The 67,330-nt window shown below is 33.9% G+C and overlaps 6 protein-coding genes across 6 annotated transcripts; 5 read left to right on the top strand and 1 right to left on the bottom strand.

Annotated features, from left to right (window-relative positions):
* Positions 1-11,473: 11,473 nt before the first annotated feature.
* On the bottom strand, positions 11,474-13,803 carry LOC135152403 (uncharacterized). Its single transcript, XM_064092626.1, has 2 exons — positions 13,650-13,803; positions 11,474-12,666 (listed from the first exon to the last, which is right to left on the bottom strand). Exon 2 carries the CDS (start codon positions 12,189-12,191, stop codon positions 11,541-11,543), a length of 651 nt encoding a protein of 216 aa, XP_063948696.1. The 5' UTR covers positions 12,192-12,666; positions 13,650-13,803; the 3' UTR covers positions 11,474-11,540.
* Positions 13,804-22,461: 8,658 nt separating this feature from the next.
* LOC108216212 (protein REVEILLE 1) lies at positions 22,462-25,685 on the top strand. The gene is made up of 6 exons (XM_017388907.2): positions 22,462-22,792; positions 23,633-23,767; positions 23,867-23,978; positions 24,061-24,122; positions 24,287-24,706; positions 24,819-25,685. The coding sequence occupies exons 1-6, from the start codon at positions 22,766-22,768 to the stop codon at positions 25,311-25,313; spliced, it is 1,251 nt and encodes a 416-aa protein (XP_017244396.1). The 5' UTR covers positions 22,462-22,765; the 3' UTR covers positions 25,314-25,685.
* A 2,038-nt stretch (positions 25,686-27,723) lies between these two features.
* On the top strand, positions 27,724-34,810 carry LOC108219069 (UTP--glucose-1-phosphate uridylyltransferase). Its single transcript, XM_017392324.2, has 21 exons — positions 27,724-27,923; positions 28,027-28,074; positions 28,729-28,820; positions 28,968-29,058; positions 29,849-29,909; positions 29,998-30,075; positions 30,161-30,211; positions 30,298-30,371; positions 30,698-30,770; positions 30,897-30,954; positions 31,037-31,083; positions 31,169-31,234; positions 31,563-31,595; positions 32,658-32,710; positions 32,802-32,877; positions 32,962-33,018; positions 33,848-33,931; positions 34,022-34,120; positions 34,221-34,325; positions 34,456-34,527; positions 34,621-34,810. Exons 1-21 carry the CDS (start codon positions 27,847-27,849, stop codon positions 34,645-34,647), a joined length of 1,422 nt encoding a protein of 473 aa, XP_017247813.1. The 5' UTR covers positions 27,724-27,846; the 3' UTR covers positions 34,648-34,810.
* Positions 34,811-37,111: 2,301 nt separating this feature from the next.
* Positions 37,112-43,216, top strand: LOC108219100 (isocitrate dehydrogenase [NADP], chloroplastic). The gene is made up of 16 exons (XM_017392380.2): positions 37,112-37,297; positions 38,855-38,898; positions 39,003-39,112; positions 39,341-39,378; positions 39,506-39,583; positions 39,670-39,723; positions 39,804-39,905; positions 40,144-40,235; positions 40,332-40,435; positions 40,634-40,702; positions 40,785-40,900; positions 41,134-41,168; positions 41,396-41,538; positions 41,792-41,914; positions 42,002-42,091; positions 42,947-43,216. Exons 1-15 carry the CDS (start codon positions 37,249-37,251, stop codon positions 42,081-42,083), a joined length of 1,239 nt encoding a protein of 412 aa, XP_017247869.1. The 5' UTR covers positions 37,112-37,248; the 3' UTR covers positions 42,084-42,091; positions 42,947-43,216.
* A 1,969-nt stretch (positions 43,217-45,185) lies between these two features.
* Positions 45,186-52,936, top strand: LOC108218958 (transmembrane 9 superfamily member 3). Its single transcript, XM_017392149.2, has 7 exons — positions 45,186-45,535; positions 48,832-48,872; positions 48,974-49,565; positions 49,824-49,961; positions 50,050-50,206; positions 51,375-51,859; positions 52,366-52,936. The coding sequence occupies exons 1-7, from the start codon at positions 45,372-45,374 to the stop codon at positions 52,583-52,585; spliced, it is 1,797 nt and encodes a 598-aa protein (XP_017247638.1). The 5' UTR covers positions 45,186-45,371; the 3' UTR covers positions 52,586-52,936.
* An 835-nt stretch (positions 52,937-53,771) lies between these two features.
* LOC135152418 (protein GAMETE EXPRESSED 1-like) lies at positions 53,772-56,230 on the top strand. Its single transcript, XM_064092685.1, has 6 exons — positions 53,772-54,300; positions 54,463-55,050; positions 55,124-55,250; positions 55,321-55,507; positions 55,620-55,767; positions 55,871-56,230. The coding sequence occupies exons 1-6, from the start codon at positions 53,855-53,857 to the stop codon at positions 56,064-56,066; spliced, it is 1,692 nt and encodes a 563-aa protein (XP_063948755.1). The 5' UTR covers positions 53,772-53,854; the 3' UTR covers positions 56,067-56,230.
* Positions 56,231-67,330: the final 11,100 nt, after the last annotated feature.

The raw sequence follows: 67,330 nt of genomic DNA, 5'->3' as shown, positions 1-67,330 counted from the left end.
ATTTGTGATGAAAGTTCGCTAAATTAAAAGGATATGAGATATATAAGTATTTTTTTTTCCTGTGGCCGAATAAATTGTAATATATTTATGTAGCTCTAAGTTTTTATGGCCGAGATCATATTTCAAAAATATATTATTCTGCTTTCAAAAAAAAATATTTTTCTAATTCAAAGGCGAAACTCACAAAACAAACATTTCTTGATATAATAATTTAAAAGGTAAAGATTTAAATTATATTCATTTTAATAATTTTGTATTATGTATAACTTATAAGCCATCAAAATTTCAAAATAAAACAGAAATGAATTTAGTACAAAACAATTTGTTAAACTTCTACAGTAGTTATTTTAGAAACATAAGTGCATGAATTGCACAAACTAAATTTAGTCGTACACAAACAAACAGGGTCCAAGTTGTTACGACATAACGTATTACTGTACTGTATACTGCACTAGATAAAATACAAGAAATTTGCAGGTAGGCCCAGCTTTTGCCACGTGAAGTAAGAAAACATCCAACGTGGCAAATCGGGATCACTTGATGCACTCAGTCTTTCATGCCTTTTCTTTTCATCTTTCATTCCTTTTGTGCTTTCCTCCTTTGTAGGTTTACGTTTCTCTTCCACCCTAAACACCGTTTCTTTCTTCTTTTCTTCAAAACACAGCAGCATTCTTTGGTGCTCCTTCCGTTATGTCCATTTTTAAAATAAATTTTATTTTTATTTATATATTTATTTACATTTTTAACATAAACTAAATATAATTATTATATCGATTTTTCTATGATGTGTTTATCGTCATGCTAATCACCAAATTTCATATATTTAACTCATTTTGATTAATTAGTTACTACATATTTAATTAATAATGATGAACTCCCAACATATACAAAAACTCCATCAATCAAAATAATTTAAATACATCAAATTTAGCGCTTAACATGTGTCCATGGGCACACACACTAATCAATCTTCTTTTATATTTAGTTGAATTCACCATTTTCAAGACATTAATGAAGAATATTCAAAAAATATATATACGACTAGCTATACCTTAATGTGATTTTATTAAAATGAACATGCAAAAAAGAGAATGAGTCTAATAACATACTCCCTTTTATCATCATATATTTCTTTGTATGTTCTCTCGTACAGTTATCTTCACTTTTTAGTTAAAATTGGGACATAATAAACTTCTTTAAAATCAAAATACACGGTTACCAAGTTTAAGAAATACAAGCATTTAAATAGAAGGGTTATAAAATATAAATAAAATACAAAAAATCGCTAGTTTTTTTTTTTTTTTTGACTAAAATGCGGAGTTCTCATTAATCAACTGAATCAAGCAAGATACAATCATTCACCATGACCGGAATAGAACTTCGGTCAAAAATACGATCAGGATACATATGTGACATACGAGCAAGCTCATGTGCCGACCTATTCGCAGACCGTTTAATGAAATACAACTTCGTGTTGTTTGAGTCTTCAACCATCTTCCTGCACTCCTCGATGACACGTCCAAATCTTGAGCGCATTTTAACTGAACTACGAATGCTCTGGATTGCAACAAGGCAATCAGATTCAATTATAACACTCTCCCAACCCAGATTCTTCAGCCAACTCAAAGCTTCCTTAATAGCAACTGCTTCCGCCATACTAGGATGCATGAGTTCCTGCACCAGCTTCGTTTTCGCCCAAAGGAGCCCACCTGTATGATCTCTGGCTATTAATCCCATCCCTGTGGCTGGTATCTCTTCAAAAGTGGCTGCATCTACTGTGATCTTCACTGTATGCTGTTGAGGCTTCACCCATTTCTCTGCTCCATCTCCATGAACTGACGGCTGAAGAGGAACCGTGTAGAATCTATTCTGGGCCATCTTCCATTGTGAAAGATAATCTGTAGTAGCTGCAACTATTCTTTCCGGCGAAGAAATTCTTTTGTTCCAAACCACATCATTTCTGAATCGCCATATTGACCAACAAAGTGTAGCCATCCTTGCCCTGTTGTCCATTGTCTCCTTCAAAAAACAGCGCTCAAACCAGCTTGCAAACTCCCAAATCTGTCCGCGTATAGCAGAAGGTTGTAAAATTTCCCAACATTGAACTGCAAACGGACATCGAAGGAAGATATGTGATGTATCTTCAACCCCAGCTCGACAGACTTCACATATAGTATCAATGTTGACCCGTTTCTGGTGTAACTGAGCTTTTGTAGGTAAACACAGCGACAAAGCTCTCCATAATACATCTAAAGCTTTCCGAGGAGCCTTTACTTGCCAGAGGCCTTTCCAGATAAAATTACTACTCCCCTGTCCATGCACTTCTTTCTTCACCTGTAGTAATTTGTAGGCACTCTTAACAGTGTATTGCCCCGTAATGTCTTCTTCCCACTGCAAAACATCAGTATTCAGCTCGGCTTCAATGCTGGTTGCCTGAATTCTCTCTTGGTCTGTTACATTAAAAATATCTGAAATTACTTCCCAGTCCCATGCGCGAGAATCTGTACACATCAGAGAGCTAACCTTTTGATTAGTAATTGAAGGAGAAACAGTCGTAATGAAGGCATTATTTTTACTTCCCAACCAGGGCTGACCAGTAATAGAAATATTAGCTCCTGTCCCAACTCTCCATCTCGAACCAGACAACACTACATCTTTTGCTTCAAGCAGGCTCCGCCAAATAAAACTCGGACTACTTCCCAACTTAGCTTCAAGAAAGGACGTATCTTTAAAATATCTGGCTTTATATATACGAGCAGATATGTGACGCCCTCCAAACCCGGGTCAGAAGTTTGGGGTCCACACCTTAACATAAACCTGTAATTAATGATATAATATATACAGTGACCCTTAACTGTCCATGGATCGCAACAGGTTAAAGTATAAAACAAGCCACAACACAACTTTAATTATTACAAACCCAAATCCCAAATTATAAATTCAATTCTTACAAGCTTACACAATATTCGTATCTGGAACTCAAACTAATACATATATAAACACCAAGTGCTGCCGATAGCTCTATCCATCTCTCAGCCTGGAATCCTGGCCTTACCACTAGCCTGAGGGTCATCGCTACCAACCTTCTCTGCTTTCACTGGAAAGAACATAGAGTTTCGCAAGAGTGAGCTAACAAGCTCAGCAAGTATAACCATATCCATTTAAACATTTATCAAAAGATGATGGAAATCAGTATTTAAGAGAATCAATCTCAATATCAAAGTTTCTTTTTAGAGTTTCAATTAGAATTGGATATTAAATTTTATTTTTAAAAACCAAAGGTTAGGCTGCTGATCAGTCAGACACTAACCCCGAGCAGGCCCCGCCATGCTCGTTTACTGGATCCAAGGCACACATTGGCCTAAAGTGACCACTCATCTGGTCTGACCATTCATTTGGTCCATTTAAGAAAAACTATCCAATTCTATTATAAATCAGGATGAATAACAATATAATGCAATAAACAGAATCATTAAGAACATAATTAAATTCTTGGAGCAGAAACAGAATTCATTTCAGAAGTATCTTAAAGATATTCCAAAATAAGAATCAGGAATATTTTCACGAGTCAATGAATCAGATATAGCATATCTGGATTTCAAGTGAACAATAATCATGGTTTGTAGGAAAGAAGGTCTCTGGTTTTATTAAAGGATCCACATGTCAAAGGGTGTTTTCAAATCCAAAGAAGTTAGGTTATTGAAAAGGAATAAACAATTATGGGGTGTATGGTGTTTCAAATATGATTGACTTCCAGTCAATTGGTTTGGATATCAAAGGTGTGTCAAAACATTGAAAGGAGGTTTATATGGTAATTATCCAAATAGCTCAAGGGTTGAAGGTTTACAATTGAATAAGGTTCCCAAAATAGGTATCATAGAATCAAATTATTGGCTCAAGAATCAATGAAGGAATAGTCCAAGGGATAGTTAAAGAATCTGATTGATGGTTCAAGAATCAATGAATTAAACAATTCATAATATGGCTCAATAAGTGTCATGAGTGAATTAAAAAGCTCGCACAGCAATCACATCAAGGATCATACATATATAATTGAAGGAAAGTATCAAGGAAACTTGCCTTATACTGACGATTTCAAATTTCAATCGCTCCTGCTCGATATACTATTCTATATCCACTTGCTTTCCCTTTTATTACGCCTCGCTTCTCTGCTAATCATCACAACTAATTATCAATAGGTGATCTCATACTATTCTCATCATCTTACATTCGAAACGAGCTTCTATCTACCCTTCGTTTCACCCAAATCCGATTTACGGATCAAAAGATATGTCAAAAACAATTTTATATCAATCACGTAGACACATAACATGTCAATTAGATAGCACATAGCACATATCGCATAAAATATTTCATAAAATATATTTTTCCAAAAGAAGTTTGAAGGCACACGGATTTTTCTGGTATTTATTATGAATTTTTAAACATTTTTCGGAATTAAAACGGGTCAAAGAATCATTTTATAAATAAATAATCAATTTTTGGATACTCGAAATCAAGTCCGAAATCCTTTGAAATCAATTAACGAGCTTCAATCATATTTTAAAATAATATTTTAAAGCTCGAAACTATTTTTCGGAATTTTAAAATCATTTAAAAATATTTAAAATAATTAAATCTAATTAATAAATCAATTAAAATCAATTAATAATTAATTAAAACAATTAATCAATTAATAATTAAATTAATTGACTAATTATAATAATTAATTACTAATTAAAATTAATTAATAAATTAAATCAGAATTATTTTTGAATTAATAAATAATTAAAAACAATTTTTGAAATTAAAATAAATGATTTTCGAAATTAAATTTAAATAAATAAAACTTTTTAAAGGTTTTAAAAGTTCAGGGTTTGATTTGCAAACTTTGAAAACCTCAGGGTTTAAAAGTTACCATCTCCAAAAGTCAGGGGGCCAGGTGGTAATTTACCACCGGCGACGCCCCCGACCGCCGGAGACGGTGACAACAGCCCAGATCTGCACCAAAAGGTGCAGATCGACTCCTCTCTTCGTCAGGAGTCCTGTCGTAGCATCCAATCAACCAACGTACTCCCCAATCGGCTGTAACAGCCGTTCAAAGTTTCCGCCGCCGGCGAGTTCATAAAACTCCGGCGAACTCGATTCCGACCTCCTCCAACTACAATACTAGCATGAAACGATTGCTTGCAACAAGATAAACATGCTCGTGGCTTCAATTTATACCCAGAATCAGTGAATCAAAAGTTCCTAATTCCAATTAAAAACATTCATCGCGATTTAGAACCCTAGTTCTTCAATTCGATAATTAATCCTCAAATTAACCATGTTATTGAACTCCAAATCATGCATATGATATACCAAAATGATCAGGATAACATCATCTACAACATACAATCATCAAATCACACAAACAACTTCAAAATCAAAAAGCCCTAATTTAAGCCTATTTAGTTCGAATTTAAATCTCAAAATCCACACCCACCTGATGTTGCTGCACTGATTTTGATGCTAGATTATGATTCTACTTGTTAAAACCTTCAATTTGAGCCCTTGAACACCAAAATCCGAGTCCGATAACGCGTCCAAATCCTCGTTTGAATCTCAAGAACACGAAGAACTCTCTCGGGAATTTCTCGGTTTTAACTGGTTTTATGATTTTCGTAATAAAATAAAGTACAGTTAAGTATATTTATACTTATGAATAATTAGTACCCCTTTGAATCATATATGGCATGAAAATACAATGTTTAATAGCTTTATACTAATAAAACGGGTCCAATCGGTACCGGTTTTCGAGATAATCATCAAACGGGGCTTTTTAATCCGTCATTATTATGCGGGTCCCACCGTCATTATGACAAGATAAGGATGAGAATAAAATATTGTATTTCACGTTTATCGAGACAACTAGATAATTATCTAATACCGAAAAACTCCGCCGGACCGGCTCCGGAACAAACCGTACTCCGGATCGAAAAAGTCAAAACATGAAAAATGTCCGGAATGTTCAAATTAAACTAAAGGTGAATTTTATTGAAATTTTCGGGAAGTAAAATCTCGGTACCATTGTAGGTTGACGATTTTCGAAAAATCAGAATAATTAATTAAAATATACATAATTAAATCCGTAAATCCAATATAAAATCATCTGACAATACATAAATCGATATGAAAATATCTAAATAAACTATATTTTGTACTGAACATATAAAAATTGATATTCCTCAAATTTAATCAGAAATACCTAACTAAAATTAATATGACAGGAACCAATTAATTCACAAAAATTCACATAAATTCATATAATATTCATTAATCATTCAAATAATTACACGAATAATCCCAGATGTTACATCCTTCCCCCCTTAAAAGGATTCTGTCCTCAGAATCAATTAGGCGAACAAATGAGGGTACTTTTCACGCATATCACTTTCTAATTCCCAGGTTGACTCTTCAACCTTCGGGTTTCTCCACAGTACCCTTACTAAGTTAACTACCTTGTTTCTTAACACCTTCTCTCTCCTATCCAAGATTTCCACTGGCCTTTCTACATATGATAAATCTGCCTCAAGTTCTATCGGCTCATACTCTATCACATGTTTCGAATCTGGATTATACTTCTTAAGCATCGATACATGAAAGACGTTATGAATGTGCTCCATTTGCGGGGGTAACGCCAATTCGTACGCTACTTTGCCTACACGTCTCAAGATTTCAAATGGCCCCACGTATCGGGGACTCAGCTTGCCTTTCTTTCCAAATCTAGATAGTCCTTTCCATGGTGACACCTTCAGCAATACTGCTTCTCCGTCTTTAAATTCTACGTCCTTCCGGAATTGATCTGCATAATTTCGTTGACGACTCTGTGCTGCAATTAGTCGTTTCTGAATGATTTCAACGACTTCCTTTGTTTGCTGTACTAATTCCGGTCCCAATACCTTGCGTTCTCCAACTTCATCCCAATATACTAGTGATCGACATTTACGTCCGTAAAGAGCTTCATAAGGAGGCATCCCAATACTTGCGTGATAACTATTATTGTATGCAAATTCCACTAAAGGTAGATGCTCATCCCAATTGCCTTTGAAATCGATTGCGCAAACACGTAGCATGTCCTCGATCGTCTGAATCGTTCTCTCATTTTGGCCGTCTGTTTGTGGATGATATGCCGTACTCATATTCAATTTAGTGCCCAAACATTCCTGAAAACTTTTCCAAAATCTCGAATTAAATCGTGGATCTCTATCTGATACAATGGATACGGGGACTCCATGACGAACTACAATCTCTTTCAAATACATATGAACTAGTTTATCCAAAGAGAATCTCTCATTGATCGGAAGAAAATGCGCTGACTTGGTTAGTCTATCCACTATAACCCAAATGGCATCATGGTTTGTTTTAGTCCTTGGTAATCCTACAATAAAATCCATAGCAATATGTTCCCACTTCCATTCTGGAATCTCTAAAGGTTGCAATAATCCACTTGGTCTTTGGTGTTCTGCTTTCACTCTTTGACACGTATAACATTTACTTACCCATTCTGCAATTTCTCTTTTCATGTCTGACCACCAATAGTGCTCCTTTAAATCTCTATACATCTTAGTGCTGCCTGGATGAATTGAATACTTAGAATTGTGTGCTTCTTGCAAGATATCATTCTTTAATTCTGTTACCGGTGGAATCCATATTCTGGAAGAAAACCTAAGAATTCCTTGATCATCTTTCTGCGTACATAACTCTTCTCCCACTAACTTGTTTACATCCTGATCCATTACCTCTTCCTGACACTTCTTAATCTTTTCTAATAGCTCTGGTTGGAAGGTCATGGTATACATTGCTATCTTTGATGGTTCATGAATTCTTACCTCAATTTCCAACTTTTGAAACTCTTTATATAATTCCTCTGACACAGTCAATATGTTTAACCTCTCCTTTCTACTTAAAGCATCCGCTACAACATTGGCTTTTCCTGGATGATACTTAATCATACAATCATAATCCTTAATCAACTCTAGCCATCTCCTTTGTCTCATGTTCAGCTCTTTCTGAGTAAAGATATATTTTAAACTTTTATGATCCGTATAAATCTCACATTTTTCTCCATACAGATAATGTCTCCATATTTTCAATGCAAATACAATAGCTGCTAACTCCAAGTCATGGGTGGGGTACTTCTGTTCATGAGGTTTAAGTTGTCTTGACGCATACGCAATAACTTTATCATGCTGCATCAATACACATCCTAATCCTTTATAAGAGGCATCACTATAAATCACAAAATTCCCTTGATCATCTGGAAGGGACAATACTGGTGCTGACACTAATCTCTTCTTCAACTCCTGAAAACTTTCCTCACACTTCTCATTCCATATGAACTTCTCATTCTTTCTAGTTAACTTGGTCAATGGGGTTGCAATTCTTGAGAAATCCTGTACAAACCTTCTATAATAACCTGCTAATCCCAAGAAACTTCTGATCTCTGTGGGGGTCTTTGGTCTTTCCCAATTCATTATAGCTTCAATCTTTGCTGGATCTACCTTGATTCCTTCACGACTCACTATGTGTCCTAGAAATTGAACTTCTTGTAACCAAAATTCACATTTAGAAAACTTTGCATACAACTTCTCCTTTCTTAATATCTCTAAGGCTGTTCTTAAATGTTCTGCATGCTCCTCAGCTGTCTTAGAATATATCAGAATATCATCTATAAAAACAATCACAAACTTGTCCAAATACTTCTTAAAGACTCTATTCATTAAATCCATAAAAGCTGCTGGTGCATTCGTTAATCCAAAAGCCATCACTAAAAATTCATAGTGACCATACCTTGTTCTAAAAGCTGTCTTAGGTATATCCTCAGATTTGATTTTGAGCTGATGGTATCCTGACCTAAGGTCAATCTTAGAAAAATACTCTGCTCCTTTCAATTGGTCAAACAAGTCATCAATACGAGGTAAAGGATATTTATTCTTGATGGTAAGCTTATTTAGCTCTCTGTAGTCTATGCATAACCTCATACTTCCATCCTTCTTCTTTACAAATAACACTGGTGCTCCCCATGGGGATACACTAGGTCTGATCACTCCTTTCTCCAATAACTCTTGTAATTGTTTTGCCAATTCTTTCATCTCTACTGGTGCCATCCTATACGGGGCTTTGGATATTGGCTCCGTTCCAGGTGCTAAGTCAATCGCAAACTCTATCTCTCTATCTGGAGGAAGTCCTGGTAACTCATCCGGAAACACGTCTGGAAATTCATTCACTACAGGAATATTTTCAAGTTTTAATGGTTCTTGACTTTTATCAATTACATAAGCAATATAGGCTTCGCATCCTTGTCGTAACATCCTCTTTGCTTGGATCATGGTTAAAAATTTCTTTACTTGCTTTTGTCCTCTAAACGTTATTACCTTGTTATCTGGTGATATTAATATTACCTTCTTATTTTTACAATCTATCTGCGCACTAGGTTTAGACAACCAATCCATCCCTAGGATTACATTAAACTCCCCCAACTTGAAAGGTATCAAGTCGGCACAAAACTTATTTCCTAAAATCTCAATTTCACAATCAGGGCAAACTCGATTAACAGAAATACGATCCTGATTCGCTAGTTCTACATTCATAACCTCATTCAACAATTCAACCGGACAATTCAACTTATCAACAAAAGCTTGAGAAATAAATGATCTAGTGGCTCCAGAATCAATTAACACCTTGGCATTTTATAGAATTTACATTAAGCGTACCTGTCACCACCTCGGCATCCTGAATAGCATCCTTTACTGACATATCAAAGACTCTTGGCCTAGGAGGTTCATTCACTTCTGGAACAGTTCCCATGATTCTAAGTGCATTGCTAGCAGGGGCTGGTGTTTTACAGTCCTTAGCCATGTGTCCTGGCTTTCCACATTTAAAACATGTATATCCTATGGCTGGAATCTTACTTGTTGAGCCTTTATTGGTCTGATCCTTTATGGCTGGCTGGTTCTGACATTCTCTAGAGTAGTGTCCTTTCTGGTTGCATTTAAAACATACCACATTCAGTTTGTTACATACTCCTCCATGTCTCTTGCCACACGTTTGACATTCTGGCATTGAAAACCTTTGTTGATTGGCCTGACTTCCCGTAAGAAAACGTCCTCCTTGTCCACCACTGCCTATTTTCTTAAAATTAGGATTTCCTCCTGCTTGAAACTTCCCTTTCTTCTGGAACTTCCCTTGATGGGTTGATCCTCCTCTATTGTCTGACTTTCTCTTCTTATCCTCTTTAGACTTCTGAAACAACTCATTCTCAGCCTCCGCAATCATTGCTTTCTCAACCACCGCCGCATACGTCTCTAACTGCAAAATAGCTAACTTGCTTCTAATCCAAGGTTTCAGACCTTGTTGGAACCTTTTTGCTTTCTGCCTATCTGTCTCTACATAAATTGGCACAAACCTAGCTAATTCCGCAAACTTATTCTCATATTCCACCACAGACATATTTCCTTGTTTCAACTCTAAAAAGTTCAACTCCATTTGGTCTTGAAGAAACCTAGGAAAATACTTTTCTAAAAACACTTCCTTAAACCTCTCCCAAGTAATCTCAACTGTACCTTCCATATTCTTCACAGATTCCCACCAATACGTTGCTTCATTCTTTAAGTAATGACTAGCAAACTTTGTTTTCTGATCCTCACTTGCTGGAACTAATTCAAAACACTTTTCCATTTCTTTTAGCCATGTTTGGGCTGCAACAGGATCTGCTGAACCCTTAAACTCTGGAGGATTAACTGCCTGAAAAGTTTTAAAAGTTACCCTAGGATTCTCTTGATGTTGCTGTCGTCGGGTAAGATGAGCAGTTTGTTGAGCCAAAATTTGAATGAGTTGGGCCACAGCAGGATCTACTGGGCCTATATTGACATTCTGATTATCATTGTTATCATTGATGCTGTTGGTGCCTTCAGGATCACTGTTGGCACGAGTATGTCTTGTTGGAGGCATTCTGTAAAGAAGAAACAATTTACTTAGTCGTTTTAAATCAAATTCTCTTTTTATAAACAGTTTTTAAGAAAACAGATTTATACATTTTTGAAAACATTTTTGAGATTGTTTAACTAAATAAATTGCATGCTTCTTTACAGAATGTAAAACATTGAAAGAAAGATTGTAATACTATCACAAGAGTTTATGATTGGTACTGAAAGTAAAGTAAAGTAAAGCAAGTGCGACAGAGTAAAGGACAAGACTGTAAAGTAAAAGATGCTGATATATATAAGTCAGTGCTGGAGATACAAGCGTCAAGCGCTTTATCAAAAGTAAAGTATAACAACAGCAACAGCAAGGCTATCCTCTAGTCCGCTCGGCTAGTCTATATATATATGTCAAAATCTGCCGACAACCACAGCAACATACATATCATCTAGTCAGCTCCGCTAGTCTATTTACATGACAAAATCTGCTGACCTGATACATACTACTCACTACATACTGCATCATACACACTACTCACTATATTACTAACCATCTCCAACACATGATATACTCCAAACCTAGGGAAAGTCTGGTCCTCCGATAACATCCAGCCGCTCCAAGACCCAACGAGCCCAATCTATAATATCTCCAGGGGTACCAAGTGGTGCGGTAATCCCACATAACCTCTCTACTGCCTCTATCCAAAAAGCACGTATCTCCTCTCTCAACTGTCGCTCTGCCCTATTAGGATCTAAATCCCTCATCGCCTGTGTCAGCTCCCCAATCTGGCCCAACAACTCATCTCTCTCCATCAAAAGTGCCTGATAGTAGTGATAGGGTACTGAAAGAGGGGAACACGGATAAGAGGGTCCGACACCTGAAAATCCCGAAGACTCATGCTCTGGTGGAGGTCCACGGATAGGAGGTCGTATAATGGGAGCAGGTGGGGGCATCTCAGGTGCAGACGGGGGTATAGCCCTAAGCGGTACAGCTGCAATAGGGGTCTGTCCACTACGAGGGTATCCAGGTGGACGTGAAGGTCCTGCTACAGGTGGGGGTGTAAGTGCCCTGGGTGGAGATATAGGTACAACTCCTGGACGAGGTGGAAGTCCCTCAACTGTCGACTCTGAATGGTCAGAATGAACCGGGGTACTGGGTCCTGACATGCCTGATAGTCTGAGAATCCACATGAACAAACACGTATGAGAATCTGTATCCACTACCAACATCAATCCTAAATCTATTACGAATAATTCTCACCCTCTCAACGTTCTATCTACCTATCACTCATTTCTAATCCTAAACTTCTACCCAACCTAACAATCTAGGCTTGTTTCATTGACTTAAACCTGTCGCTCTGATACCAACCTGTGACGCCCTCCAAACCCGGGTCAGAAGTTTGGGGTCCACACCTTAACATAAACCTGTAATTAATGATATAATATATACAGTGACCCTTAACTGTCCATGGATCGCAACAGGTTAAAGTATAAAACAAGCCACAACACAACTTTAATTATTACAAACCCAAATCCCAAATTATAAATTCAATTCTTACAAGCTTACACAATATTCGTATCTGGAACTCAAACTAATACATATATAAACACCAAGTGCTGCCGATAGCTCTATCCATCTCTCAGCCTGGAATCCTGGCCTTACCACTAGCCTGAGGGTCATCGCTACCAACCTTCTCTGCTTTCACTGGAAAGAACATAGAGTTTCGCAAGAGTGAGCTAACAAGCTCAGCAAGTATAACCATATCCATTTAAACATTTATCAAAAGATGATGGAAATCAGTATTTAAGAGAATCAATCTCAATATCAAAGTTTCTTTTTAGAGTTTCAATTAGAATTGGATATTAAATTTTATTTTTAAAAACCAAAGGTTAGGCTGCTGATCAGTCAGACACTAACCCCGAGCAGGCCCCGCCATGCTCGTTTACTGGATCCAAGGCACACATTGGCCTAAAGTGACCACTCATCTGGTCTGACCATTCATTTGGTCCATTTAAGAAAAACTATCCAATTCTATTATAAATCAGGATGAATAACAATATAATGCAATAAACAGAATCATTAAGAACATAATTAAATTCTTGGAGCAGAAACAGAATTCATTTCAGAAGTATCTTAAAGATATTCCAAAATAAGAATCAGGAATATTTTCACGAGTCAATGAATCAGATATAGCATATCTGGATTTCAAGTGAACAATAATCATGGTTTGTAGGAAAGAAGGTCTCTGGTTTTATTAAAGGATCCACATGTCAAAGGGTGTTTTCAAATCCAAAGAAGTTAGGTTATTGAAAAGGAATAAACAATTATGGGGTGTATGGTGTTTCAAATATGATTGACTTCCAGTCAATTGGTTTGGATATCAAAGGTGTGTCAAAACATTGAAAGGAGGTTTATATGGTAATTATCCAAATAGCTCAAGGGTTGAAGGTTTACAATTGAATAAGGTTCCCAAAATAGGTATCATAGAATCAAATTATTGGCTCAAGAATCAATGAAGGAATAGTCCAAGGGATAGTTAAAGAATCTGATTGATGGTTCAAGAATCAATGAATTAAACAATTCATAATATGGCTCAATAAGTGTCATGAGTGAATTAAAAAGCTCGCACAGCAATCACATCAAGGATCATACATATATAATTGAAGGAAAGTATCAAGGAAACTTGCCTTATACTGACGATTTCAAATTTCAATCGCTCCTGCTCGATATACTATTCTATATCCACTTGCTTTCCCTTTTATTACGCCTCGCTTCTCTGCTAATCATCACAACTAATTATCAATAGGTGATCTCATACTATTCTCATCATCTTACATTCGAAACGAGCTTCTATCTACCCTTCGTTTCACCCAAATCCGATTTACGGATCAAAAGATATGTCAAAAACAATTTTATATCAATCACGTAGACACATAACATGTCAATTAGATAGCACATAGCACATATCGCATAAAATATTTCATAAAATATATTTTTCCAAAAGAAGTTTGAAGGCACACGGATTTTTCTGGTATTTATTATGAATTTTTAAACATTTTTCGGAATTAAAACGGGTCAAAGAATCATTTTATAAATAAATAATCAATTTTTGGATACTCGAAATCAAGTCCGAAATCCTTTGAAATCAATTAACGAGCTTCAATCATATTTTAAAATAATATTTTAAAGCTCGAAACTATTTTTCGGAATTTTAAAATCATTTAAAAATATTTAAAATAATTAAATCTAATTAATAAATCAATTAAAATCAATTAATAATTAATTAAAACAATTAATCAATTAATAATTAAATTAATTGACTAATTATAATAATTAATTACTAATTAAAATTAATTAATAAATTAAATCAGAATTATTTTTGAATTAATAAATAATTAAAAACAATTTTTGAAATTAAAATAAATGATTTTCGAAATTAAATTTAAATAAATAAAACTTTTTAAAGGTTTTAAAAGTTCAGGGTTTGATTTGCAAACTTTGAAAACCTCAGGGTTTAAAAGTTACCATCTCCAAAAGTCAGGGGGCCAGGTGGTAATTTACCACCGGCGACGCCCCCGACCGCCGGAGACGGTGACAACAGCCCAGATCTGCACCAAAAGGTGCAGATCGACTCCTCTCTTCGTCAGGAGTCCTGTCGTAGCATCCAATCAACCAACGTACTCCCCAATCGGCTGTAACAGCCGTTCAAAGTTTCCGCCGCCGGCGAGTTCATAAAACTCCGGCGAACTCGATTCCGACCTCCTCCAACTACAATACTAGCATGAAACGATTGCTTGCAACAAGATAAACATGCTCGTGGCTTCAATTTATACCCAGAATCAGTGAATCAAAAGTTCCTAATTCCAATTAAAAACATTCATCGCGATTTAGAACCCTAGTTCTTCAATTCGATAATTAATCCTCAAATTAACCATGTTATTGAACTCCAAATCATGCATATGATATACCAAAATGATCAGGATAACATCATCTACAACATACAATCATCAAATCACACAAACAACTTCAAAATCAAAAAGCCCTAATTTAAGCCTATTTAGTTCGAATTTAAATCTCAAAATCCACACCCACCTGATGTTGCTGCACTGATTTTGATGCTAGATTATGATTCTACTTGTTAAAACCTTCAATTTGAGCCCTTGAACACCAAAATCCGAGTCCGATAACGCGTCCAAATCCTCGTTTGAATCTCAAGAACACGAAGAACTCTCTCGGGAATTTCTCGGTTTTAACTGGTTTTATGATTTTCGTAATAAAATAAAGTACAGTTAAGTATATTTATACTTATGAATAATTAGTACCCCTTTGAATCATATATGGCATGAAAATACAATGTTTAATAGCTTTATACTAATAAAACGGGTCCAATCGGTACCGGTTTTCGAGATAATCATCAAACGGGGCTTTTTAATCCGTCATTATTATGCGGGTCCCACCGTCATTATGACAAGATAAGGATGAGAATAAAATATTGTATTTCACGTTTATCGAGACAACTAGATAATTATCTAATACCGAAAAACTCCGCCGGACCGGCTCCGGAACAAACCGTACTCCGGATCGAAAAAGTCAAAACATGAAAAATGTCCGGAATGTTCAAATTAAACTAAAGGTGAATTTTATTGAAATTTTCGGGAAGTAAAATCTCGGTACCATTGTAGGTTGACGATTTTCGAAAAATCAGAATAATTAATTAAAATATACATAATTAAATCCGTAAATCCAATATAAAATCATCTGACAATACATAAATCGATATGAAAATATCTAAATAAACTATATTTTGTACTGAACATATAAAAATTGATATTCCTCAAATTTAATCAGAAATACCTAACTAAAATTAATATGACAGGAACCAATTAATTCACAAAAATTCACATAAATTCATATAATATTCATTAATCATTCAAATAATTACACGAATAATCCCAGATGTTACAAGATAAACTAGTTGGGTTTGTGATCAGTCTCCAACATTGTTTTCCTAGCATTGCCAGATTGAAGTCCCGAAAGTTTCTAAACCCTAGACCTCCTGAATGTTTATGCTTTGTCATACGCTCCCAAGCCATCCAATTGATCGTGTGACTATTCGATTGAGATGTATTCCACCAGAATTTTGCAAGTAGCTTCTCTATTTCTTTTGTGATCTCCATGGGTAGCAAGAACACATTCATCGCAAAAACTGGCAAAGATTGAGCTGCTGTTTTGATCAGAATCTCCTTAGCTGGTCTTGAGAATTTCTTTGGCTTCCAGCTCTCAATTCTTTTCTTAACACGGTCCTTCAAGTAACCCAGAACCACAGATTTACTACGTCCTATTATGTTAGGAAGCCCCAGATACGTGCTATTTTCATCTGCTTCCTTCATACCTAGCTTTTGACTCACCTCAACTCTATTGTGCTGGATCACATTTGCACTGTAAAAGATCGAGGACTTGTCTTTGTTTATTTTCTGCCCAGATGCAATTTCATACACTTTTAACAGCTCCATAACTTTGTCTGCTTCCTCCACATCTGCTTTACAGTATATATAACTATCATCTGCAAAAAGCATGTGAGATACCGCTGGAGCTTTGTTGCAGATTCTAATCCCATGAAGCCACTTCCTCTCCTCGTAGCTATTAATCATTGCAGACAACCCTTCTGCACAGATGATGAACAGATACGGAGACAACGGGTCTCCTTGTCTGAGGCCTCGACCAGGCAAAATTGGACCTATAACATGCTCCCCATGGACAATATTATAGGATACTGACATGACACATTGCATTATCAAATGCGTCCACCAATCATTGAACCCCATTCTGAGTAAGATGCCTTTCAGAAACTCCCATTCAACTCTGTCGTACGCTTTAGACATGTCAAGTTTTAGAGCCATATACCCCTCCTTGCCAAATCTCTTTCGTTTCAGATAATGCATCACTTCAAAGCTGACCATAATATTATCTGAAATTAGGCGACCAGGAAGAAAAGCACTCTGAGAGCTTGATATCACAGAATCCAGAACTGTTTTAAGCCGATTAGCGATCACTTTTGTTAATATCTTCATGACTACATTACACAAAGCAATCGGTCTTAATTCAGATAAGCTTGAAGGGTTTTTCTTCTTTGGAATCAAAACTATATTTGTCTCATTTAACTCCTTCATAATTTCTCCCGTCTGCATAAATTGCTTCACTAGCTTCACCACATCTGGACCCACCACCTTCCAATGCTTTTGAAAAAAAGCAGGGGTCATACCGTCCGGCCCCGGAGCTTTATCCGGATGCATGCTAAAAATGGCACCTCTAACCTCCTCCTCCGTCACTGGACTTAACAACTTCATGTTTTGCTCTTCAGAAATAGTCGTTGGGATGCAGTTTAGAACGGTGTCCGCCTGAGTATGTGTGGCTGTGAACAGCTGTTGATAAAAGTTTTTGATAAGGTCATGTAACCCATTCTCCCAATCAAACCACTGTCCTTCCTCATTCTTCAATCTCTGAATCCTGTTTGTTCGTCTTCGATTATTACAGGCTGCATGAAAAAATTTTGTGTTCTTCTCCCCTGCTTGGAGCCAGAGTTGTTTGGATCGTTGTCGCCAGAAAATTTCTTTTTGATCTAACACTAAAAACAACTGCTTCTTTGCATTCAAATAATCCATTTTAGACTTCTGGTCCCGACCGTTTCTTGTCAATTTCAAGAGCTGTTTGCATTCTTTTATACGTTTGTTGAAGCAGCCTGTGATGTCTTTCCCCCAACCCTGCAGATTTTTTGCACAATTTCTTATCTTACATACCACATCATCTTCAACCTCTTCCTCCCATGATTCTCGCACAATATGCCCACACATTGGTTCTACAAGCCAGGCATTTTCAAACTTAAAGGGAACCACTTTTCTGACTACTTTCTTGACCTCTGGGACAGTTAGTAATGGACTGTGATCGGAAGGAGACCCCTCCAGGTTGTAAACCTTAACCAGAGGAAATTGATTCAACCATTCAGTATTAGCCAACACCCTGTCTAACCGTATTTCAGTCCACTGGTCTGTATTCCGACCTCTTTCCCAGGTGAACTGATGTCCCATGATATCAAGATCTTAAAAATCGCTAGTTTTTAATACTACTTAGGTGTCATATTTAGTTCTAGAGATGGAATGGGATTAAAATCAAGCATAGGGCTGAATAAGAAATCGGGTTGGTGAGGTAAGAAGGAATATACTCCTTCCGTTTTAATTTACATGTCCACTTTTAAGAAATTTTTTTGTTTCAAATTACTTGTCCACTTCAACTCTCAATGCAAAATTATATTTCCAAAGTCAATTTTATTCCACATATCTCTTATTTATATTTCCTAGATCAATCTCACTCCACATATTTTGATCATTTAATGCAATCTATTTGTGCACATCGACTTTCCTTAAACTGTGTGATTTTTTTAAAGTAGACATCTAATTTGAAACGGATGGAGTATCATTTATGATATGATGTGTTTCATGAGTAGTAGTGGAATGAGTATTATTTAATTTAAAATATTTTCGAATAATTAATTTAAAATATTATTTTAATTAATATTTTCATATATCTTTTGAGTTGTGATTTAAATTTTTATAAGAACTATATATGTAGTTATATATGAAATAAAAATTTTAAAAATTTTTTTTTGCATTGAACCCACCTTCTCATTTCGATATATAAAAAAATAATCATACTTTAAGAAAAGAATTTTAAGATATTTTCTTTTCTTAACCAAACCCCCAAGCTAAACAGCACGATATGAAAGTAGTTTTCGCATAGCTTTAATATTGTCAAGTTTACAAAGGGTTGTGACATCCTCTCTCCATCCCAAATTAGATAATTCTTTTGAGAAATTATTTTACATGCATATTTGTCAAAAATCTTTCATTTCTACCCTTGCTTATTTATTATTTTCAATGTACCATTTAACTAATACCTCCGTCCCTTTTTATTTGTCACTTTGACTTTTTGCACGTAACCTAAGGTGATTAAAGAACATATTTGTACTTATTATTTTTAATATTTTCTTTTTCTGAATTAAAGTTTATAGTTTATATTTTTATTCACAAAAAGAAATTTTTAAAAATAATGAGCGGAATTATGGTTTTTACTCACTATAAATTACGTGCAAAAAATCAAAGTGACAAATAAAAGGGACGGAGGTATAGTTTATGGAAAGTCATAACAATAAATATGAGTATAGATGGGAAAAAAGTAATCATTTAATACTTCTTAATAAAAATATGTGTGAAATGAGAAAAAGGTTCATCTAAATTGAGATGAAGAGAGTATATTGGTTTTTCCTGGAATTGTAGCAGAAATGAAGAAAATCCACACGTATACTTATTCACCCCTTGGATCGATAACATGGCTTGTCAAATATATCAACTAATTTACTTAACAAAATAACAAGTACTCCCTCTGTCCCATTTAATTCTATACGTTTCTTTTCACCACTCGACACGCACTTCAATGCTTTTATAAAAAATAGTTGTATAATTTATTTTTAAATTTTTTTTTTCTGAATAAAAATATAACATTCAAATTTTTATAAAAAAAATTTAAAAAATAAATTATAAAACTATATTTTACGAGAGTCTGTACCGCGTCCCAATCCCCGGTGTATATAACTCAGGGGCGGAGGGAGTAACTCTTAGAATGTGATGGCAGAAGCCCATCGTAAACTGATTTGTTTTCTGTAATGTTTAGCAGGTCCACCTAACTGACAAGCCCAGCTCCTACCATAACTGATCCAACCTAACCAGGATCTAAATTTTGAGCTTTGAAGTTCTATCCACATGTATCCTTTAAAGAAAAAAATAAAGTCTTATTTATATTGACCAACTTTTCAAGCTTATCGAATCTAGGAGATGGAAATTTTGCATCATGCTAATAAACTAATATTACAGTTCAGTATCATGAATTCTTTTTTGCTTTTGATAACTATGAATTATGATCATGAATCCGATCAAGAGAAAGGTTCAGATGAGCTTCTTGAAGTTTAAGATGAAAAATAGTCGAACTTAATCGTCAGTCCATTTGATCTCGCCAAGCACTTGAGAAAAATAGCATTTTTCTTTATGATATATTGTTGCAGGATACTCATATTTTCCAGGAGGGGTACTAAAAAGATAGCATAGTTTTAATCGAAGCTGCCAATAATAACGTTGATTGTTTGTATTCATTTAAATTTTATCATTATAAAAAAATGGCCGGGCATATTCTGAAATTTCGAATTAGACTTGTACTGTATTTCGTAGTTTGACTCTATATCAAATTTATAAGATTCTAAAATAATATTTGTTAGTTTGATTTCATATAAAACTTATTACATCAAGATGAACATAAGAAGTGGAAATAGTTCCAAAGCATAAATACTTGATACTACAACCATCATGTCGTGTATTTCTTCTTAATTTTTTTAACTTATATTTAAATTTTTGTTCAGAATTTTAAAATAAATTATAACTACTTCACTTGTTGGTTTGTATCTTATTTGTCATACACTTAACTTTCTTATCACTGTCACTCGATTTATAATTATAATAATCCCGTAGCAGCTCGAAGAGCAACCGGTTTGGTTCTCCGAACATCGTAGAAACAGCACGTCAAAGTCTTCGACAGCTGTACCTCTGAGTTAGGAACCACTTTCCCTTGCGAACATCTCCCCCAACAAAATTTGTGGACAGAAATATTTGTCAAAGATAAAGGAAAAAGAGAAATTTGTGGACAGAAATATCTAGGTAGCCATTTTATAAATATTATTATATGTAGCTGTCTTATTTGTTGAAATTGAAAACCCCCCTCTCTCTCTGATATGCTTCCACCTATATCATATGCATCATCTGTACCGTCCACTTGTATTATGCTTTAGACTCCGCGACTCCGCACCACTCTCACTTTTTTGATTTCCTTTTTTTTTTCTTAGACTATGGGGCCGTTTGGCGGGGCTTAAAATAAGTGACTTATCGCTTAAAGTAAAGAAGTGGATTAGAAGTAAGAAGTTGATTTAGACTTATAAGCTACTATAAGTGTTTGGATACCGTGACTTATAAGTTTTTAAGTGTTTGGATAACTTAAATTATAAGTTGGTATATTTTCGTAGTTTTGTAATATAATTATTTGATATTTACGAAATAAATTGAAAAAAGTTGATGAAAATATTTGATTATAATGATATTTATTTATTTATTTGCTAAATTATTATAGTGATATTTATATTATATATGAAATGGTTTTTGGTTTGTTTTGACTCACATTTAAGTCATCTATAACTGTGTTTAAAAGTTTATATAAATATCAATACATAATATTAATATATTTGAGTATTTCATAAAATTGAAGACAAAAATTTAAATAAAAAATACTTATAAAAAATAAACGAAATCAGCAGGAGGTGTAGATAGGAAAGGACAGCTGAAATAAGTTTAAGCTGTGTCTCAAAAGAAGTTTCAGTTCCTAGCTTTTTTTATCTGACTTCTTTTGCTTTTTGAGGAGATTCATGTCACTTGCCAAACACATGAGAAAAGAGAGGAAGTGGACTTCTGGGCTTTTAAGCCCAGAAGTTCCCTCCCCAAAACACCCGCTATATTTCAGAATTTTAGTTGTATTATTACACTACTAATCACTTGGTTTACACATTAGTAACTTTACTATAAGATTCTCACAAGAGAAAATATGTATTATAAAAAAAACGATTATCTCTTATTATTGTTGAGTCCCGGTTCACTAATAAAATTTCAAAATAGATAAGCTCATTACTGAAAATATATCACAACTCGATTTAGCATAAAACTCATGAATTTTATGTGCACATCATTTTAAACTAAAAATTTGATTATATATTCGAAAAAACCTTTGAGCAAAATGTATAATATTGAGTTTAGAAAAGTCTGAGAGTAAATAAGATTAAAATTAGACAATTATGAATAATTTATTTTTACGATTAATATAAGATATGATCTGTAGGCTCTTTAACTTAGAAAAGGAAGGAATATGAGGCTAAATAAACTTTTTAAAAAATTGATTTCTTTAATCAAATCCTTCTTTAATATGCAGTAATAATATCAGATTTTTCGTATAATCGAAATAAACAAGATTCAAAACTCTAACTCATCACAGAACTTGTAACTTCGAACCATGGTATTTTTTTCTGAACTTTATATTTTTGTACCAAAATTTCTATAGTATTTCAATTGAAACATTTAGATAATTATCTAATCTCCTAGGGCTGCTAACCCAATAACATGATTAACTTGCTATCCTACCGCAGAAAACAGAGAAAATTTTCATCTCTACTAGACCACTGACACGTGTAGAAACTTGAATTTCCATTCGGACCACAAGATTCCACATATTTCTCGATCTGTCCTGGCCAACTTCCTCAAAATATAAGAAATGTCAAAAAGGAAAAGTGCATCTGACGTGGCAACCTCATACTGTACCCTTTTCCCTTTTTTATTGATATCATCCACAAAAGTGCTCATTTCTTTTTGTTAAACTCCCCCTTTCTTCTTCATCCTCTTGTTCTTCAGATATAAGCCTCTTAGCTTTCTTAAGCAAAGATCTATATCTTAAGATTTGTCCAGAGAATTAAAAATATCATCTTTTTATTCTTCTGGATAATACCCATATCTTTAATTTTTATTCTAACAAGTATTGAATATTTAGTATTCTGAAGTATTTACTGCAAAGAAGTTGAATCTTTTGGGTAAAAGAAAGTTCCGATCTATAGATATTTTGATTGAGTTTGTGGATGCAAGTTTGTTGAAATCGTATTGAAGAATCAATGGGGTCTGCAAGTGATTATATACAGGTTTGCAGAAAAATCTCTCAGTGTTTTATATAGTTTAATATGGTACTTAGATTGTATTATTATATATTTTATTGAATTTGGGTTCTTTGTAGGAATTCTTAATGATGAAATCTATTATATTTAGTTGCACTTATAGCTAACTAATTTAGCTTTATGTTTTTGGATGATGGTAATAAGTTTTCAAGGGCCAAGGTACTTTAACTTATGGTGACTTTGTAACTATTGTAACTATCCACTTCATAAATGAAATTGGAAAAGCTACATCTAATATGGGTAGGGAGACCAATCAGTTGTAGGCTTGTAGCTGCCTTGGGTTTTTGGATTGCATTGGTTAGTTGTGTACTTGTGTAGATACCAGGCCAGGAGTCCAGGACCACATGATTTTATTATTGTGCATCTCAGTTATAGTTTTGTTGTTGTTGTTGATAACTAGTGCTTGGTGAGTATTGTCCAAGTAAAACTTTACCTTAATAAATTGAACAAGATGGCAAAGAGCATAGTAGTCAGTAGTACAAGTTTGTATGCTTTTCGTGCTTGATAATGGAACAATGACCGAAGATACAAAGTCTTTCTTCAGTTCTTGATACGTGAGAATCAAAGAGATACTTGATTAATATCTGGAGCAGGGATTCACTGGGTCCTTTATTATTTCTTGCTACTTTTTGGTTCGAACTGAAAATTGTGTAATCATATTAAAACTGGATTGGCATAGCAAAATGAAAGTTTAGTTACTACGTTCGTCGATACATAGTAAGCTAGTAACTTGTGAGTCCATGTCATGTGCTAAGTATTTAGAATCTATCATCTCTCAATTCTTATCAAATTTTCTATTTAAAACAGAATCATACCAATGATGCAAGGACAAAATCAACATCGCTGTCAGGCAGTGATTTACCTGCGATTGCTGACCTACAATCTCCTGCTAAGATGCAGAACAAGGATCAAGCCATATCTCAAGATAACTGTGCTTTAAAGGTTTTTATCAATTGATGGCTGTTTGGCCCATTCCTAACTTGACAAAAGTTCTCTACTTCTTATTTGTTCTCTTATATCTGCTCTCCTTTGGGTCTGCAGGTCAGAAAGCAGTACACAATTACAAAGCAAAGGGAACGGTGGACAGATGAAGAGCACAATAAATTTCTTGAAGCAGTAAAGCTGTATGGGCGTGCTTGGAGACATATTGAAGGCATATTTAATTGTTGTTGGTTGATCGCTATGAGCTTATATCTTTTAGTTTTATATAATCTGAGATATTTTATATTATACAGAGCACGTTGGCACAAAAACTGCAGTTCAAATTCGAAGTCATGCTCAGAAGTTCTTTTCTAAGGTTGACTACTGATATTCCAAAATCCACTCTCTACCATTATATATCTATATACGATAGGCTAAAGTAAGTTGAATCTACATTCCCTAAGATATGTGGACTAAATAGGCCTCTGCTCGTATTGCCATCAATTTGTTCTGATGTCGAGGTATATATTATATTATTAGGTGTCTCGTGAATCAAGTATCAATGAGGAGAAGAGCGTGAAATCCATTGAGATTCCTCCTCCACGTCCAAAAAGAAAACCAATTCTTCCTTATCCACGTAAAAACATACGTCCATTTAAAACTAGAGCCTGTCTCTCAGATGAACCGGGGAGTTCTGCATCTCCAAGCCTGTTAGTTGTAGAACAAGAAACTCATTCACCAGTTTCTGTTTTGTCTGTAGTGACGCCAGAAGCCACAGGTGTAGCTAATTCAAATGTGCCAAATGTTGTACTTTTACCAGCTTCTTCTAATCCTGATGACCATCCGAGTGGCCTTATTAAAGGAGAAACTATAATATCAGAAGAAGAAAAAGGTTCTGAAAATGGATCAAATTCTCCTAAAGGAAATAATAGTTCGATCGAGGAAGAGCATGTTTCCACGGTATGAGATTTAACAACTCGAATCTATTTGATCTCTGTCTATTTGCATTAATATACCATTGATATATGTTATCTATCCAGTATATCATTGGGCATGGTCTTTTATTGCACAGGAACTAAGAGTATTTCCAGAAGGCAGAGCTTTTGCTAAAGAAGAATCCAACGAGGAGGTATCCACGCAGACTTTAAAGCTGTTCGGGCAGACTGTTACAGTAATAGTAGCAGAACCATCCCTTTCAAGCTCGAAAGATATCCCTCCTAGCTTGCCAGGAAAGAGTTTTCCTGCTAGTGATGCAGGTGTATCTTGGGGGGCACCTGCTGTATACTACATGCGATACCCGACTGATAAATCAAATAATGTAGATGATGATTCCTCTACTGTTCTATGCTCGGACTTTTACAGAGGTGTACCATATCCTTTTCTCCAGTTGCATACTTCAGTTCTGAGGCGAGAGTATAATTTTTTTGATGGAAATAATGTCGAAGATGAAGTGCTTCAGAAACATGGATCATCAACTGGCTCAAACTCTGGATCAATTAACGCTGAGATGGATGTTAAAACTGCCTCGAGTGTTATTTTTACCCAAGGGTTTGCTTTAAATTCCTGAGACAAAGTTCTCATTCCCTTGAAAATAGAAACATAAAGCAGTAGCTCAACATCATGTTAAAATCCAGTGCAGACTAAGCTTTTGCCTAAGGAAAAAACAGGGCCTTCAAGATGCTTCGCAGAGGCCTAGTAATTCGCCGTGACCTGAATGTTAACGGTAATTATTAGATATAAATATCTTAGAAGGATATTTTTGACAGGAATATTAACCGGGAATTGGAGCCTGGAGGGAGCCAAGCCCTGTCTTGTGAGGCCTTGGTCTAGTTCCTGTGTTTTGTCTTTCACGTCTATGTGGCTCAATGTGTAGAAAGTGTAATGCTTAATGCTAACAGAAGAAGCCTGTAAAACGGATCCATTTGCATTTCCTTGCTGAGTTATCAATTGTATCATGCTCACTTTTTAGTTTATGAAAGGGGAATGTTGGCATTAGGCTTTAGTTAGCATTCGGCCGTTAAGTACAATTCGGCAAGTACTGAAACGAAATATCAAAATAATTTTTGAGCAATACCGCGACCCAAAATTAGCTTTAGTTAGTGTTCGACCGTTCTAGCAAAATTCGATCGCAGAAAGTAAGTTGGATCAATTTTTTTTTTATTACGAGCAATACCACGTACCCAGACATTTCAGGTCTTTCGGTTGATTCCGTCTTTGCAACAAAAAGTTGGTTAGATGATGAAATTTTGAAACAAATAGTGTGATAATGGATTTCATTCGGATTGCATTGAGCGTATTGTAAGCTATTAATTTAAACGACATGACATACGAATAGTATAGCAAACAACATGCTAGAATATACAGGTATGCAAATATCTAATCGGGTTGCGACTTGTGAGTTTAAGTCGAAGTCTAAAGGGTCCCTTTAGGCTCCAGAAAGCAGTAAGCATGTTGTGAAATTACAGTTACCTACCTGTTAGCGTTTGAAAATAAAAGCATATTCTATGCTACTTGCTGCTGATTGATTGTGTGAATGAGAAAATTAGGTGTAAAGAAGAGCAGGAAGGGATGTGATTTGGCCACCCCAAACATCTTTATCAACTGGCAACACGACAAATTTTCATTCCCTTCCGAATATGCTTATTCTATTACAACTTAAACTTTACTGGAAAATTTCTTTGGGTAAAGTCCTCCCCGTAGTATACATTATATATTATAGTATATATCATATATTAGGTGATGGGAACACACAAGTATTTTATTGTTTATGTTAAATATAATTTTATATTTTTTTTGAGTTTTTTTTCAGAATAAAAATTTAATATTCAAATTTTTATTTGAAAAAAAGAAATTTTAAAAATAATATACGAAACTATACTTTACAAGAACATTAAAATTAAAATGCGTGTCAGCATAAAAAAATTCGTTTAGAATTGATTCATTGAATGACACAAATAGAGTAACATTTCTGATGGTCTTTAGCTGTAACATAAACACATTTTTATACAAATAAAAATGAAAATTATAATGAAATATTATCATATGATAAATACTTCATTAAAATCAATAAAATAAATGTTTGAAGGTTAAACTTTTATTTATTTTTCTAAATTTTTTTTATGAAACTATATTTTATATGAATCTCAAAATGCGTGCAAACAGTGGAAAGTAGTCATATATATTGTTTTTGTTGTATTATCAATATTTCTGATAACATTTATTTCATAAAAATAATTATTACCATAATTATACATTACAATATATTTTTGATATTCTTTTTTTTGCTAAATATATAGTTTTGATATTCACTATTTATATGAAATTATTTCTTTGCAATGGATTTTTTTCCTTTCCCGAAACGAAGTGCGCTGAGCTCCTGTAAATATTTCTAGTCAAAATCCATTCGCAGAAGTCCATCCATTCGCAGAAGTCCAAGGCGGTCTGGTCGTGCATTCGTGCTGCGTACAGATTTGTCTAGAATTCATATATTTTGCAACTTCAAATTTTGAATATTTTATGACTCGCCTGTAATAATAATATAATATATAGCATATAGAATTTCTTAAGCCTTTTAGCACACAATTTCTTCTTTCAAACACAATCTTCTCTTGGAAAATATACAGCAAGGATCAAAAATTAATCTGGTTATGTTCTTATGATGACTTCAGGGATTTCTAATGTTCTATCAGTGTTATTAGAATAATTTAAAATTGAAAATATTATCGAGACATATTTAAATAACAAATATGCATTATATTACACTTGTATAGTATCTTTATAAACATGATTTCTTTTCTACCAAGTTGAAATAAAGTTCTTCAAAATTTATCAATTATTATAATTCTTTCAAAAGAAAGTATCAATTAATAAGTAAATTAAATTCATTTAAATTTATATATTTAAACGGAAAATTTGACGGATAATAAAAAAACAATAACGTTGCGGGTATAAAGCTCCGCGTCCACGTATCTGAATTTAGTTCATCACCATTTCGTATCATATTCTCACACACCCCCAAAACTTATATTTATCACCTTCATCTACTTCACAGCCTTCCATTCTCAACATATATACACACAAATCCTCTGTATCTATCTCTAATGGCTACTCTGAGCGCTGCTGATTCTGAGAAGCTCAAAAATCTCCAATCTGCTGTCTCTTCACTCCCTCAGATCAGGCAACTTTTATATATTTATTCACACTTGTTCAATTTGATGTTTTGTTCGCTTGATTTATAGTGTTGCAGCATTTATTGATGGATCTGAGTTGTTGATTTTCAGTGATAATGAGAAATCTGGATTCATCAATCTCGTGGCGCGTTATCTGAGGTGCTATTATTTTACTCCACACCAGTGTTTAATTTATTGTTTAATCGTTTTTTTTGAAAATTAATATTTAGCTTGTTTAGTTGATTGCTCGCTTCTTAGTTCTTAATTGCACATCGGCTTTTGTATAGCGGTGATTTGTATAGCTAAAACTGGTGATTTTGAAGCAAATTACTAGTGATACGTGTGACTTTAAGCGGGGTAATTTGTATACAAATCCAAATCACTAGTTTGTTTTATAAATCAATCCTAGCTCGTGTGTGTGTTGTCTCTTCTTAGTAGTGTGGATTTTTAACCAATTTGTATCAGTTTTGCTGCCTAATCTCCTTCGATATTTGTAGTCGAAGAGGAATTGAAGAGTGAGGAGAAGTTGCATTTTGAACTAGATGCTATTAATCTTGTATCAAGTATTATACACACCCTAAAAAAATTTGTAGAATGATTTGAAAGGACTATTAGTAATTTACTAGCTATGGGTCTATGTTATAATGATTTGAAAGATTAATTAGTAATTTTAGAAATTCAACTAGCTATGCATTTATGTTAAAATAATATCAAATTATTATTAGTAATTTTCAAAAATTCAACTAGCTATGCATGCTTTTATTTAAGCTTAGTATTGACGACCTTTGTCTTCGTGAACATTTTTCGTTGAAGTGGTGAGGCAGAGCATGTGGAATGGAGCAAGATCCAGACTCCAACTGATGAAGTGGTGGTGCCTTATGATACCATGGCTCCTGTGCCTGAAGGTAGCTGTTGATCGTTATATTGGCTTTCCACTATTTTGAGCTTATACCAACTGTATCGTAAATTTGTAATCAACCATAGGTTGTTGAGGCAATAACTTTAATCATATTTTAGTACGTTGATGATATTATGTGAACTGCTTGGTGCAGATCTTGCGGAAACCAGAAAGCTTCTGGACAAACTTGTGGTCTTGAAGCTTAACGGAGGACTGGGTACAACCATGGGTTGTACAGGGCCAAAGTATGCATCTAAGATATTACTTAGTCATCTTCTAAGAGAAAGATATCTAAAAGACTTAGTAGCATGCTCGTGGTTTTACTGGAACTTAGCTACTTCATATGCATGTGAATCATTTTATGTGTTACTGTTCAATCTCTTCTATGTTTCTGCTTTCTTTTGGTTTTAATGTTTGTTGGGATAGTTATATTTATTGTCTGTCAAATTTGTTCTCTCACTTTGAGGGCTGCTATGCTGACAGTGAGCTAGGTTTACTGACAAAATATGATGACAAAAGTGTAAGCTAATCTAATTTTCTTGTTATAAACGCTCTCTTATCCAAACTTAAGTACGCGAGATAAAGGGTGTCTTCAGAGCTGATCATTGATATGTTACTCGCAGATGCTAGTATGCACTATATATAAAGCTTCACTGTTATGGGTATTGGTTAGTAGTTTTTTAAAATGAATCATTTTCTTTTCTAATGAAATGCAATGAACACTATATAAACTTTTAATTTCTGCACATTTTAGCAGTAATGGTATCCTCTTATATTGATTTTTGGCGATGGTAATTGCAAAAGTTTAATTATTCACAATATGCACTTATTGAGGCTTGTACCCTTGGCCTCTTTTTACCAGAGGAGAGGCGCATCTGCTAGGCATCTCTCTTGTTCATAGAACTTTATGTGTCAAGTCAACTTCTAGGCAGAACTTTTAGGTCCTCCTCTCTAACATTATCTAGTCATAGCCATTGATGGATATTAACATGCCGCTTCTCACTATGTTCTTATATTGATCATATGTATTTGCAGGTCTGTAATTGAAGTTCGTAACGGTTTAACATTTCTAGATTTGATTGTCATCCAAATTGAGGTTTGTGGAATAAGGACATCTAAAGTTATACCTTGTACTTGTTCTGTAATTAACTTTACTCGGTATTGACCTGTCTATTTGGATGTAGACACTTAACGCCAAGTACGGATGCAATGTTCCCCTGCTTCTGATGAACTCATTCAACACACATGAGGATACACAAAAGGTGTTTCTTATATCTGTCAATTCTTCTTCTCCTGTAATCTATTGATTTCAAGTGGATTGACTACTATCTGCCTCCTATAATGTAGATTGTCGAAAAATATGCCACTTCGAAGATTGACATTCACACATTCAACCAGGTTACTAAACTTCTCCAGGTTTTTTCTCTTATAGTGGGTAATTGTGAATCCAGTCTTAAAATTCTTTCTTTTGTCCACTTGCACAGAGCCAGTTTCCTCGTTTAGTTGTTGAAGATTTCATGCCACTTCCCTCGAAAGGAATTTCTGGCAAAGATGGATGGTAATGACATCATCATTAATCTTTTCTTTTACAAGCGTTAATGGATGAGATCTAATAATGTGTTAGAGTTGGTTTTCTTTGCATTTTTATCTCGAGTAAATATATGCAATTACTCAATCAAATCCTTGTCCATCCATATTTTGAAGATGTATGCCATGTCTGTCTTAATGAATAACCCTCTGATTTCTATAATAATATATTTAAATTGTGAATGTGATCCTATAATTTTTATATATATGAACTGCTTGTTTTACTTTTGCGAGCCTTTTAGGTTGACGATATCTGTTTTCCATTTCTTAATTCACTAATGCTGTTTTGGTGTTAAGGTATCCTCCGGGCCATGGTGATGTGTTCCCTGCTTTGTTAAATAGTGGCAAGTTGGATGCTTTGTTGGCTCAGGTTTAATTATATCCCAAGTTCTTTATTCAGTGTTAAAGCTTAATCAGCACAGATAGTACATACATATATGTAATAATGTGTTTAAGTGATGCTTAAATTGAACTATTTTCTATTTTCTGTTGACAGGGCAAGGAATATGTGTTTATTGCCAATTCAGACAACTTGGGAGCTATTGTAGATATAAGTATCCTTGCTGTGTTTCTGTTAAAAATTAGTTTATTTGTTTGCCTCGGTAACTATTGTGCTACTTAAATCAACCGTCGCAGAAATTTTGAACCACTTGATTCAGAACAAGAATGAGTACTGCATGGAGGTATCCTAAGGAGATCCTTATATGCTTTATATGTTTTCCTTTACTTCCAAAAATTGTTTAGATTTCATGCTCCATATTCTTGCAGGTCACACCCAAAACATTAGCTGATGTGAAAGGTGGAACTCTGATTTCATATGAAGGAAAAGTTCAGGTCAGTGATAATTGGTTGACTTGTTCATTTACACTTTCTGGTCAATTAGGGATGAGTGAGAGTGGGAATTACTTGTTTATTCTTGTATTACCTAGGTATAGCCCCATAATCCCATGACATAGCTTCATGGTGCTTGCTATATCTATATTTGTTTTCGCTTTCTTGTGCATTAAATACCTTTCATTGGTGAGAGCATTAATGATATTAATGGCGACGATTTAGCCATTAGCAAATTTTACAAGGAAAAGAACATAAATAAATATCATTTGTTTTAATCATCCATGTTGTACTGAGTTGCTGACTAATATTTCAAATTTGTCTGATGCAGCTACTTGAAATTGCCCAGGTTCCTGATGAATATGTAAGTTTGGTTCTTGCTTACAAGTTTACTTTATATATAAATTTCTATTGGTCACCTGTTATAAATTTGTAAAGTAGAATAGGTTTTATGCATCTTTTATCTATGTTATGAGAACTTAAACTTGAAGTAATCATTTTATTTAAATTTTAAATATGACGTAATCAAAAAATAACCATTGTACTCTTCATAATATAGTTGGAGTGATGAAGTTTGAGACTTTAAGTGTTTGTAAAGCTAAACATTAGCTATTTTTTACTTTAGATCTAAGGAATATAGTTGGAGTGATGAAGTTTGAGACTTTAAGTATTTGTAAAGCTAAACATTAACTATTTTTTACTTTAGATCTAAGAATGTAATTTATAAGATAAATACTAAATTGAGATCAGTTAATTGGATATATGATTCTGATATACGTTACACATACCAGATTTTGTAAAACACAGAAACATACAAATTAAATCGAGAAAACAGAGAAGTGAGAGAGCTGTTAATGACTTGCTAATTGTTTTTAAAAATATTAAGAAGTTCACTGTTGACTAGGAAATGGCTTGTTTGTTACAGTAGACCTCATTTTTAGTTTTGAACTCGAATTCCGGAAAACATCGAAATGTTATGGACTTGATGTAGATGTATGAATAAAGAACTGGGGTTAAATTGGGGGAGAATGCACTTGGACACTCTGTCAAAGTGTCATATGGATTCACATTGATGGTTTATGATATACATATAAATATTCTACTATAAAATGATACTCATATATAATAGATCTTTAGAGTTGTGAAGAAAGGTAAGACAGCATGATATTGATGACAGTACCATCTTTGACATTACCCCTTCACTCTATAAGATTTCGGACAGCGATGTAGTATCATAAACTGTTGTGTCTCAATAGATTTGAGCGTAAACACATGATGTAGGATAGTAGTGCTAGTAGGTCATAATGTTGCTTATATTTCAGTGTATTGGGATAAGATGTACTACCGAACTTTAACATCCACTTAGGAAGTGGATTTAACTGATACCTTTTTATTGGATGATAAATGAGTTCTTTCTTTTCTACAGGTCAATGAATTTAAGTCAATTGAGAAATTCAAGATTTTCAATACCAACAACCTGTACGTCTTATTTATTTATTTAATTGATTCACCTAAATAGAAACTTTTGTACATATGAGTTTACAATACTTGAACAACTGCATTATGCTAGGTGGGTAAACTTGAATGCAATCAAAAGACTTGTACAAGCAGATGCACTCAAGATGGAGATCATTCCGAACCCAAAGGTAACTTCCAGTTAGTTTAATATGCTTAAGTGATAGAAAATTGTTGGTGGATTTGTTGTGATAAAAAAGATTGTTTGGCAACAGGAAGTGGAAGGAATCAAGGTTCTTCAGCTAGAAACTGCTGCCGGTGCTGCTATTAAGGTTCCATTTTTCAAATCTTTTTGTATATGCCTCCTTGCTTTGTTACTAGAAAGCAGGGATACTTCATCTAGGTGAAGAACTGCGTAGGGGATACTTGGGGGTGCGGCGGGGTGCGGCAGGATACGCCACGTGGCGTATCGGTGGAGGCAGCGATGGGGATACGCGGGGGTGCGGCAGTGGCACAAATTGTAATTTACAACACCTTTTTTTTAAAGAGAAACTTAAAATTAGTTGGTAAAAAGAAAGAAAAGAGGGGTCAAAACCTAATTAGACTAACTGAGTAATGGAGAGACTAAGTTGTGGGATATAGGAGGTGATTGTTTTGATCGACTTGATGGTGCTGAAGAGCTCGAGATTGCTAGTCTTTCTCTTGACAAGCCGGAGATGGAAGCCATGATTATACTCGATTGAATCACTTAAATTGCAATAGTTATTTATGTATTTTAATTGCCAATACTTAAGGATGATTAATTTAGTTATTCCACATTTTGTTCTACTTAAATGCATCTTATGAATTATTTATATGTATATATTATATTTTTAATATTTTAATATTTGCCGTATTCCCCCGTACCCGTATCCCCATAATTTGGAATATGACGAATTCCCGTATCCACGTACCGCGCACCCGCACTCATGCTTCCTACCTGGGAATTGTCACATGCAATTTTCTCCGCTTGCTGTTGTAATGTGATACATATTTAACATAAGTCTTATATTCCACTTCAATAGTAGATCTAATACTTCTTATTATTAACAATTTAACATATATGTTTTTCGCTTTTGTTCGTTGATTAAATTAATGGTTATCGCTATCTTTTTTGGCCAGTTTTTTGATCGTGCTATTGGAAGTAATGTTCCCAGATCACGTTTTCTACCAGTGAAAGCCACTTCAGATTTGCTTCTTGTACAGGTTGCTTTTCTCTTTAGTTGCCTGGATATAAACGATTGTCATCTCATATGAATTGGATGGTATAATTTAATATGAGCCTATTCCTCACAGTCTGATCTCTACACCTTATCTGATGGTCTTGTAACGCGGAACACGGCTAGAAAGAATCCTGCAAATCCTTCTATTGAACTGGGACCTGAATTTAAAAAGGTTAGACATAAACCATCAAGTAGTTTGGTTATAGGATTTTTACGTATGCGTTTTTCTCCTATAGAAGCTACATCTGTTTATATATGTTCTTAACTTTCAGGTTGCCAACTTCTTAAGCCGTTTCAAGTCAATCCCTAGTATCGTTGAACTTGACAGCTTGAAGGTGTCCGGTGATGTATGGTTTGGGCTTGGCATCACCCTAAAGGTATCAGGCTTCATGCACTCTCTCTGCATTACTGTTATGTACATCTGCATATATTTTTCAGTTTATGGGTTCACTTTTGATCTACAATCATAACTTGATACTCATTCGGATATTGGTTTTTATAATTTAGGGGAAAGTTACCATTACTGCAAAACCAGGGTTGAAGTTGGAAATCCCTGATGGAGCTGTCTTGCAAGACAAGGTGATTTCCTTAAATTGATTACCGCCTCAAAGATATATTTTTTCAAGTAGAAGGTGATTTGGTACTACAAACTGTTTTTTGATTGATGTGCAGGAAATCAGTGGCCCGGAAGATATCTAAGAATGTGCTGCTGCTTTAAAGTGTTGCAGGAGGTTTTTGAAAGTTACATCCTTTTTTCAAGGCTCTGTTACTCTGTAATGATTCTGCAATGTTTATATTACAAGAATAAGACTGTCATACTTATATCACAGTCGGATATAAAATAAGCTTGCATGTTTTCATAGTCGGTAAAAATTTTCTTTCCCCAACTTAGCGTTGTGACCTAGAAATGGTGCTTGATGGATGAAAAGTAATTCCTAATGGGGGATTGGAACAGTTTTGAGGATTGGCCGGAGTTGCTATGAGAAAACAATAAATACTATAAAATAATGGAACAGTTGCTATGGCAAATTATTTATGAGAAAACAAATAATTTCGTCCCGCAAAAAAAAAAAACCAACTATATATAGTAAGTAGTATATTTAGTCATCGACATGGAATGAGAGATTTTTCTAAGTGTTCATGCGAAAGATGTGTTACATGGGGTGGTTCAGAGTCATTCAACTGCTCTGAAAACACATCGCTGATGTGTAATTCTCTCATGTTTAAAAAGCTGGGAGAAAAGGAGGTTATGGAATCTTGTTTCACCCTATCTCAGGAGGCCAACCAGGGTGATTCTCAGATTTCTGAAGGTTCCGAATTGGTGGTAGAAAGTGCAAGAAATTAGAAACCTCGTGTCTAGGTTTGTAGGGGAGGTTTCTGTATTTTCTTTAGTTTCATTTTCAGGCCTGTAAGTTAGTGTTATTCCAGTCTTTTGATGTTTAGGTCATTAGGTGTAGGTTATGCTGGTGTGATTTATGGCTGTACTCTTGAAGCTTGGCTTTTGCAATATGAATGCTCTGTTGATCAAAAATAATAATAAGTGCTTATCTGCCGGTCTTTTTTCTCAAAATAAAGATGTATCTTTAAGATTATATATAAAGCTACTTAATTTTCAGAAATAAATATGGAAAAGATGTTTAATGATAGAAATATTTATGAAAGATAATAAGACATATTTTTCTTTTAAATAATAAGCCAAAGACCTCAAGACAAGTAATCAACTATTATTTGTATTAGTTACTAAAAAGAGAAAATACAAATCTTTTATAAGTAATAATATTCAAAAAGAATTGAGGGCCTGGTGTAGAACAGGCCTTTGAAACAAGATGTTAGGACATGCCACGGAGAGATAAGATAATAATAAATAATAAATAAATTACTAATATTTCATTCTTATCCTCAACTGATACAGAAGACCGGGAGAGGCTGTCACACAAGTCCTTTTAATAAATAAATATCGATTTTTGTGGTGTGCAATAGACACATATTAAGCGCGGAAATTTTTGTGCTCAGATCATTTCGATTGGCTACTACATCTTGATATTGGTGGATCCCTGCAAATAAACCATTCCCACCAATCAATATACATTAAAATTTCCGTACTTAAGATGTGGTCACGGGTACACACTATACAAACTCATAAAATATAGTATATACTACTCCCTCCGTCTCAATTTATAGGTCCATTTTGGAATAAACACACATATTAAGAAAAAAGTTGGTTAGATAGAATCTTATCTCATGTATCATTGATTAGTGCATTGATAAGTGAGAATATAGTTGAGTTTCAAAAAAATCACAATAAATATAAGGATTTAGTGCATTGAGATTTGAGAATAATGTTGAGTTTCAAAAAAATCACAATTAATATGTAGATAAATTTGTATTGAAAGAAGAGAGGGACAAATATTTTGGGACAAATTTTTTTCCCAAAGTGGACCTATAAATTGAGACGGAGGGAGTATATGATATGTATGTGATATGTATGGTAGAAATAGCTAAAATAATACTCCCTCTGTCCCACAATACATGTCCCTTTGACTTTTTTCACGTAATTTGAGGTGCAAATAAAACATATGTCTATATATTATTTTTCAAATTTTCTTTTTCTGAATAAAAATATAGATGTTATACTTTTATTCAGAAAAAGAAAATTTGAAAAATAATGTATAGAAGTATGTTTTATTTGCACATCAAATTACGTGCAAAAAGTCAAAAGGACATGTATTGTGGGACGGAGGGAGTAATAAATATAACGTTTTGCTTGGGAGTATCAAAAGGCTAGTTCTGTGAAAGGTGGTGTGCTCGCCTAAAGTGGAAATTATAAAATCTTATCCTACCTGCATTATCGGAAAACTATTTCTTACTCTCACCAACCACACGAGCTATCTTCAAACTTAAAAAATATATACGATCTCTTTTAAAATACAGAGATAGTGTGATATTTTGACATATATTTTAATTATAATATTAATTATATATTTTAATTTGAATTTTAAATAATAAATTTTTGTCATATAACCAAAATTTAAAAATCCTCACAAATTCAAATCATGACGATCGATGATGAATAAATTAAAAATACGAAATGAAAAAAGAAATAAACAATTCTGATAGGAGAAAAAAAAATAATATTAAAAACTAGGTAAAGGCCGGCTCTAGTATTTTCTAGTTGTATATAAACATCCGCCCCCACGCCCACCCCAATTGCGTCTCTCACTAAAACCCTTCTTCACTATTTTTCTCTTCACATCTGAGTTGAGCTGAGTCGAGTCCGAGTCGAGATCATCATCATCAGAAATGGCGTTTCAGAAGATCAAGGTCGCGAATCCCATCGTCGAAATGGACGGTCAGATCCTTCTCCACCCCTTTCCATCGTTTCGATCTCTCAAAATATACAATTAATCAAACATCATACAATAATAATAATTAATATACTCCTGCGTTTGACTTGCATACTATTGATCTTGATCTTGTGTGTTGAATATACTTGTTGTTCTTAAAGCATAGTATATCATAAAGCGCAGTCCTCTTTTTCACTACTTTATATAATACACAGACAACCATTTCGTAAATACTATAGTGGATCTTTTGTGTTTTTATTTTCTACCACTAATTTCTCAATTTTACCTTTATTTTTATTCAATCATAGTTTTCTAATCTTTTTTGGTGGATCTAGAAGCTTTAAAGGGCAAATTATACAATTTTTAATTTTGTTTTACTATCGTATTAGTACAATTGCAATTGGTTTATGATCTAGTCTAATACCCTTTTGACTTTTGTACCCAAATGTTCTGGAGTAAAGTACTTATATTATTAGTAGTAAATAGTACTCCCTCCGTCCCCCTGAGTAGTATACATTGGGGACATTGGGGGACGGGGACGCGGCACGGACTTTAATGCTCCTGTAAAGTGTAGTTGTGCAATTTATTTTTAAAATTTTTCTTTTTTGAATTAAAGTTTGGATGTTATATTTTTATACAGAAAAAGAAAATCTCAAAAATAATTTACGGAACTATATTTTATAAGAGCATTGAAATGCATGTCGAGCAGTTAAAAAGAAACGTATGGAATTAAATGGGACAGAGGGAGTAATAATTTTATAGTATCATTTAAAAATTTGGAATTCAGAATTTTAATTTAAATTAAATATCTACAGTTGAAATTGACTATAAATATGTGTGGAAAAGTCAAAGTCAACTTTGGAGATGCAGAAAGTGTTTATTGCCACTTGCTTTCCTTACGTGGGGTGATTTAATACACTGCTCCCTGCCTCACTGGTTTTACACTTTGAATACTTTGGAGTATTTAATGTTGAATGATGTTGTTAATAATAAATATAGATGAAAGGTGGCATTTTAATTTGGTTGAAGGAATTATTAATCACAATTTTATTGTGTTTTCTCATTGAAATTTCTTTGTCAGCGTGCAACATTATGTGGATAAGAATCTGTTTGCATATCGTATTCTACAAGCAGTAAAGTTTTTTTTAGTATACTGTGCTAAAAGCGTGTTGTACTTATTAGTGATTAGTGACTAGCTAATGCCGACAAGAATAAGAGTATTAACGTCCACTGAGCTTGGATTAATAATGTGTTTTTTTTAATTAATAAAATGCAGTTTTTACCATCTACTGGTTTAAACTTTTGGTAAATAGTTTTGCTTTACCAATGTGTCACTGTTATTCAAACCTTAGTCTGTGAATTATGGAAATTTGAGTTGTGGTAGATACTAAGGAGCATGAAGAATTTTGTATCGTAAAGGATTATCAGATGTCGAAAGCCCTTGTGTGAACATTTAAAGGGCGCCTGTTTCTTTTATGTTGTAAAGAGATGAACTAATATGTGCTTATAATTGTGTTTTAATATTTTGTATCTTAAGTTGCTCCTCCTCATGCTTACTGCAGGAGATGAAATGACACGTGTATTCTGGAAATCTATCAAGGACAAGGTATTATGATTTTGCTACTTGAATTACTGTTTTTCTGTGGCTTTTCTTCAGAAGGTACTATAAAAGAAGTTACTTCTGATCCTAATTGAATTAATTTTCTTCAGCTTATATTTCCCTTCGTTGAGCTGGATATAAAATACTTTGACCTTGGCCTTCCTCACCGTGATGCAACTGATGATAAAGTTACTGTTGAAAGTGCAGAGGCTACCCTCAAGTATGATATTGAATTTCTTTATGTTTTCTGCTCGACATGTTCGATACTATATTAACAAGCATGCTAGTAGGTCTGTCTAGCCGATTAATATAGTCCCTGCATGGTAGTTTTCTTTTCAAAATAATTCTTAAATTTGATTAACTTTGCTACTGCAAGTTAGGTGGGAACACTCTCTTATTAAGCTCTAAATTTATTTGAGGATGCTGATCATATTCTTGTCATTTTTAGGTATAATGTAGCTATCAAATGTGCAACAATTACCCCAGGTAATTAAATAAGTGTATGGTTTTAATTTGTGCCTATTTTGGATGTTGTGCAAGTTATTGCTTAACTTGGATACATGCTAGCTTGTTGCTAATAGGTAGTTTTTTAACATGGTTTATGATTTTACAGATGAAGCTCGTGTGAAGGAGTTTGGCTTGAAACAGATGTGGAAGAGTCCAAATGGGACAATTAGAAATATTTTAAACGGTCAGAGATTCGCCTGTTCCACTCAAGTTTAAAAACTAAATTCATTTTTACTTCGTTGACTCATTATTCATGTATATTCATGACAGGCACTGTATTTAGGGAACCAATTATCTGCAAAAATATCCCAAAGCTCATCCCTGGTAATATCAACTTTACTTGTGTGTATTCTTCTGTTCCATTACCTAGTCGAGAAGAGTTTTCCTGAATGCTCGTATTTCAGGGTGGACAAAGCCAATATGCATTGGAAGACATGCTTTTGGTGATCAATACCGCGCAACAGATGCAGTTATCCAAGGACCAGGAAAGCTTAAGTTGGTTTTTGGTAAGTTCTATGAAAACTTATATTGATGTTTTTGTTTGCATCCCTGTGGAGTAGCTCTCTGTAGCCCAATGTACCTCTTTTAGTAATTTAAGTGTCAAGTGTGGATCCCTAGTATTGCAGCCTAGTGGGTACATCCCTCTCTGTTTTTGTTGCTTTCTCATTTGATACACTATTGTTGTAAAGTCAATTAGCCTACCGCTTATCTACTTCTGGTAAAGGGTGCTTAACTTGTATACAGTACCAGAAGGTAAAGAAGAGAAGACAGAGTTGGAAGTTTACAACTTCACTGGTGCTGGAGGTGTTGCTTTGTCAATGTACAACACTGATGAGGTTTGCATTTCAAGTTGTTTGATGGTATTTTCAAATCATATTTGTGGTTATCGCAGGTAACTAACAATCTTTTCGTATATTTGTCTTGATGTGCAGTCTATTCGTTCTTTTGCTGAAGCTTCTATGGCCACAGCTTATGAAAAGAAGTGGCCACTTTATCTTAGCACAAAAAATACTATTCTTAAGAAATATGATGGAAGGTAATTCTAAATGTGTTTCTAGGTTATTTGATTATCCTCTTGTCATGCTCTTCCTGTATGTGACATCTTGCATTATTGCAATAATTCTCTGCAAGCTCATTGATATTTGCATAAATCCGTGTTTCTCTTCCTGGTACTTCTTCTCATGTGTTAGATTCTTGATCTGTTTTTTTATGATCATTTTTCTTATGAATGAAGATTTAAGGACATATTCCAAGAGGTTTATGAAGCCAGCTGGAAATCGAAGTATGAGGCTGCAGGGATATGGTGAGTAACTGAGTTCTATGTGTTAATTGTGTCTTGGGCTTTCAGCTGTTACTTGTACTTGATTATGTAATTGACATTGTAGGTACGAGCACCGTCTTATTGATGATATGGTTGCATATGCTCTTAAAAGTGATGGAGGTTATGTCTGGGCATGTAAAAATTATGATGGGGATGTCCAAAGTGATTTCCTTGCGCAAGGTTTGTGAGCAATCTAAAATTGAGATGAAGCTAATTAGATGACATTTTCGGGTTAAAAGTATCACTGTTTGCAAGTTTGTTTACCTACTTATTTCAGCAGATCATATATGTCTACCTGTGCCTTTGTAGTTGATATTTTTAGAGTTTACCAAAGAATTATCTAATAAATGTAAAATAGTTGACTTTTATTGCTTGTTGCAAGTTTTACTTTTAATTTAATGTTTAAATTGCAGGTTTTGGATCTCTGGGTTTGATGACATCAGTCCTGGTATGTTTCCTTTTTCTGTGTATCTTTCTACTCAGATATGTATGACCTTTGAGTGTGCCAGTGCTATAGGCATTCAGCATAATAAATCGTGTTTGGATTCTAGAGGCTCCTCCCTGAGTCAGGGTGGCTCATAATTAATCATATTACTACAATTTACCAGTAGTTTCATCGATGACTCGATGTGCATGTTTTTTGTTTTTTGTTTTGTAAGTATTTGCCTGCCCCAGGTATGCCCTGATGGAAAGACCATAGAAGCTGAAGCAGCCCATGGCACTGTTACCCGGCATTACAGGGTTCATCAGAAGGGTGGAGAGACCAGCACAAACAGCATAGCATCAATCTTTGCATGGTCTCGAGGCCTTGCTCACAGGTACTTAATTATCTTAATCCAGAATTATTATTATTATTATTATTATTTATGATTGTGTTTGACATCTAATACTATACTAGTAAAGATGAGGCTAAGTTTCCTCGTTGGATGTTTTGATGACATATAAAACCGCACCAAATCTAAACTTCAGATTAGTAACTCATCGAATGGGAATTTTATATTAATTCTTATTGTCAGGCCCGTGCCGTGCATGTGCTTAGAATGAATAATTAAAACTTGATTATATTGACAGGGCAAAGCTGGATGATAATGCTGCCCTCTTGAGTTTTGCTGAAAAGCTTGAGGCTGCTTGTGTTGGTACTGTGGAGTCTGGGAAGATGACCAAGGATCTTGCTCTCATACTACATGGATCCAAGTAACTATTCATTGTTCAGTATTATCCTGTGTTTTTGTTTCACATTTCTTTCACTTATATATATTTTTTTATTTTTATGTGTTGCAGACTCAGCAGGGAACACTATCTTAACACTGAAGAGTTCATTGATGCAGTAGCAAGTGATTTGAAAGCAAGACTCGCCAACTAAGTTTAAATGTATGTGTGTCTACTGTTATGGCTTGTGTTTATCTTAACTGTTTTGATTCAACATTTCAGCTCAGGATTTGTTTTTCTGAATAAAACTGAATGGGCTCTTTGTTTTTTTTTTTATTGTTTGAAGTTCTGAGTTGTTTCACTCATTACTTGGGTTTGATATAACGAATTTTCTATGGTGTGCCCATGGGCACACAATAGTCACTAACTTTCATGAAAATACTAACTTCTGATTGGTGGATAAGTAATAAATATTAGTGGCCCCCCTGCATTCACACCAATTCCACCAATCAAAATAGCCCATTTTCATAAAAGTTTGTGATTATTGTGTGCCCTTGGGCACACATTAGAAAGACCGTTGATATAAAAACACATAAAAGATTCAAGTGGATTATTCTAATATATTGAATTAGTGCTTTTGACTAGCTGATTGAAGTAGTTGTTTTGACTAGCGGATTGAATTATCTGTTTTGGACGAAACTGTTTGGTAAATTGCTGTTTGATAAGCTTTTTGTACGTTAATTAGACACATGCCAATCCTCTAATTACAAAGATCCTCCGAGTAGCTTTTTTAAAGTTAGGTTTTGGAGTCCAAACAGCTATTTCAATACACTAACAATCAAACACCAATAGATAATTTACATGGTCAAACTTTTAATATGGCCCAAACCTCTAATTCTTCTCTCTCGTCCAACTTCCAAATAGGGCCATTACAGAGGTGGTATATGGCTACTATATGAGCTTTATAAAGATAAAATATATCTGAATTTTAAAATATCAGTTTTTGCCAGTGTCATTTCTTTTGTAAATATCTGTGTATATGTAATCCTAGTTTTGACGTTTTCTATTTCTTTTCAGGCCTTGAATGAAATGAAAGTTGGAATTATTGGGGAGTTCAGAATTAAGAAAAAACAACAATAAGAAAGGCAGTTGCTGCATTATTTTGATAGTGATGTTTGCAATTTCTTTTGAGAATATTTGTAACTTTTGTTTGAATTGCTTTCCTATGATGTGACTGCAAGAGTTAAATTTCATTTTATTTACATGAAGAAAATAGTTGCAGACCTGAATTTTAAGACAGTGAAAAGCAGGTTTGAACTCTCAAGTAAATCAGGTTGTTTGCATTCAGTTTTCATGGTTTACTTGATGAAATTTAAATGAATTGCAGATGAATGGGGTTTAATATTAATAGGATACTGCAGATGAGTTGGTGTTGAGAAATATAAGTTGCTGGTAATTAGTTGTATATTAGACTAGGCCGAGAACTCGTTTAAATGCACTCAATTTTAACTTGATAGTTTGTACGCCCAGCGAACACATGAAGATAATATAGTTAAATAAATTAATGTGTATTATGTAAAAGGAACTAAGGAAGCGAGCACATGACGGTAACATAGATATATTAGTGTGTAATATGAAAAAGGATTTAGGTCATTGACAATTGATTGTTGCTCACAGTGTCACAGTTAGGCCTGGCAATTTGACACGTAACACGCTAACACGAAACGAAACGACACGAAAAAAATGGATACGGGTTTTGATTTTCGATACACGAAACACGAAAGAACACGAACACGAAATTACACGATATATTTCGTGTCGGATATGGGTTTTCATTTGGTGTACACGAAATACACGAAAGTACACGAAATATTTGTAGATTATATTTATTATATATATGCAATGATATATTAAATATATAATTGAGTATAAAGTATATATTTATATGCATGTTCGGATATATATTGTAGATACATTAACAAATTTATGAAGAATTGTATACAAGTATAATATATATCATTCACATTTAATAAATTTATAAAGGAAAATATATATTAAATCTATTTTTTGATTAAAAAATATATTAATATTCTTATATATAATATACACGAAAAGTACACGAAATATACACGAAACGATTCGAAACGGATACGGGTTTCAAATTAGGTACATGAAATTAATAACGGGCGGATACGGGTTTCACCTTCGAGTACACGAAACACGAAAATACACGAAACGAAAGTATACGAAACGAAACGATTGCCACCCCTAGTCACAGTCCATATTAAAAATAAAAATAGAATGATCAGTCTCTTTTTATTGGAAAATATGTTATACTTTGAAGAGGAATTAGAAATACTGTATCAGAGACTCCCAGTAAATACTTTAGGTAGGTCACTAAATTTATTTATTTATTTGTTTATACTACTCTCTTTGTTTTGAAATTTAAAATTATAAATATTTTAATTTATTATATATAGTCTAACTCTAATACAATCTAAATTAACCTATAAAACCAGTTTCGGATCAATTTTCAATCACTATTTTTAATTACAGAAAATACTGTACGTCACAAATCGCTATTTTACAAAAATTGCAACACAATAATTTTACGATAAGAATTTGGAATTCTTGAATTTCAAAACCTGCCACATTTTAGACTTTTGGAATACTTTTTCGTCATGTTTTGATCGCTATCATTAATCAACCGATAAGAAAAACTATTTACATTTTGTATCATTTAGATTTCGGCTAAATACATTATGGTACCGGTAATGGTAATTAATTAATGTCACATATATTTAATAATATATATTAAAAAAGTGATGATGATAACAACATATATAGCTCAAACAATAGTTCTGTTAGGGTGAAGAAGAAGATACCGATGATTAATGAGGATGCATGAAACTGGTATTTATATTTGTATCTTCAGAACATTAATGTTGTGTTTGGTTAGGATGAATGATTCCGGAAGGAATGGAATGAAAAATGAACTATATTATGGGCAATTATTAACAAATTTCATTCCTTCCTCCATTCCATTCCTTACATTATGTGCTAGAGATTATATCTTCAATTTGAGATGAAATCCTCCATTCTCTCCTACTCCCAATTTCTTCTCAAATCTCATCATAATAATTTTGCCCTCAGTTACATTTATTCTGAAACTTCCCTCCTATCACTATTAGTTCCAAGTAATTTTACTCATTTCATTTTATTCAATTATATTCTTCCCAACCAAACACAACATAAATACATATTTCACGCACCAGAGGAAAAAAAAGATAGAAAGTGAATGTAATCCATGAAATGCGTGGCACAGTGCAAACAGCGCGCAAGAAAGTTGGTTAATTAAAAAAAAAACAAAACGTAAGAGTGCGAAGACATTAAACAATCTGTCCTTGTAGCGCTACATCTACTCCTCGTTTTCCAGTCCCCCGATCCCCCTCTCACTGGAATTTCGAGATCCGTTTCTCCACCGACACTCTGATTTTCATCAATGGAGCCCCAGCTGCTACGCTGCTTCATCTTCATCCCTTTCTTATTGTTACAGGCCCTGATTAATCTACCACTTGCGAGATCAAACCCATCGAATCACAAGTACAAAAGCGGCGATCCAGTCCCTCTCTACGTTAACAAAGTCGGCCCTTTTCAAAACCCTAGGTTTCTTCATTTCTTCTCTCTTTTCCTTTTTATTGTGTTATTTTATCGTTTCATGCTAAATTGTGTGATTGTAAGTATTTGTTGGCTGTGTCTCGTTGATTGGATCTGGAGTTTTCAATGTGCTCGATCTTCGGGTTTGTAATTAGATTTTATAACTTAATCTTACAAGGGGGATTGTCGTATGCTTTTAATTTCATTTACAGTGTTTTGAATTTTCACTAAGTGAAACTCACATTTTAGACATAAAATGAGTGATGGTGAATGCACATTGGGATAAGCTAGATAATAATCAGGAATGTTTCATAGGGACTTGAGATTTGGGGAAATTGTAGGAGTAATCATATTCTACTGCCATCTTTCTTTCCAGGCAGTACATGTTTTGTGCTTATTACTGCCTTTTTTATTGTTGTATTGTGTTCACTATATGATTTAGGAAAGAAATGGCTTAGTTGCTGTTTACAGATAAGTTACTCTTTATCTCAAGAATATTGATGCATGACAGATTCAGGAGGATATGAAGTTGGGTTGATTAACCCCATACGACAAACCATAAAAAGCTATGAAACCAATATAACAAATGATAGAACTTGGGGTGGATTTGGATTAAATACACAAAATAAAACACCCAAGGCTTTCCAACTAACCGTTGAAGGAAGAACTACATGACGGATCATAATGCAAGATGAGACTTAATTAAAAAAATCAATGTTATTACAATATAAGAATCAACTTTTCCTCACAAGTGAATATTACATTACCCTTAATAATATAACTAAATGGACTAATATCGGTAAACAATTGGGCTTATTTAAAATAAGTCACATATCTAACATCTTCTAGCCATACAGATAAAATATATAAGCGATTTACTAATAAAAGTAAAAGACTCCATCTATTCATATTCCCATTCCTCGTCAAATATTGAAATTTTTTTATATTATATCTGCGTCATAGGGAAACTTAACTTAGTAATTAAGAAATCATGGATATGCCATAGTTCACCGTTTTAGTCCACTAGGGATGAGTGTTTTTGGTTGGTTCTTGAGGTCTAAACTGAAACCGAATATTGAAAAACTTGCGTTCTTTTAATATCCAAAACCGAAAAGAAATAGCTATGTCAAAAATTCAAACTAAATTGATCCTTTTAGAATGGCTCATATTGGTTTCGGTGGGTAACAATTTTTATCAATAAAATAGAATTTATTAATATTTTAAAAGCTTATACGTACATATAAATTAATATCTTATATTAGTAGTCATATACATATAGATAAATGATCAAATAGAAATCAATTAAAATAGAACTAGAAACTAGTTTAAGACCTTAGATCAGTCTAATCTAATGCCCCCTAGAAGGCACCACACACAATTAAAATGCACCCTCGCATACCTCATATGTGATCACACACAGTCTTGTCTGTTTCCGATTTAATTTTTCCCTTGTCTGTTTGTGATTGGATTTTTCCCGACAATTGGTGAGTTTTTTTTTTTTTTTGAAATCCGACTTCGTTGTAATTTTTCTCCATCTCTCAACGATGAGTTTGCATACCATATGTGTTTTATTTCGACGTGATTTAGGAATGTTTTTACTTTAGTTTCCGGTTTTTATTTTAAGTAGGTTTCTGGTGGAGTAAGAGCCGGTATATGTACATGTACATGTATAGAAGAAAAGTTCTTGTCTTTAAGAAGAAGATATATTAGTGTCATGTTATATTTTGGGGTAATACATGCAATATAGATTCTAACTTGAAATTAAGAGTACATGTTACTCATGACACATATCTTAGTCAATTAATCTAAAAGTTAGGTTTGGAGGTAAAAGCTTAAACCAAACCAAAATTTTTTTGGTGTTAATATACTAAACCATTTCCAAACCAAACCATTAATAAACCGTAAGAATTGGTTTGGGTCGGTTGGTTTGGGTCAGTTTGGAGAATTCTTGCTGTACCCTAAGTCAACCGTATACATCAGTTTCTTAGAGCTGGCATGGGAATTCGACTCATAAGTGCAAGTTATCTTATTTTGTTTGTTTGCACTTTGTCAAGTATGAACTTACGACTTAATTTGACTTAAAAGCTAGAAACTAATTGTAAAAGTATTTAACTGACATATATTAAGGTTGTAATTTGACTTGGCAAATATTAAAGTTGTCCTCACTATTTGTAACATCTAGTAATTTTTCACCCGTAAATCGTAATAAATTACTCCCTCAGTCCCAATTTATCTGGCTTGTTTGACTTCTTGTGATCAAATTGACCAAACTTTGACTGATAATTAGTAATTATTCTTATATGATCTTGAAAATCGAAAAAAATACATTTTAAAGTAGAATAGATGTAGATTCTAGTGATATATTTTTCATAATTTTTTCTAATTATTTTATATATGTAAATTTCAGTCAAAGTTTGGTCAATTTGACCATAAAAAGTCAAACAAGACGAATAAATTGGGACGGAGGGAGTATATGTTATCCCTTCCTAACTAAGCTATATAAACATATAACAAATCATTGAAAGATACAAAGCTCTTGTTGTAATTAACATATGCATAAGATAAATTTTTGGTCCCTGAAATATACCAAGTACAACATGCTCTACAGTGTACGGGCGCAAACACCTGAAATATACTAACTAGAACATGCTGTAAGAGCACACACTCATGCCTTTCATCTCTTTTCTTGCTTCTATAGAATGAATTAATATTTCTCCATTTCTCTGGATTAGATCTAAAGGTTCTTCATTCCACCTAGTTTAGAAATAATGGACTTAAATATATAGTTTTGCCAAAAATTTTCTAGGTTTGAGTTTCGACATTTATGCAAGTGGTCAATGAGTCTGGAAAATTGTTGTACAAAGTGACATAAAAAAACCTAATGAGTTGGCAAAAATAAGTTGAGTTATATATCTATAGACGGTAATACCACCAGCGTAGATGTTTCAATTCTTATTTTTTTTCGTTTTTATAGTTGAAAGTATACTGCATTGGGGAACCGTGATCGATTATCCTATATAATATTATATCATCATTTTTTTGATCTTTGATGGAATTAATTTGAAGCCTTATTGTTGTGTAACCGTGGAGTCAGTATATTACATTATGTCGTTAGATGTTGTAGCTTACTCACAATTGATTGTGTAGGACTGGTTGTATATACCTGATCTGTCTCTGAATATTTTTGCTCGTACGATTGATCAATTGGTTACTATTATCTAGTATAATGCTGTTAATTATATTCACCTCTTTAAAGAATTCAGGGATATAATATTAAAATTATTTGCGTCTTATCTTATTTTCAGCGAGACGTACCGATATTTTGACCTTCCATTCTGTATGCCAGGTTGGTTATTATTGTCTCTTTACTCCCTTCCCCCTCTATGTTTGCATGCCCAGCAAAGATCTGTTCAGTATTTACTTAAATTTGCTTGGACGATTTATTAGGTTCAGCACATTTGGTTGATAAACCGGAAGCTCTTGGTGAAGTTCTTAATGGTGATCGTTTGGTAAGTGCACCATACCAGCTCGACTTTTTGATTGAGAAAGACACGGAAGTTGTTTGCAAGAAGAGGCTGACAAAAGATGAAGTTCATAAATTCAGAAGTGCTGTGGCAAAGGACTACTATTTTCAGATGTACTATGATGATTTACCTCTTTGGGGTTTCTTGGGTAAAGCTGAGAAAGATAATAAAGCTGATCCTGGAGAAAACAAATATTATTTATTCAAGCATCTTCATTTTGAGGTACTCTACAACAAGGATCGCGTCATTGAGGTAAACGTGAGAACTGATCCTAGTGCTCTCGTGGACCTTAGTGAAGACAAAGAAGTTGATGCAGACTTTATGTACACTGTCAAGTGGAAAGAAACAGACATTCCCTTTGAAAAAAGAATGGATAAATACTCTCAGTCTTCTAATATGCCACATCACCTAGAGATACATTGGTTCTCAATCATCAATTCTTGCGTTACAGTTCTGCTCTTAACTGGTTTTCTTGCCACAATCCTTATGAGAGTATTAAAAAATGATTTTGTGAAGTAAGCAATGCTCTTTGTACACCTTTTTTTTCTAGTTCCTATTTCCGTCTCTGATTATTACTTGCATTTGCATGTCTTTTCTGATTTATATATATGTACAAAACCATTGTTCTCGTGATATTCGTTAGACTGCTGTATGTAAAACTAGCAACTAGCAACACAGTTATATATATTTGCTTCTTATTGTGCTTGACATTTTAGCTGCATGTGTTTATTGAACTCTCCGGCTGGCTTCTAAGCTGATCTTATCTGTTAAAGGTACGCTCATGATGAAGAGACACCAGAAGACCAAGAAGAAACCGGATGGAAGTACATTCATGGGGATGTTTTCCGCTATCCAAAGTACAAATCTGTATTTGCTGCAGCTCTTGGCTCAGGCACCCAGCTTTTTGCAATGTAAGAGTATTTAGGAACTTTGACTTTCTTGTTTTATTACATTCACAGGTTAAATGCTTATTATCATAATTGTGCTTCTGTTTTTCAGTGCAATTCTAGTTTTTATGCTTGCACTGGTTGGAGTATTCTATCCATACAACCGGGGAGCTTTGTTCACTGCGCTGGTTGTCATATATGCGCTAACATCCGGGTTTGCAGGCTATACTGCAGCCTCTTTTTACTGCCAACTGGAAGGAACAAACTGGGTATGATTTGATGATGTACAAATTGCATTTATAGAGTTGTGGTATAGGGACTTGTGGTCTCATCAGTACTATTGTGATTGACCGTTGTTATTTAATATACCTATCTACATAATTGCACATCCTCAGATTTATTATTGAAATCCTTGCCAAGTTGTTCATTGTCCTGGTTTAAATTTCAAGAATTTTGTTTTATAGTTCTGATGGATGATAAATATAATACTCCCTCCGTCCCTTTTTAGTTGTCACATTTTTAAAAAACACACATATTAAGAAAAATTAAATGTTGTAAGTTGAGTTGAGAAGCTGTCTTGAGAAAGACTTAGTTTATTAATAAACGCCGGTTTTCTTAAAAAAAAAATGTTGTAAGTTGTTTCCATACCCTTATTTATTGTATTGAATACTAAGTCTAAGTGTATAGATTGGTGGTAAAGTCAAACATTGGAACTAATAATCAAGGGGTAAGTATGGAAAAATATGTATAAATATGCATTGGAACAAGAATGAGACAACTATTTAGGGACAATTTTTTTTTGCAAATGTGACAACTAAAAACAGATGGAGGGAGTAATATTATAATTCGTCCATGCAAAATCACAGTCTTTATTGTGTATATCATAGGATTTTTAATTGAATACAAGTTGCATAAACATATTGGTTTCCTCTTAGGTGCTCCCATTTTAGCAATTTTTTTCTAGACTTTTGAGAATTATGTACAATTTATACACCTAGTCTCTAGCAAAGATACAGAGAGATTTGTATATCTATATGAGCTGATGATAAGCTGAATTACAGAAACAGTTTTATTGCGAATAACGAGATAATTAGATATTGGTTGGTATGTTGATTAAGTTTGCAATTATTGCTGTTGGTGTGGGGAAGGGAATTTTACTAAGCAAACACAATCTCTTGAATTTGTGCTGTAGTTAGCTAAAGCTGAAGTGATATCTGATTAAATGACTACTAAAAAACATCATATGGGAGAATTGCTTAACATAAATATCAAATTGAGCGATTTTGAATGTAATCCTCTTATTGCAATTTATACAGGGGTTTGCTTTTTGCTATTACAAACCTTTTTTGACAGCTAGTTCAAGTTCTTTTCCCTAATATTAGGACATGTATACCCTAGAGAATAACTGTTCTGATTTTCTACATCTTAATTTTTTAGGTGAGGAATCTGTTGTTAACTGGAAGTCTCTTTTGTGGGCCTTTGTTTCTCACATTTTGCTTCCTCAACACCGTAGCTATTGCTTACAATGCCACTGCTGCACTGCCATTTGGTACAATTGTGGTAATAGTTCTTATATGGGTCCTAGTGACATCACCTTTACTAGTTCTTGGCGGGATTGCTGGAAAGAATAGCAAGGCGGAGTTTCAAGCTCCCGTGCGGACCACAAAGTATCCTAGGGAGATTCCACCATTGCCATGGTACCGTGGAACTCTTCCTCAGATGGCAATGGCTGGTTTTCTGCCTTTCAGCGCCATCTATATTGAACTTTACTATATATTTGCCAGTGTTTGGGGTCACAGGATTTATACCATCTACAGCATCTTATTTATTGTCTTCATCATTCTTCTGATTGTAACGGCATTCATTACCGTGGCATTGACGTATTTTCAACTTGCTGCTGAGGATCATGAATGGTGGTGGAGGTATGTCAAGATGTGCCATGTTTACATCATTTTTATATGCATCCGCTTGGGCCTCACATCAATAAAAATAACTCTAATGAAGCCCAAATGAACAGTAACTTATTAGATTTTTCATGAATGAGTAGTCTAAATTGCTCAAAAATGAGAAACAGATTCAGGAAGAAACAGATATGTGAAATTACTCTAAAACCCGACTTCAAGGATCCAAGTTTGTTTCTTGAGCATGCCACGTATTAGAAGTTGCGGAATATGAACTCACTACAGGGGTGAATGGAAAAAGGGGCTAGTGGGGCTGCAAATGATATCTCTTTGTGTGTTTTAAGCATTGTTTTATGTCGCTCTTTGTATTTTCTTACTTTAAACAAGTCAGGTTATGCTACTTTTAACTTTTAAGACCTAAAGAAAGGACTAATACAATGCAACATATCAGTTGCAGTGTGATACGGTATCTGAATAGCTATAATGTTTGAGCTCTGACCTCGTCTTTTTGTGCATTGGATATCCAGGGCTTTCCTTTGTGGTGGATCAACAGGCTTGTTCATTTATGGATATTGCTTGTATTACTACTATGCGCGATCAGATATGAATGGTTTCATGCAGACATCCTTCTTTTTCGGGTACATGGCTTGCATTTGCTATGGTTTCTTTCTCATGCTCGGGACTGTTGGTTTCCGTGCATCTCTGTTTTTTGTTCGTCACATCTATCGGTCAATCAAGTGTGAGTAGTGTCTCCCTGAGATGATGGATGGTTTTCCAAGTTCAAGAGTACGCTTAGCGTCTAATTGCCATTCTTGGACAGAAGAGGACCGTGTAGTACAGTAGCACTCACAGGACAGACTTTATTATTTTAATATTGTGTTGCACGATGTGGAAAGGCTTTTCTAGTTTTGCACGAGAACTGAGATCTTAATGTTCTTTCAGCAATAGATTATATTGAAGAATATGATATTTCTTTTTATTGTTCAAAACTTGTTTCTGTAGCTTAGGGTGGTAAAACTGTCAAACAGACCGAGTTCGTGCTCTAGATTGCCTTCTATGAAATTATAGTATACGAGTTTGGGCTTGATGTTGATTTAATTTAGTAGTATCTTTGTTCGAGTCGAGTAGGTTGAAGATATATACAGTATATTCTTTTCAGTTTGTTTTTCCGTTACTAGTAATCCAGAAACGAGATGCAGATAAATAAATTAATAGTACACACGAATCAAGACAAATGGGGCTACTATCTGTACACACATAAAAGAGAGGAAAAAAACAGCGCCGTAACAATTTAAGGAAGCAAATATTTAAAATAAAAACAAATGGACAATATTAAGTTTTTAAAAAGTTGTTAATATTTTTTTCTTCTACATCTTAGTTGATAATTTAAATAATAGATCTCGTATACATAAATCGTTTAATTAAAATCAGTCAAGTTAAAAAAAAGGAAAACAAAATCGGAAAAGAATTTGAAATACGGAAACAAATTAAGAAAATAAAAATATACTTATCCTTATGCAAAAGTTACGCCTGGTTCTTCGTGTTAGTTACCTGTGCAAAAGTTTTGCCTTTACATGTACAGACCATTATCCCTCCTTTCCTCGGCACAAATTAAAATTGAAGCAACAGCATGCAATACGAAACGAAGAAGAATCTGCGCCTGGTATTCTAGTACTACGAAAAAGGTACTTGATTTCTTTCTTTTGTGAACACTTTCTTGCGTATAACTGCAGTTGTATTAGATAATTTTTATTTTTTTATTCGATAATTGTAACCTCTCTGCACTCTGCAGCCTTTATAATCATCAATTTTCAGAAGTTTTTATCAAGTAGTAGTAATTTCTATAGTTGCACTTGCTTACTATAAAATTGCATTAATAGTTACTTTTGTCAATATTTTTGTTGCTTGATTACTCTTGTAAGTATCTAAATCTTGATTGAATATGTTTTGTTTATTGCATGCAGGTTATAATGTATATTTGCTGATAATTACACCTATAGCCAAGAATATAATTAGATGGGTCATTTTAATAGTTGGTTGCTGCTGCTTATGATCCTTCATTCACAATACTGCCTGTCATTTAGTTGGTTTTTTTCTAATAAAAATGCTGCCGATTCGAAAGTAGTTGTTTCTAAATCCTCTAGGGAGCCTCTTCACAGAAATAAGGGATTGGAACTGCTGCGGAATGCAAAGCAAATGTCAGTTTCTTCGAATTCGTGTTGGCAGAATGCATTTCAAAATCTGTTAGCAGGGTGTTCTGAGATACTTGCTGCTGAAGAATATCGGGCTAGGCTTGCTTGGCATCTTAGTGACTGTTTTCAACAGGATTCTGGGAGGTCTGCGTTTCCTCTTTGTGATTGGGATTCTTCCATGAAGACTTGTCTTCAGAAATTGGATGTCGATGCTCATGATATTTATCTTGAGTTTTATGTGGAGACTAATTCAATCTGTCATCAGATACAGTTAAGTTTTCTGCATTACTTTTGTTTACTAATGCAAGCGTTTTCTGTGTACTTCTGTTTATGTTGGTCTTGTGTTTTGAATTCGAGTTTGTAATTTTGTGATCAAGCTTCAAGCATAAGGTCAATCGTTTTATTCAATATAGTTTTGTTTTTTATTTGTAGAGCGGACACATTCAAGCGACACATGGAAAGATTGATTAATGAACTGAAGATGACAGCAGAAAATGCAGAAAATAAGATTGAAGATATTCAAGATCAAGCAGAACATCTCATAAGTAGTTCAAAGAAAATTCAGGACTCCTTGGTGTCAATTGATTCTCATTCTCATCAACTAGCTCAAACATCAAGAGATGTTGAAGATCAAGCTGGTATTGTATTAAAACAAATGGAGGCCATCCGTGAGCAGTCTTTAGGCATGGCCTCTTTTCAATTGGAATTTCTAGAAAAGGAAAAGAGTATGAAAGAGACTACGGTGGAAGGGATGACACTACTTCGTAATTCCTTTAAAAATTTGGACCTTGAAGTAGATAAGTTTGAACATGAAGCTATTGGAATTGAGAATGAGATTGCCAAGATGGATGATGAAGTGTTGTCGAAAATGAAATATCTACAGAGCAAAGCTGATAACATTGGCAACATAACAGCAGTTTCTATAAATGCACAGACGGAACTTCTAGAGGGACAATCTAGTGCTCTCGAGGGTGTTCAACAATTGTCAAATTTTCTGACTCGAGCACTTGAAGAAAGCAGGTAAAGGGAAATTAATTTGCAAAATTAGAACAAATACATTGTGCCTCGAGCTTACTTTCTGTTGCATTTACAGGGAAACTACAAAAAAGTTGTCTGAAATTGGTCATAAGCAACAGGAAGAGCTTTTTAAGCGGCAAGAACATCTTAAACAAACTCATGACCATCTGATACAGAACTCAAGGACTATACTCGCAGCCCAGGTTAGCGGAGGATTTGATACATATATTTTAAGTCAATCAAAGGTATTTATGTTTTGCACATATTTTGTAGGAAGATTTTGAATCAAAGCAATCAGCTATGTTTATAGCCATAGACAAGCTCTTTGCTCTACACAATGCCATTCTTCTCGAGTCAAGTATAATCAAATCTTTTCTAGCATATTCCATCTCAATCTTTATCATCTACATGTTCACAAGTACTAGACAAACGTACTCTGTAAGGCCGAGGCTTTATATAGGTGCGTGATCATTATTAACTCATATAACAATAGTTGAAACCTTTGAACTTAAGTATATCAATCACTCAGTTCTGAAACATCATATTATGGTTTGTCATTTCTGTATCTGCAGGGTTATGTGCTGCATTCCTGTTTGAGTGTTTTGTCCCTAAATATTTAACGAATAACATCGGACAGCAAATGCGGATCATAAGTGTGGTCAGATTAGTCTTTGTGATGCTGGCGACTACTCAGCTTGTATATACCATCTTTACGTTTAGGTAGAAGCATATCGATAAATAGTAATCCATATGTATTTTTAGTTAATAAATAAATGAAAACGAGATTGTATAAAACTAAGTGTTTTGGAATTTGATTGCGCAGGAATTATGAAGCACTCAACCACCAGATTCTTTTAAATTTAATTGATAAAGTTAATGACTTTCAAAGAAATAAAGAGCTGCCCTATACTGATAGAGGGATGATCAATTGGTCATTATGGGTTGTGACTGATTTACCAGAAGATGAAGACAAATCAGAGGATCCAGATTATATTCCTGAAGAAGCTGAAGATTGCTAATAACAGATGTTATAACAGATGAATCTTGAGATTGCGACTCTTTGTAGTCTTTGTATTTACCATTTAAAGTCAAATTCTTGTAGGTCCATATAAAGGCAGATCAGCTTTGTTAGTTAGGTAATTAGCTGTTGTTCAAATTTGAACACCTATAAAAATCATATGATTTCAAGCCATCATTATCTGACTTGTTGGTTAATTTGCACCCTTCCTGTAAGGGCTGTTCGTCGGTGCATCCTGGTCCCTTCAGATTCTTTTTGTCGGAGGTTGTAATTATTTTAGAGGTCCGGGGCTCGTCTCCATACAACGTGCATTATGAGCCAAATATGCAAATGAACTAATACATTCGTTACTCAGACATTTTCAAGTATAATATTTTACTTTTCCAAATATAAAGATCGTATCTGGTGCACAGGACTCGTAAGCAAGTACCCCTAAGTTTCTTTTCAATCAGGTAATAGCCTGAACCCTAATTGCCACTGACCATCTTCACTTTCATGGATGAAGTGACCGACATTAAGGTAATTCCATTATTCCACCTACAGTTGCAACTGCAAATGCATAACCTTAAGAAGAAAGGGACGTCTTTATCAAAATGTCGGTTTTAGTCAAATCCAAATATTTTCATATTGTAAAATCAAATTCAAATTCAAATCTATCAAATTTCAAACCGGATCAAGTTCTTTATGGTATTTAATTTTCCATATAATGCACAAATTAAAGTCTAACATTATCTAATATGACTATATAATACTTTTTTATTATTCAAAATAAAAATATTGCATGTATACGACAAATAAAAGTATGGACGATTAGATGTTATAAATATTTGTAAATGAACTATTATTCAAATATTAAATTATTATGAAAATAAAACTAAAAGCCAAATGATTTACTTAGAATAAATAACGAAATGAATTGTGTACAAAGTAGTAATGAAATTGTGAAATAAAAAGACGTATATTATTGTCTTATTATAAATGATCGAATCATTCGGTATATAGTTTAGATTTTTATAGATTTCGAGTTCGAATTGATTTTGGAATAAAGTTCGGATTCAAAATCCAATTTGATTTAATACACATACAATTCAAATCGAAATCTTAACATATCAATTTGGTAATAGGATATCTAATCGGGGATGAACAAATCGGATTGCCCAATGTGTCCCCGCTTATAGATGAGTTGGCTCTTGCGGATTAAGTGACCTGATGGCTGATGCTGCCTGCTATTGCCAATATTCAAAACCCGGTTGAAATATGTAATTTGGGCCCTGAAAATTTTAAGCCCATTACATATAGTTTCTGGATTATGTTACATTTCCATAAATTCCTACATATCCAATATGCAACAAAGCATATAATATTTTAAGAATTTATGAATTCGGATTTTTACTCCCTTTCTCACATATAAAAGAAATACATAGCAATAACTAAATAATTTTAAGGTAGTAACGCAAAGAGGTGGAGTATGAGGAGTACTGAAAAAATTACTTTAAAAATATATTAAAAGTCTGGAAAAATTCAAAGGCTAAGCAACCAAGTGGCGGTGCTGGGATTACTTGATATAGAGTTATAGATATATGGACCACGTGAAAGCTGAAACAAACCAGAAACTTAAAACGTTATTGTCAATGTAACTGCTACATGTTCCTCATTTTTGTTAATATCTGAGACTTTTTTTTCTTACCGTTTACTTTTTGTTTTTCAAGTAGAATTTTTAAGAGATGGAGTTGAATAGTTGATCACTCACTCATCACACTTCCAGACATCCCTTTCTTATCGGTTCCAGTGTCACATACTCATCCTTCCCAATCTCCAACATCGACTACCCAGCAGTTTCTTCTTATAGCTTTTCATCACCTAATTGTAATCCTTTTTTAGTTTTTTCGGTAAAATCTTATATCATATCATGTGTATATATCCCCATTTCAAAATAATAATACTTTTACAGGTACTTTGATGAGTAGGAAAAAAAATAATTCCGTACTTTATTTTTCAAATTTTATTTCTGAATAAAAATTCAATATCTGTATTTTTATTATAAAATTTTAAAAAATTATATGCAGATTTTTTTTTTTTTTTTTGCATCTCAAAGTATATGCAAAAAATTAGTGTCATTGTATTGTCAAATAAATAGAGCAATATATGTCGAGCTTATATTTTTATAATAAACACTGTTTTACCTGTTATATTTTTATAATAAACACTGTTTTATTCAATGTGGCTATTAATTTCTTTTAAAATAAAGAAATAGCCATTCTTTCCTGAGAGATAAATATACTGTACACTGTACAGTACTGTCATCAAAGATTGCGCCCACATGAAATGCGGAACAACAAAACAATCAACGACCTTGGGAAGTATCAAGGACGGTCAACTCCTGTGTAACACATTGTCTATCCACAGCCAAAGATGTGAAATATCATGCACATCCATCTCACTCACCTGAACCATGCCCATTAAATTAATCAAAAGGGAAAAAAGTATCATTATTTTTAAACTATTTTTCACATCCAAGTTAAAATTATTTGGAGGATATGATCATGATATATATTATATAAAAGATATGGAAATAAATCCCTCAACTAAAAAATAATTACATATCAAAAATAAAAATATAAATCATGTCGCATTCCAATCATATCCTTCAGTCGAACCACCAGATTTTTGTAGTAAATTTTATGTCATCAATTATCATATTAAAACAATACAATATATTTTATTTATAACAATTAGAAATAATAATAATGTACTATTTCTGAAAAATATAACAATCAATACAACCAACACAAGGCAAGTTCAAAATTTACATAACCAATCTCATTGGAGATGGTGTAAGTCATAATTTGTTAATAAATAAATTTAACTTTAAAAAGAGTAAAAAAGTAAAACAACATGCAATCCATTCGTCTTCAAACAGTATCTGTTCCTGTACCGTGTATCATTCAGTTACGAGTACATGAACGGAGATGTTCGAAGAGTTTAAAGGAAAACATGTCCTTAACGTAAATCTAAGCATGCAAATGAGATGAAACCACATCTCATAAATACACGCATACATCCACACACGGCAGATGCTGCCTGCAAAGAAATGAAAATTGAAAAGCACTACACAAGCTCATCAAATCGTACCACACCCATGGATCCCCACTCACAATCATACCGCTATGATGGCCTTATACTGTTGTGATAGTAACCACACTCTTGTCCATAAAGAAAGCAAGTAAGAGAAAAGAAAGAATTCAAAAGCTTTATCAAAAAGCCTTCTGATTTCTTTCCTTTCTTTCTCACCCCCTTCCCCACTCACCCACTCATCCTAACTACTTCCTTTTTGTTGTTTCAATTTTTCTTACCAAAATTAATACTCCCTATGTCCTTCTCATTTTTTTACGGCACATTTTTTCACACTCATTCAAAGTATAGTTTCATAACTTTTTTTTTAAAAAAAAAATTCTCTGAATAAAAGTTTGATTTTTAAACTTTTATTCAAAAGAAAAATTTAAAAAAAAATTATGACCTTATACTTTATAAGAGTCTCAAAATACATGCAAACAGTGAACGTAAACAACCACGGGGACGGAGCGAGTAGTAAAATTCAAAACCACTGAGTTTTCTCTCTCATATTAACAACCGTATCATCTCGTTCAATCATAAAGCAATCGATTACAAAATGATGGAGATGAGATGCATGCATGCATGTATTCAACCTCCTCTCACATCCATCTTTTCTGCTGTGCCAAAAAAGTCCTGTTATATCTCTGAGAGACTGCCTTTTATTACGAGCACCTCGGAGCCCGCGCTTCTGCCTAGGGTTAGACACGACATTACTTTCTGGCTCTCAAATGTAGCTTTCCTTATTGTCAATACATTTATTTCCCTTTCACGGATTCATACAGTTTTGCTTTGCTGCCTTCATTTATTGTGTTGCGATTCTGGGCAATAAATCAAACGTTTCGTAAAGGGGTTCGATGAAAAGGGATTTAAATTAAAAAGTTGGAACCCCGGAGATTTCAGCGTGGTTGGACCAGTACTAATTTCCTTATCTGTTCTTCGAACAACTAGTTAGGTTCAATTTTTGGTTGATTACATGCTTCATTTGTTGAAATGTATCGTAAGATGCAGTGTAATATTTCTCAAGTGAAAAACAAATAAGCAAAATCGTGAAACCAATTATAATTCGACCGATACTCTAGTCTTTGACTTTTAAGGTAAGAATTTCGTGGTCAAATATGTGCGATTGTGTTTAATTAGTTTCTTAAAGAAAACATGTAACTTGAAATTACATTTGCAACATTTGACAAGCCTAGCTACTATCACCGATGGTCATCCGTTATGTCAGTGCTTCATACCACAATTTGGATTCCATTGCTTTTTTTTAAGGAGAAAAGTCTTATATAATGAAATATGTGAAATGAAATTGTCGCTAGGAAATGAACATTCCTTTTATTTCTTTGAAACCGTATAATTTGTTTATTATTTTAAAGAGATTAGTTTGTGATAACACCTCATCATAGTTTCTTCATACCCTTCAAGCTTTCATCAAGAAAACTGGTCAAGTCCACCAAACTTTATTGAGGGTACTGTTATATAAGATACAAAGGTATGTCCTGTCCATGGTCAGAAGTCATTAAGTTTGCGGTGATACAAAATATTATTACAAACCTTTCTTCAATTTTATTTTGAATATATATGAATTTATTCTAACTTATTACATGTGGTATTTTGTTTTTTGACTGAATTTTGTCACAGTTTTCACCAATTATTTTCCACCGAATTTATGTTGAAAAATATCATAAATAAAAAATAACCACATATTTATATTAACCGGTTTTTTAATATATAAGTGTATAATACATAGCTGGTGGCAAGGGTTAAAGGTTGTTCCAAAGTCGATAGGGGTTGGCTAAGATTTCTGACCCAGTTGAATTTCTAGTTTCAATATATTTCTACATTCAGAAGTAAAATCGTATAGTTAAAATCTCTAAAAGTTAATATCTAGTTTTATGGCTATTCGTTGTACATTTTATTTAAACACTAGAGTTGTCGACTGTTAACCTCTAGATTAGTTTATATGTAAAACCAAAATTCTAAGCAAAGAATAAAACGAATTTTAAAATCAGACAAACATGTGCATATCAAAAAGAATAACGTAATCTCTATGAAGTTAAAGGTGCAGATGTAGTTACCGACTAAAAAATTAGTTCTGTACATGTCAATAATATTGCAGCAGTTTAATGATAAAGTGGGGCACGTGTGATTACTGTGATGCTACGAAATAATGTTGATGGAATGAACATGGATTTATTCTGCTAGTGAGATTGATTAGAATGAGAAAAGACAGATGTTGAAAATATTCCTCCATGCAAAAGAGAAAAAGATACAAAGAAAAATGCGCACACACATGTAGATGCAGTATTGTTGGAGAGATTTGAATGAGAGAGACTGTATGCGTATGACTTTACACAAAGGGATTTTTATAAATAAAAAGCTTTTAGAAGCTATGATAATAATAGTATTAATATATTTTTTGATTGATTGTACGTGGTCAGTGGTCACCTTTGACGAAATAAAAAGCAAAATAGTGCTACTTCTAAACATGTTATGTCACCGCGCAAGTGGAACACAACAGGGACATCCTCAGTCCTGCCGTGCCTAAAAGGAATCACACAGAATAACGGAGGTAATTGCCTTTCAATCTTTTCATGTATTGCCAAGTTGCAAGTAGCTATGCATCATGTAGGTAAATTTTCTCTCCTGAAATTAGTTATGTGAAATTTTAAAATATTTAAGATGACGATAAGCTGAGGAAACTATGGAGCACAAATGGTTTAAATAAATCAACAATTCTTAATCAACCGTCTTTTATTAAATAATATAAAGGTCTAAAGAGTGGGTTCTCAATTGACTGTGATTTCTTACTAGCATAGTAGCATACAAAATATATAACATAATATATAATACCCCACATATATGGTAAATTCTTCACCTTTCAAAGGAGATATATATTTTAGCCAGTATTATGAAAAGTGTGTTAAGTGTGTGCTTAAAGTTGATAAAAAAAAGTCTCAATAAGGGCAATATTAGGTTACTAATCACTATTGAGATTTAGGTGGGATAAACCCGCTTAAACGGCCTCGGGACTGATTAAGCGACTAAAGTACCAATAACTACAAAAAAATAAATATTTAAATAACATGTTACAGAGTGACGACTAGAGCGATTGAGAGTGAAACAGGTTTACAGGAAAGAAGAGGCGATATGATTATAAATTCAATTCTTTATTTCGCTTGTCTGAAATTCAAATCTTCATTTACTCAATTATTCATGTTTATTTTTTAATTATATGAAATCTATTATATTATATATGAATAATCATATGTATGTATATTGCTATAGTGTATTAACAATTAAGAAGTTTAAATATGTGAGATAATGAGAATCTTTGAATTTAAGATGTTTGAATCTTTTGGTTTCTTATTCTGTTATTTGTAGAAGTGAGAACAGCGAGCTCAGCTGCTTCCAATTCGGAGACACTAAATTCATTAGGAACGATTAAGCTGTGATGATGTTGGACGATGATGACAAGTCATAAAATGTGCTTATGATGGTGTTGGAGGTACAGGTTGCAGTATGAGTGAAGACCATGATCATAGATCCTATATGTATATATGTATGTGTGTGTATATATATATGTTATATATCAAATAATGTAGTTTAGACTAGTGATTTCTGCGGTTAAAAATAATTCGAATAGTGACCCGGTTTAAAACTCGTAAAATGAGGATTTTAATATTTAAAATTTGTCCTTTTCAGAAAACTGATCTCGACTATAATATCTGTTTTATTAGAATGGAAACTATGCTATATATTTATAGAACCTGTATATAAATCAATATACTTATATAAAGGAGAAGCGAGGGGCGTGTAGGTGGCGCCTCTCACATCGCTCCGTTCTATTATTCTAATTTTCTGGAATTTTTGGATGAAAAATATCAAAAATTAGAACTACCTTTTTTAGTTTCAGATATATTATAAGCAAGTTTCAGAATCTGATTTTGTTTCAGATTATTTATGGAATATATCAGCTTGAAAATTCTAATCTGATTTTATTTCAGATTATTTAATTATGGGAAAGAGTAGCACACAAGTATTTCTGCACCTATAAATACCCATATAGGTCATAGAGTTTTGGATCATCTAAACACAACCTACTCTCTCTCAATACCACAACCCTAAAAGAGAGTTCTCTTGCTCGATTTCTAACTCGGTGGTGCCGTTGCCGTTCTTTTGCAACGATAAGTGAAGGCTATTTATACGGTATCCCTTAAATATTAAATCCTGTTGCCAAAAACCAGCTCTTTTTACACCCCCTACCCCAAGAGTTGCATCTTAATTACGAAAAATGCCATCAACTTTATCATCTTTGTACAATATTTCTGATAAAACAAAAACCCTTCCGATAAATGAAAACTTTTATACCTACTATTTGATGTCTAGAATGAAATCACGTGATACTGTGCAATTAGAGCAAATGTTCAAAGAGGCAACAATTTCATCGATCCACGTCTTCTTCTCCATTTCAGAAACAAACAAATCGACAGCTGTGTTCTTTAGCACCAGCTTCTCTACCTTACTTCCTTATCCGTAAACGTTTCAAATTTCAAATTTCAAATTGAAAGGATTCCCTGCCCTTATTTCTATAGCACAACCCTTAAATTTCCATGTCTGAAGCTTTTTAGACCCATTAGAGCATCACAGCCATCACAATCGATAATTGATAACATATCTCACACGCCAATCCTCTCTTCTTCCTCTCTCTCTCGGCATTTTTTATTTTTTGTCACTGTCTCTCTCTGCCCATCTCCATTTCCTCTTCAAAACCCCCACTAAAATCTTCATTTTTGGTTTTTTCTTGATGGGCTTATATTTTTTCTTCAATTCTTGCAGACCCAGATGGGTGTTTGTCACCGGAGACAAGTCTCCGGGACTTGCCGGAGAGTTGTGTAGCCTCTGTTCTTGAGTACATGGACCCACAAGAGATCTGTAAAGTGGTTGTTCTTAATAGGACTTTTCGGGGAGCTTCCTATGCTGATTTTGTATGGTAATCTATGCTTCCTTTGAATTATGAGTCTCTTATTCAGAAATTGTTTGTTAATTTTCCCTAGAATTTGTGTAAAACGATATTTATGCCTGTCTTTGTAGGCCTAATTCTTTTGATGGAGGCACCAAGTTTCGATCTTTATATCATTTTTAGTCACCCGTTGTTGAATTTAGTATATATTGAACTGGGTTTTTGCTAATTTGAGACTGTATTGTTGCCTCTGTGGTTTTTGCTGTCACTTTTATGGAATATTGGTGCGTAATTCTGCCAGTATACTTATAAACACTTTATTCATATCTGAATGTTTCAGTTTAAGGATTTTATGAAATTAATTACTGAAAAGAATAATTATCAACTGATTTGAATGGATTGCAGTGGCTTTCTTTTTGGACCCTATATTCTGGATTCTTTGGGAAATATTATACGCTCCCCTTCGCCTTTTTCTCGGGATATGCTATTGTGTTCATAGTTAGCAATGTATATGCTATTATTGGAGATATATGGTTCTTTATCAGTAGCATCTTCCAGTTAGCTTCAACTGTAGATGCTACGGTGAACGCAGAGGTTTCCTTGTGACGCACTTTATGGAATCACTTTTTTATCAGGTTATAGTCTTTACTTTTTTGTTATTTATTGTGAGCATTTATAAACTGGTTCTAATTGCATCTAAATTGTTTCTGTTCTAGGTCTTTCGAGCTGTTCTGAGCATCTTAAACGATTTTATTGCATTCTTCACAGCCTGCAATCGTCACCAACTAAGGTAGGTAAAGCAATGGCATTCATAACTTTTGTAAACCATTTATTATGTCTATACATATGTAGCCAGCATTCTTATATTACTTTTTGCATTATTTGCATTATGGTTAATTACAAGAATATAAGCTCTCTCTCATATACACATGCCTTCACCTGGACTTAAAATATTAATTATTATTGCATAAACTGTATAGTTTATAGGCATGGACTGGCAGGAATTCAAGGACCAATGTACTGGGGAACAAATTGTTTCCATACAAGAAAAGTTATATACAAGCTTTCACCTGATCATAATATTACACTGGTATGTAAAAGTTTTATGTTTATGTTTTTACGAGCCCTACTGTCATTATTTGTTATATTCCTTTGCTAGGAAATACAATAATAAAAAGCAGGGTTTTAACCACGTTCCGAATGTTTGTTATCAAGTAGAATATTTAGTGTATTTTCCTTTTGGTTTTGAATATTTTAGTTTAATATAAGCGGGGGATTTGAACGTTTTATTGTAAAGCAAGGGTTTTGAATATTTTTGTTTATATAAAGCAGGGGATTCAATTTGAACTTTTTATTGTAAATCAGGGGTTTTGGTCAAGTTAATAGTTTGGTTTTCGTAAATTGTAGCAGAATTTCCTGGTTTCTTTAATAAAATAACATAGTAATATAACTCAAGCCAGTAGTTTATAGAGTGGCATTTTTTTTGCTTTCTGTGTCTTTATGTCATTGAACCGGTTTTGGACAATCATGGTCATCTGCTATCTTTGGAGTTGTGTTGAAACTAATGAAGAGGCTTTATTGATGTTACTGTGGATGTAATAGTTGTAGTAGTACAAATCTGAATATCTAATTGCTTTTATAGTAATCACGCCCCCTCAAATCCCTCCGCAGTTGCACATACATGTTCATTGAGTTGCATATATAGATGTTAATCAGTTCCAAAACTGTAATTGGAATCAACATAGTGAGTGCTCCTTTTGATTGGCTAAGCCGGCACACTATCTGCCTTTTGAGTCTCAGCATCTATCCATCTGCACGATATGGTAATGCTTCTCCTGTTATAGGCACAAAGTAAACTATTTCATCTGTTTGAAGGAAAGAGGAAATAAAGTTTTTTGCTCATACAAAGTCTGACTCCAGGCCTCTCCCGGATTATGCTCCTACAACCGAATACAATCTTGTGTTTACCGACCAGTATCAGTTTCTAATGCTTTCCCAGGTTATTTAAACATTTATGATTTAGATAATCTTTGTATATAAATGCAGAACTGGTGCCTAATATGTGTATGTATCATATGCAGGGATCTTTAGATGAACTTAATAGCCAGCTGGAGGAGCCTTTACCTGTTAATCATTTCCGCCCCAGGTCTAACTTTGTTTCAGGGCTATGTATATCCTAATCTGATTTCTTAATATTGGTTTATTATCTTTTGGACTTTTTGTCTCATATATAAGCTGTGATCTATAGTATAAAAAACACTTGAATGTTACAACATATTTATTGATGGGTGTGAAGTGTGAACCATTTGCTGAGGACCTCAACTATATAACTTTCATAAGCATTCAGTTATGCCCTTGATGCAAGGTTAAACTTTACCTTAAATGCTCTGTCCATCTAACAAATTGTTTGTGCAAGTTTAGCATCCTTATTAACGTTAAGCTTGATTATTGATTCTTTTTTTTCCTTTGTTTAATATTATTTCATTTGACACATTCTTACTGCAGAGTTTCATTTAATTTTTGTGGACTTTATTATACTTTTCAGGTACCCTTAGTTAACCAAGAGAATGGAATACCTGGCTAGAGCCGAATGAAACACTGATGAAGTTTCAATCTGATAAAATCTTGCAACTGAGTACGAGGCACTATGGAAAGGTTAAGCTCTGGAACCACTCATTTCCTTCCTTTACATTAAATCTTCTTGCGAATATGAATTGTGAAATAATTTTCTTCAGGTCTACTTCGGACAAGGTCTGGTCTGCAATAAGGACTCATTTGATGAATTTGGAGGGATGATACTCAAAGTGGGAGATGCCATCCATGTGGAGAAGGTGTTTGCTTCATATGCTGAAGCCATAGCTTGAATGTATTATTTTTGTGTTTTTTTTCTAACAAAGTATTTGATATAGATTATTCATATTTATACAAGTCTTTAAAATATCATTATTTTTAAGAATTTATGTTCCAAATACTAAAAACTTATCATACAATACAATCATACCTTAATCGACTGACGAGTAACTTAATTAAAAAGATAAAAAAAAATCTAAAAAGATGATAGTATACAGAAAAGATAATGTAACCAATTCTCGAATAATAATGACAGTAATCGATTCGAGCAAAATCACGACATAATTTGAATTCTCCGATGTATTAAAAAGCAACATCTCTCCCACAAAATTAAAATCTTGAAT

Source organism: Daucus carota, chromosome 4 (assembly GCF_001625215.2).
Source record: "Daucus carota subsp. sativus chromosome 4, DH1 v3.0, whole genome shotgun sequence".
Taxonomy (NCBI): Eukaryota; Viridiplantae; Streptophyta; class Magnoliopsida; order Apiales; family Apiaceae; genus Daucus; species Daucus carota.
The sequence above is the reverse complement of the archived record's forward strand: the minus strand, read 5'-3'. Positions and strand labels throughout refer to the sequence as shown.

What these genes read in the sequence shown, in the direction of transcription:
- LOC135152403 (XM_064092626.1), bottom strand. Translation starts at nt 12,191, where the DNA reads ATGTTGGTAGTGGATACAGATTCTCATACGTGTTTGTTCATGTGGATT.
- LOC108216212 (XM_017388907.2), top strand. Translation starts at nt 22,766, where the DNA reads ATGGGGTCTGCAAGTGATTATATACAG. An exon ending in CTGCAAGTGATTATATACAG is followed by an intron (nt 22,793 to 23,632) that starts GTTTGCAGAAAA and finishes TATTTAAAACAG; the next exon opens with AATCATACCAATGATGCAAG. An exon ending in AGGAAGAGCATGTTTCCACG is followed by an intron (nt 24,707 to 24,818) that starts GTATGAGATTTA and finishes TTTATTGCACAG; the next exon opens with GAACTAAGAGTATTTCCAGA.
- LOC108219069 (XM_017392324.2), top strand. Translation starts at nt 27,847, where the DNA reads ATGGCTACTCTGAGCGCTGCTGATTCTGAGAAGCTCAAAAATCTCCAA. An exon ending in CACATGAGGATACACAAAAG is followed by an intron (nt 30,076 to 30,160) that starts GTGTTTCTTATA and finishes CCTATAATGTAG; the next exon opens with ATTGTCGAAAAATATGCCAC. An exon ending in GGCTTGGCATCACCCTAAAG is followed by an intron (nt 34,326 to 34,455) that starts GTATCAGGCTTC and finishes TTTATAATTTAG; the next exon opens with GGGAAAGTTACCATTACTGC.
- LOC108219100 (XM_017392380.2), top strand. Translation starts at nt 37,249, where the DNA reads ATGGCGTTTCAGAAGATCAAGGTCGCGAATCCCATCGTCGAAATGGAC. An exon ending in AAAGCTTAAGTTGGTTTTTG is followed by an intron (nt 39,906 to 40,143) that starts GTAAGTTCTATG and finishes ACTTGTATACAG; the next exon opens with TACCAGAAGGTAAAGAAGAG. An exon ending in CAATGTACAACACTGATGAG is followed by an intron (nt 40,236 to 40,331) that starts GTTTGCATTTCA and finishes CTTGATGTGCAG; the next exon opens with TCTATTCGTTCTTTTGCTGA.
- LOC108218958 (XM_017392149.2), top strand. Translation starts at nt 45,372, where the DNA reads ATGGAGCCCCAGCTGCTACGCTGCTTCATCTTCATCCCTTTCTTATTG. An exon ending in CCTTCCATTCTGTATGCCAG is followed by an intron (nt 48,873 to 48,973) that starts GTTGGTTATTAT and finishes ACGATTTATTAG; the next exon opens with GTTCAGCACATTTGGTTGAT. An exon ending in GGCACCCAGCTTTTTGCAAT is followed by an intron (nt 49,962 to 50,049) that starts GTAAGAGTATTT and finishes TCTGTTTTTCAG; the next exon opens with TGCAATTCTAGTTTTTATGC.
- LOC135152418 (XM_064092685.1), top strand. Translation starts at nt 53,855, where the DNA reads ATGGGTCATTTTAATAGTTGGTTGCTGCTGCTTATGATCCTTCATTCA. An exon ending in CGAGCACTTGAAGAAAGCAG is followed by an intron (nt 55,051 to 55,123) that starts GTAAAGGGAAAT and finishes TTGCATTTACAG; the next exon opens with GGAAACTACAAAAAAGTTGT. An exon ending in GGACTATACTCGCAGCCCAG is followed by an intron (nt 55,251 to 55,320) that starts GTTAGCGGAGGA and finishes CATATTTTGTAG; the next exon opens with GAAGATTTTGAATCAAAGCA.